Consider the following 72,089-nt stretch of genomic DNA (forward strand, 5'->3'; position numbering starts at 1 on the left):
CCTGGTGTAATTTCCTCCTGCGATCTTCCAGGGTACTGAACTTTGGCGATAGTTCGACTTCGGATAGCTCTTCAGTTAATTTCAGGGCGGCCAAGGCGCCGGGGGCAGGGGGCAAAGCAGCGGCATGGTGCACCCGAGCTTGCTTTCCTTCCTTCACGAATTGGTGAACTTGGGGGTCATCAAAATGCTGGGAGATGTTCATCATGTCCGCATCTGCCAGAAATTCCTCCGTCGAGCGGGGTGAGGCTTTGTTCTGGTTTTGTGAGGCAGGCGGAAGCACCAGAATTTGAACCTTGTTTTCCGCAGTCTTGGTTTGTATAGTTGGACCTGCGATCCCCGAGGGAACTTGTTTTTCTTTTTGGTTTTGTTTTTGGGCCACGCCACTTTGTGGATGAGGTACTGGTATTATTGGAGAGAATATCGAAAATGCACGTTCCTCTGCTCCCCTCACAGAAGTTTGAAGTGTGGGCAGTGACGGCGGTTCATCGGTGATGTCAATAACTTCCTGGGATGTTAGTCTATTTTCAGCCGCAGGGATGGACCTTTGGGTAGCAGCGGTGGTGGGTGTAGAGGGAGGGGGAGCCCACCTTTTTTGTACGCCCGCCCCGACTTCCATCTGGTTTTCTGTGGGGGCTTCCACAAAGATTTTAGTTCTTTTGGCTGCATCCAGTTGTAAGTTTGACAGTTTGCCATCGAGGGCGGTAATATAGCCTTCTAGGAAAGTCAGTTTTGTGAGCATCCTCGCTTGAATCGAGGTGTGATCTTTTAGTGACTCATTTATCCCCTCGTACAGTTTGGTGAACGGATTTAAAGCTATGGTGACCGCTGACATAATTGAAAGGAAATCCCTCTTGTTTTGCGAAGGAGAGTCAGTTTGATGCGCTACTTGCTGCATATGATTTTTCGGATTAGGGGTGGTTGTTTGACTCTCGTTTAATAGTCTTCTTACTACAGAAGAGGATGTTATCTCTAAGGATTCACGTCTGGTCCGATCCGGATGAGTCAGTTTGTTTTGAGGAACGGATGGTAGGCCGACCTGGGCCAGAGGGGATTGCTGCCTTATGTCTGCTGAGGCTTTGCATAGGGCTTGAGGTGTAGTTTCGAGCAACCGAGCCTTTGTTGGTGCCACCACCTTTTGGGCAGAGGAAGTGGTAAGATGTATAGGTTGTGGCAGAGCTGGGGTTGGGCAGCCCAGCAGATCCTTGATTGTCTGCTTTGTTGGATGAGAAGGACTGTGAATCTGGCCAAGTAAGTTTATTTGGTTGTCCTGGACTGGTCTCCCCATAGGAATCGAAGGAGACTTATTATTATGGTTAGTCAAAGAAGTTTGGGCGGCCAAGCCCTTTTCGCTTTGTTCTGGGGTTAAGGCTCGGCAGGGCAGGGCGGGAGAGGGGTCCTTCAGAAGTTGCGCCTGCGGCATCTGAATTGGAGAATTTAGTGCCATTTGTGGCTCAGAGGCCTCTTGCGCCTTTAGTTGTTGATCTACCGCCGGAGACCTTTTTCTAGTTTTTTCTGGAGGATGGCACAATTTGACTGCTTCTAGAATTTCCTCGTCGGTAAGGTCCTCTTGACTGTTCCGTGTGTCCGGGGCAAAAGCATGAAAAAAGTCTGTTACTAGACTTGCCACTGAGGGCTTTATAGACTCAGGATTCCATGGTTTTTTTGCGGGTTGGCCAGTTAGTTTAGTTTTACCCGACGCTATACTTGTGAAGATTTTTTTTTGCATTTTTTGCTTCTGTGGGCCTTTTCTTGTGAGAGTGCGAGGTTTTCTGGACTCAGATGCCTCCACCTCCTTCCAACGACGTTTTTTGGGATTTGAGGTTTCTACACATGAAGAGGGGTACGTCTCCGTGAGCAGACTAGGGTTCTCTTTAAGTGGTTTCTCAATTTGAGGGTCCGCGCCCCTCCGGTCCACCGGAGAGCGCAGACAAGATTCCTCCCGGAAGTCAGGGGCAGATGTATCAGAGCCCAAGTGAACTTGCGCCTCGATTTGTATCGGGGCGTTTGCGGTGAAGATGTGAGGACATGAGTCAGCTGTCAAGTCGTTGTTTTTCCGCTGCCCCGAAGGAGATGTTACCAAATGGGCGGGGAAGTGCACAGGCGGCGGTTGCTTTGCCGTGGGAGGGGGAGGGGAAACCCTCTCCCCACTGTTCTCACTGCTCGGAGCTTCTACAGAAGCCGCCTCCCTAGCGGCTTCAAGCTCCGCCCCCTGAGTGGGTCCCGATTTGCGGTCGAATTTGGGGCACTTTGCAGACTCCCCCCCCCGCTCACGGGCCTCGGTCCTCCCTCCGGAGGCGTCCCAGGCTCAGAGCTGTGAGGGGGAAACCGCGATTGCTGAAGTGACAACGGGAGTCGCTGAGCCACAGGGGTGAGTGAGTAACTTCGGCGCACTGTGAATCATCACGGTGGATTTCTAAGTCCGCCTGACTTCCTCGCACCGTTATGGCGGGGGTTTTTCTTGCGGCTGGGTCTTTGTTTTCTTTGTTCTCGGCCCGCCGCCGAAGGGCTTGAGGTTGTAATTGTGTTTGACAATAAGTTGCATCCGGGTTTGAAAGACTCGAAGCACCACGGGGAAGGAGGGGTTGTTTTTGTGCGAGTCGGGGACGTGCACTTCTAAGTAAGCGGCCCTCCTCAAAATCTGTAGAATCTGGCACGGGTACAGAGACAAGGTCCAAAAGAAGTGGAGTTTCGGAGGCGGTCGCCATGACAGCCATGCACAGACTGCCAGAGACTGCACACTCGCAGCCACACTCCGCGGTCCGCTCCGCGGAATGAAGGGATCTTGTAGGTGCAAGCAGGTAGTAGCACCTCCCACAGGATCAATGGAAACAGTAGAATGACTGCCAGAGACTGCACACTCGCAGCCACACTCCGTAGTCATTCATGAAGCATAAATGTGTGTGTTTTTTTGTGACACAGCATTGGTTGTCTTTCGGCAGGTAGGGATGCACACAATGTAACAAATCCAGGTGACCAATCTCAGGCTGGTATGGTTGTGACAGTTGACTGTCCCTTATGTCATCATCATTGATTGTCAGCTGGTTTGTGCCAGGGCTGTGTGCACTCCACAGGGGTAGGATTTTAGGTGAAGTAATTAGCCACCAGCTGCATACCGGCTGCCTCACCACGTGCCCTTTCCCCTCCCATGCGCAGCGGCCGTGCTTGTGGTTGGGGATGTGGGGGCACCACCATGTCCACGGGCAGGCCCCGGCATGTTGCAACATTGTGCAGGACACATACTGCCACTATGATCCTGCACACTACTGGGGGCGCGTATAGCAGCTGCCCACCAGAGCGGTCAAGGGAGGAAAAGCGTGACTTGAGCACTCTGAATGTGCGCTCCACTATGCCCCGGGTTGCAATATGGGCTGTGTTATATCTTACCTCAGGTGGTGTGGTGGGGTTCCGAATTGGCATCATCATGTGGGTGCTCAGTGGGTAGGCACTGTCCCCTGGGGAGGTGATGATGGGTATCATTAGGGGGGTTGTGACATTACTCAGTATCTGACATGCATGCATGTGCAGAGGCATTTATACTCACCAAGCAGCCATGTATCACCATGCCGCCCAGCTTCTAGGTCCCGGTTTAGGGTTGACATTCTGTAAATGAAACTATCATGGGTGGACCCTGGATAGTTGGCATTTACTGAGGTGATGATTCCCTTGGCATCACATACTACCTGCACGTTGATGGAATGCCAGTGCTTGTGGTTTCTGTAGATGTGCTCAGTTGCCCTGGGAGGACATAGAGCCACATGGGTGCAGTCAATGGCACCTAGCACTTTGGGGAAGTGTGCCACCCTGTAGAAATCCTGGAAGACAGCCTGCCTTTCTGCAGGTGTTCTGGGCAGGTATATGTGCCTGCGGACTGAAGAGTGTGCAGTCATGATGGCCAACACCTCGTGCAGGCAGCGTGACTGCGTGGCCTGTGAGACCCCCCCCCCACTATGGCAGTTGTCCGCTGGAATGAACCAGTGGCCAAGAAGTGCAGTACATTGAGCACCTTTTCCAAGGGGCTCAGTGCTTGGGAGCACAGGGTGAGTGATGTGAGGTCATCCTCCCACTCACTCACTCAACGGGTCGAGTATTATGTGAGGTGGAAACCTGTACCTCCCATACACCTGGTATCAGGCATCCCAAAAAGGCTGTTTCTGGGTGTAAAAATTCCGGGCCTGACTATCCTCCTCCTCCTGCGGTATCCCACGACCACTGCTGCAAGGAACGGTATATTCATCTTGGCATCTGAGCTTGTTTGTTGTTTGCGTGCACTTTTATGCTGCGCGGATCCATGTACGCCTGCTTCCTGCTGGCGTATGGGTTTCCGGATTAGCACGTCTTTTTTGGCGCACGCATTGGCCCCGTTCAATTCCATGAATACGTGTTGTAGACACGTTTGTGGGCGTTCCGCGCATTTGGCTCCTGTACTTCCCCCGTGATGCCCACATTTTCACACGTTGTTCCCCATTCCGCGTGTTACGCCCCCTGTTCCGCCTACTTTAGTTGTGTGCGCTGCACTATTTGCGCTTTCGCTGTGCGCGTAGCGCACGCTGTTTGGAGACCTGTGCGCCAGCGTGCACCACGCAGGATTTTCGTGCACATCCAGGGATTGACACGCGCACAGACTTCCATGAATCGCTGTGCGCGGGTTTCGCTGGGATTTTCGCACTTGGGCTGCGATTCGCATGCTTTTGCACGCTTGCGCTGGAATTTTCAGCGCACATTAATTCCATGAATCGGCCTGTATATCTCCTTGCTAGTACAATTCTTGTTGGCCAGAGATCAAAGCGTAGTCTCATTATTTGATTAGGATATATATTGTCTGGGAATCTTAATACTTAATAAGTATTTCCGAATTTGATTAAGCGTTTTGGGAATGAAAATACTATATTTGAATATTTTATATTTCCTACATTTTGTCTCCGTCAATAACCAGTTGTGGTACCAAAATTTACTTTTGGCACGTTCAGGGTTACCCATTAAGGTCTTTTCATCAATTATTGGGATTACAGTTTGTTTAAATGTATCTTGCATTAAGCATTTCCTATACAATGATATTGCTTTCCATGATACCACCGCGCTTCAAGATAGCAGACCTAATTCATGTTGCAGTACCGCAATCAGGAAGCTTTTAGGAACTGGCAGTAGACCTTTCCAGAATATACCTTCAAGATAATCCCAGTTTGAGTGAGACTCAGGGCTTTTAGTCTGTGCACCATAAATTAGAGCTGGTATAACATTTTGCTTATAATATATCAGCAAAGGAGTATAAGAGAATTTACCATATATATGGTGTATCACTTTGGCTTGAGAGCACAATGATTGCATTTATGCTTCGTTTCAAGATGTTTAACTTTTGTTATTATTAAAATTTAAACCCAGATATTTCGATTCATGTACGATGGATAGAATATTCGTGCCAATCGTCCACATAAATCCAGTGGTTTTATTTTTGACTTTATTATTCTGGATTATCAATATATTGGTTTTGCTTGCATTGATACTTAAACTGTTGTATGCAGCAAAGCTTTCAAGGGCAGCAAATTGTCTATGGAGGCCGATTGGTGTTTGGTCGATCAAGATAAGATCATCAGCATAGAGCAACCAATTTATCGGATGTTCACCTAATTTTGGGGGAAAGGCTCTAACTGAGGCTATGTACTCATAAATGGCTTTAATGTAAAAGTTAAAAAGGATGGCTGCAAGTATACATCCTTGTTTTAGTACACAGTATGTATTTATAGGGTTAGATAATAGGCCTTGTTGGTTTAGTTTGGTTTAGTTTCACGCGCACACTTGTGCCGGTATAGAACTGTTGGAGCAAATTTACAATGTATAGTGGGCAGGCCGCTACTTTTAGCTTTTGCCTTAAGAGTGATACAGAATCAAACACTTGTTTGAAATCTATGATAGCCATGTATATTGGCTGCTTAGATGTTATAGCTTTCTTTTTTCAAGGCAGCTACTATGAGTAGATTCGGTGCTGTACCCACCCCATTGATAAATCATGATTGAAATGTATCAAGCATATTTGATCTTTTCAGCCATTTGATCAGATCTCTCAAGACTAATCTTGCATACATTTTTCCTGAAGTATCCATGAGTGCAAGAGGTCTATAATTTGTTGGCATACTTCGATCACCGTTTTTATAGATAGGTATTAATATGGATTGTTTCCAAGAGAGGAGTATGCAACACGAATGAGAAACCATTTCGTGTATAGTCAGCAAGATTTGAGACCATTGATTAGGATGTTCTTTATTATTGCTATTTGATATTCTGTCAGGACCGGGGGCTCTTGTGGTGCTTCGTTTTTGAATTTGCAGAAGGATGTCATCTATATCGAATTTCAATTCTGCAGCATGGTTAATATGTGTTTCACTATTAGTCACAGAGTTAGTCAGGTCTGCAAAACGTTTTGAGAAGTGGTATATCCATTCCAGCTCACCTATTGCATTCAGTAATAGTGACGAAGTACCTGAATTTGCTCCTTCTTTAAGTAAATTCCAAATGTGTGCACTGGACTCAGTAGTGAGGGCAATAAGCATTTTTTCATTAGCTTGTTGTGTTTTCATTACTTTATGTTGTGTTAGAAAGTTCTTATAGGAGGTTCGAATTTTTTGATCTCATTTTATTTCTATGCTTTTTCAAAATGTTGATTAGTTACCATGCAGACTTTACTTTTTATTGATAGTAACCTTAACTTTTTTAATGTGCTATTATCACTGATATCTATTATTTTTTAGGCGAGAGGATAGTTGCATATTAGCTCATTTTTTGGGAGGGTATTATGTGACATACAAAATGACATACAAAGCTATGACCACAACTAGAAATGTTAAAACCATTGTCTTTGTCAATGCTTGTAATATTACCTATTTTATAGACTGAGAGGTCATAGAGTGTTGGGGTTGCCAATACTTGTTATTTCATAGATGTTTACAGAAGTAATTGGGTGTAGCAATTGAAGCTATAACCATATGTTTCTCAATGAATAACTGCAAATGTCAAAACCTTTGAATTTTCCAACACTTGTTTTTTCGTACATTTTAGCTTGGCTGATTGCTTGTAGTAATTGAAGATGTGACCATTTGTTGGTCAATAAACAAGTACAAATGCCCAAACTATTTGCTTTGAAAATGCTTTTTGTACATTATTACTGAGTGGGTATTTACAGTAATTGAAGGTACAACCAATTGTTTTCCAGTGAACAATTACAAATGTCAACTTTGCCATTGCTTATTTTGATTGCTGGTGGTAAATAAAGACACAATCATTTGCTTAGGAATGAGCAAATAGAAATGTCAAAGTATTGGCTTTGCCTATGCTTTTGATTTCATACATGTTTACACCATTGATTGCTCATAGTAATTCAATCTATGACCATTTATTTGTCAAGGAAAAACTACAAATGGTAAAAGATTTGACCATGCCAATGCTTTTTTGTGTACATTTTTTGACAAGTGATTTCTCGTAGGAGTTGGAGCTTTATTTGTCAATTACCATCTACAAACTGCAAAACTAATGGCTCTTCCCATACATTTCATTTGGTACATTTGTATACAGGTGAATGGTCATAGTAATTGAAGCTAGACACATTTGATTGTAAATGAAAAAGTACAGATATCAAAACTGTTAGCTTTGCCAGCGCTTCTTGCTATTTCATATACTTTTACATGTGCGATTGGTCAATGATTCAATCCATGGCCATTTGTCAAATAACAATTGCAAATGCCAAAAATATTGGTTTTGCCAATGCTTATATTTGTACAACTTTACACAGTGATAACTGAGGCTCCTACCTGCAATTGTTTGTCAAGGAACAAATACAATCGGCAACACTATTCTTATCTTATATTCTATATCTTTATTTCAAATAAAAGTGATATTCATAAAACATACAATAAAATTCCATCACAATACACAAATATCCAAAGGTCAAAATACAGTAAATTGTAATCTTTGTACGCACAAATCGGAGAGTTAAGATACAAATTCAATCATTGCATTCACAAAAAATGAGCAAAGCTTTAGCATACTCCTAGATGATTCCTCCTATACAGGGTATGAAGTAATAAAATCTCGGGCAAAAAAGTAATCTGTACAAAAACATTGTGGGAAAAATGCTCTTGGTTTGACCAAGTAAAGATGTACCCCACTATACCATTTAAGGGGGGTGAGGGTTGCAGAGGTATCCGCCGCTTCCCTTAAATGGTATAATGGGTCCGGGGGTTGCTGGGGTGTCCCCTGCATCCATCACATGGATTGCAGCGGCAAAACCACAGCCTTTTTGACGCAGTTTTTTGTGTAAACAGTAATTTTAACCTATGGAACCCTACGCAGTGCTTGTTTTAGGTAGGATAATATTCACCAACCAACTCTTGGAGAATTGGCCCCGAATAAGAACAATAATGCTGGGTGACACTATGCCTGTGTCAGTATAAAACGGACAAAAAATATGAAATGTAATAAGCCTTCTTCCTCAGCCAGACATAACGAGCAATGCTTTATAGAGACTTTGCATGGCCATACCGCTTTAGCCGCTCTCAGAGGAAGAACATTGAAGCTAAGCAATCTTGTTTAGGCCTGGAGAGATTATTACATGCTTCTGATTGCAAGGGTTCATTAATTCTCTTGTTTCTTGCAAACCGTGATTTTAAGATTGAAGACACACATTTAATATGATTGCCATTGTTCACATCCAACTTGGCAGGTGTAGTAGAAACCTGCAAAGCATTGATTTTTCTGAAATAAATTTGACATGCTGTAGCCAGGAAATTGAGTCAGCCTCTTTAGAAGCCAATATTGTGTATAAAATTGAGTGAGTTAGCGCTGCATTGGGGTTACACCATAGGCTGAGCCAGTGGAAAATTGGATGGAGAATCAAACCGTCCCTCAGAAAATCAAGTCCCAACTCCAAATGGGCACCATAATTTGTAGCCGACCATGGCTATCCAAGGACCTTTTTAATAAACACATTGTCTACTACTTGTAAATATGAAATATTTGAAAAGCACTATATGGAGGTGCCATATTTGGCAACTGAAGCTGCTTTACTTTTATAAACTTGCAAAATATAAAATCCAATGCTTGGGAATTAAACATTCTCCTAAATCGATCTATCCCTCCTAGTGCTTGGGTAAACTGAATTGATTGTTCATGAATATGACAATCCCCGTTAGTGACCTGAGCATGGACCAAAGCTTTTTCCAATTCACTTCATCAAAAGCTGTGCTCAGGTCAATAAATGACAAATATATAGGTTCCTGTTTTTAGATACAGACACTTGGTAATTTTCATATATACGTTTAATGCGTGTTTACTTGTCCCAAGACCCAGTTGAATTTTAGAAAGAATTTGGTTATCGGCTACCCAGTGCTCCAGTCTACCAAGAAGAGCTCATACAAACATTTTAAGAAAAGGGTCTAATAAGGAAAGAGGTTTTAGTTATACTGAGGAATCTCTAGCCCCTTCCTTTAAACATTTTTTTTGTAAAATCGCTGATTTCCATGATTGCAGTGTTGACATTGTCCTACTTACAGCATTAAAAAAACTGCCAGCACAGGTTCCCTGAGATCAATTTGTGCCCGAAAAGGGTCAGCAGGTATTCCACTTGGCCTATGCGCATGGTTGGACTTCTGTTTTAAAATCGCAGCTGCCACTTCCTCAATTGTGAATACAATGGGTAATGATTTATGATCGTTAAAGACAGTGGGATCTCCATAAATGGCTGAGATTACCTTTTCGGTCGTGCCAGTGACCTTACTGTGGAAGACTCTAAAATGTTTAATCCATGAATTATCAGAGACCGTCGTTTGGAGGTTATTTGCTTTACGACGTACTTATGACAGAAGAGACCAATTCTCAGATTTTCTTCATATTCTTGTATACTGCTGCTTGAACCAGCTCATCCCAGGCATTCTTATCCTATTCCCTTTTCCGGGCACTAATCGCATTTTTATAGCATGCATGTGCAGATGATATTTCTGCTGTAGACCGAGATTATATTTTAGTATCAGGAGTAGTCTGTGTTTAGCTATGCTACAGGACTTGTTAAACCAGCCTCGAGTGGTAAACTTCCCAGAGTTAGTACATGTAATGTGGAATGCATTTTATATGTTAGGCCATAAGTCTTTAAAATGAGAAAGTACCTGGGAATTGGTTGTCGCCTCTCTCAATGTCAAATTAATGAGACAAAGATTGTAGAGACTATATGTTCTGTACTATTAAATTACTGTCAGATTGTTCCCGTCTCAGTGTCCGTTTAGTGGTGTTGGGAGTTATCCTCTCCCCATACAAGTGTCTGTTATAGGAGGTAGAGTTACATTTCACAACTACTAGATGGGGGATCACTCATTCTATTCACTATCTCAAAGAAATCATTAATCGGAGACCAATGTTATACCGGAAAGCAAAAGTAATCAATTGAGGAGTTACCCTAATTCCCTCTAAAGGTTCATTCCCTGAGTTGGCACTACTCTTAGGGCCATTAACCATCCTAAATTTCATTTCGCATAACCAGGTATAAAGTTTCAGCCCATTAGCCCACATTTGTGGGTCAAACATACAGGGTGGAGGGATCTGTTGCAGGGCTTCTTTCATACCCGTCTATAAAGTCAGTGTGAGGGCCATCACCAATTTTTATATTAAAATCTCCTATAATCACAATGGGATTTTCAATTTGGAGTTGAAAGAGTTGATTATCCGAAAGAGATTTGAGATTCATTAAGCAGCTCAATACATTTGATTATTGAGGACTGTTATAAAAATGAATGATTACTAGTTTTGTCTGGTTATTTAACCCACTGTTCGCAACTTGCACACATTTCAGAGTTGGATCTCATATCACAATGTCGCATTCAAACACTTACTTGGTAAGTAAAGCCATGCCATCATAATGTCTGCCCCTCACAGGTTTTTGAGCTTTGATTAGATTGGTAACATAACCATCCAGAGTCAGGTTCTCTGTTGACCAGGTCTCCTGCAAAATAATTATCTCAAATTGGCTCATGAAAATGAAGGTATCACCATGATCCCATTTACTCTGGGCCTCAGATATATTCCAAGACAACACAGTTATTGCATTAGAAATATGAAGTGGGATGTCTAAATTCACTAGTGGGTCTCATGCGGGAACAGACATAGTATTATATAGAGCTGGTGTCCTAGCATTTGGAGCGACAATGTCCTACCCATCCAACCCCTGGGAGAGAACAACACACCTCCATCACACATCTCCACATACCACTAGAATTCTAAAGAGGAAAACTACCACTCTGCAACAGGCATGCCAACTAGACTTCCGAACAAGATCAAAAACGAGCATGGTCATAGATGTTGAGCGCAGAAACCCAAAGCAAAGAGGTAAGGAAAAACCTCTAACCGAATGCTAAAACCTCAATTTTCAACATACACTTTGCATACAGAAACTCACACAACCACCTCTCTGCACATGAAATCCACACATACTTCACCACACTGCAACAGCATACAAACAACACATAACCTGGCACAACAACACATGTGAATCGCACAGACAAGGAAATTGCACTTATGCTCAGCGAACTGTGAAAACCGAACTGAAGCTGCCAACAACACACCACAACTCTCACCTTTCTACCCTCCTTTCAGATCCTCCAAAGTGCCTGGGGACCACTCCGGTGGTGACAGTGTGTAGTACAAGTACCCTTTAACATTAACATATTAGTTGCTATAGGACGATTACTGAGTCATTCAATTTCTTCCACCAATGTATATAATGCATCAAAATGGTTCCTAGTTGATATGGTTCCTCTGTCCAAGAGAGACCTTTGGTCATTCTGAATTAGGATGTAGATTCCCATCAAATTCTGGTCAGCCACAGCCTGCATTGTATGCAAAGTGCCAGAATTAATATGTGCTCCCACAAACTACCGGCTGTTAGGTAATCGTCGGTGGGCATTAAATTGATAAATCAGGTGGGGAAAAGTACACTCGAATAGAAGAAAGATAATGGTACTATTCAAGGGCGCCCAGGCACTGTGCGACTACCCAAGTTTGACATAGTGATATAGTTGGATAATCGAGGGTTTGAGAAAGAGGCTACCAGGCAATCACCTTTTGGGGTTTTATTAGTACTCCCCACCCATCCAGCCCTTCTTGCCAGCAGAGGATTTGGGGGTTTAATTGGAGGACCAACTATGTGGTATACATCCAATGGCTAGCCATATTTATTAATGTGATAGCAGATTCTTTATAGTTTGCAGGTAGCGGGGCAGCATCCACAATCATGCCTATCAAGGGTAGTGCTGCGGGGGCTAAAGATAGGGTCAAGGGCAGCAACGAGGGTGAGTTTTGGGAGACATTAGGAGTAGTCAGTTGTGAAGCTAGGGTTTCCGAAGTTTCAGGAACATTGTGGACCTGTACTATGCCTTTAACTTGAGATTTGGGATACAGTTGGTTTATCAAACTAGAATCAGTTGAACTAGATTGTCAGGCCAAGGTGGGCGATGTAGCTATGGGTATAGGAATTGTAGTTTGTGCCAAGTGGCTGGAAGAATATTACAATTACCCATAATAGTGACTGATTGATTTTTAAAAGGATAATCCATAATAACAAGTGAGTTAAGAACAGTTTGTTTAAAATTGGTCAAATAATCCATTATTGAATGAAATTTTGCTGCAAGCTCTAATGTGGCAGTATTGGACTCAGGGTATTCTCGATATATTGACTGGGGATTCAAATACCTAGCCCCCAGTAATCCTCAGTGACACAGATACATAAATGGCTATGATGATCAATGTCTTTAGCTTAAACCATAGACAAAGTTACCTATGAGTCCTCCTATTAAGTACCAGCGTTGGATTTATTTATTTATTGTTCACTGGTTAAGCACTTATACAGGAAGCAAATACTGTTTCAAAGTGCCACCAGTGCAACAGGGAGGGGACAGGGGATGATAGACAAAGTAATTACAACAATGTTAAATAATGAAGTACAACAAAAAGAAGAGACAATGGGGAGGGGGAAGACGAACCTGCTATGCCCTGTGAGTGTTCAGAACGTTGTGCAGGAGGCGCACCACGCTGCAGGATGTGTGGTGGTCAGGCGTGCTTCTTCAGCAAACACAAGGCACCCTTTTTTTTGGCGAGAGATGCGAATACTCAGAGTGATATCCGGCTCTGACTTTCACCAAGAGGAAGGGACAGGCATATTAAGTCAGTTTGTCATGATTGTCACAGGAATTAAAAGTCAAAAAGTCACTTCGCTGTCCAGCCAGCATCCATGCGGTTCAGTCCGATTTAACTTTATTTTGGTCAAAGACCATAAAAGTATATCACATACAATTTCATAATCAGAACAGTCAATCAATAGCATGTTACATTATACACACTTATCAAAATATAGTACAGAAACAATGCAATTCATCATTCACTACGATTAAAAAAACACAGAAATCCATATAAATTACAGAAATGAATAAAGTAGGAAAGTGCATAGTGCAATTAGGCCTAGATATAACGTGATCTTTCCCTCCATGCTCTTGTCAAATAGTTTACAACCGAATGTAACGCCAGGCCATCATTCGAATATACACATAATGCCAAAGCTTGACCAATGCTCCTAACAGCTCCACCTCTAAATAAAGGCTTGAGGTATGATCTCCCCATTCCCCAATACAGGGGACACATCGACAGAGAATGCATTGTGTTTTCAATTTCATTCCCGCAGAAGGAACATTTACTGGAACCACTGCAATTCCACTTGCATAAAGCTTCAGCCAGAGGTAGAATACCCAGGCGCAGTTTGAGATACAATGCCCTTAAATCAGGAGTCAGGCAGTGTCCCGGTACTAATTGTGCAGAATACCGCCCAACACAATTAGCATTACTGCTACTCAGTCCGGCGCAATTTGCGCCGGATCATGAGTAGTGGTAAGGTGGTAAATCCCCAATGGATCCAATGGGGAAGGGTGGTGCAATTACCGCCAGCGCAAATACTGCCAGCGTAAAAGCTCTGAAAATGCTGATACCGCCGGCACATTCACCTCCAGCTCAGAGCTCGGAGGTGAATGCGTCCAGGTAGGGCCATACTCGGGTTTGGGCAGGCAGTAAATGCAGCAGTAATAGCGTTACTGCCATATTTTTCCACTCCGCCCAACTCCCGATGAGGCCATATATCTAAAAAAATGTCATAGTAAAAATTCTGCTTCAACTCCCAGTACCCCCTTCCATTCTCACTGCTTTCAAGTCCCATGATAAGACCAGATGCCTCGTCATACAAGACATCTTTTTTAATTGATTGCTTAGAACTGCTTTTTGTAAGATGTGGTTCCAACCAACACTCAAAATATCTTAATGCATAAAATGTCTTCTTTAAGTACTTCATCCAAAGCAGGAACAGACCACCCTCCTGCAACAACACGTCCTCCAAAGCCAGTCTATATTTTAGAAACTCAGGAGTAGACCAAACTCTAATCCAATACAATAATGGTTTGGACCTACAAATAGGCCCAATCCTGCTGAAATCAACCTCCATGAAAACTTGGATAGTAGGCGAGCTCATTGGCAACCCCAACACATTTTTCCCAAATGTGTTCTCACTAACCGTTAACTGGATGCAATTAGCTCCACCCCAGACTTCTGCCCCATAAAGTGTGGCCTGTCTGTCCTCTCCGGCAGCTTGACTCAGCTCAGCATCCATAGCAATAACAGCCGTAACAATCCACTGCCAGCCCCGCTCTGCTAGAGCGAGCTGGACCGGGTTATGAGGATTTCCTCTGGTAACACGCCCCTCCTCTTCAGCGTCTTTTGCATGCCACAGCATGGCAAACACATTGCAGTGGTAAGAGCCTGCTCCCAGCCCTGCAATGCTCCAAAACTATTGGCTTTGTCCAATGCTTGTCATTTCCTACATGTTTACTCAAGTAATTGGTCATAGCCACTGACACTATCACCATTTGTCAATAAACAACTACAAAAGGAAATAGCAAAACTGTTGGCTTTGACAATACTTGTTCCTTCCTAAATTTCTACATTTAAGTGGTCAAGTTAATTGAAGCTGTCACATTTCTCAAAAAGCAAAACTATCAGCTTTGCCATTATTTATGTTGTAATTATATAAATAGGTGATTTGATGTAGCAATTGGAGCTATCTCCATTTATGTATCGATTAACCTCTACAAATGGCAAAACAATTGGCTTCGCCAATGCGTGTTAAACTGCAATTGGCAAAACTACTGGCTTTGCCAGTATATGTTCATTCTTACATTTTACACCTGAGAGGTCATAGTAATTGAAGCTAAGACCATTTTTCATTGAACAACACTACAAACTGCAAAAACCATTGTCTTTTCCAATGCTTATGTGTAGTGCACATTTGGTTTATTGTAGTAATTGCATCTATGGCCATTTGTATGGCAGTGAACAATAGTAAACATTAAAACCATTGACTTTGCCAATGCTTGTTATTTAGTGCATATTTGCATGATCAATTTATTGTAGTAATTGAATCTATAGCCATTTGTATGGCAGTGAACAACTGTAAACATTAAAACCATTGTCTTTGCCAATGCGTGTTATTTCGTACATATTTACCCACGTGATCCATCGAAGCATTTGTATTTTGAATTGTACTTCTGAGTAAAAGGTACATTGGGAAGGTAACATTGTTGTCGTACATATTTGAAGGTGTCTCATGTATTTTATTTTGAATATTTGTACATTGTGGATGTCAAAAATGTAGATACATTTGTGTTTTCTGAAGTTCACACCTCCTGATTGGCTGGTGCTTTTCTCCAAAAATGTGCACTAAACTCAAGTGGATGGTAAGCCTCACTTTTGTGACAAAAAGAGAAAAATCAAAGCAGACAATTGTGAAAAATTATGTTCTGAAAATCCATTTTCCCCATAGAAAAAAATACCCTTCTCATTACCATTGAATCCTTGCATTCATTTTCAGCAGGTGTGGCGAGCTTCTTAGTATTGAACCCAATCAATTGCTCGTCAAATTTGGTAAACATTAACCCACAGGTTGGATGGGTGTAGAAGGGAATTTTATTTTCATTTTCCTATGTAACATGTACTCAGTTTAAATCTCCTGCACATCTTATGAAAACGGGCAAATATGAGTTTTCATACGTATGGTAGTGAACATGTATGAAATATACATCTAACACGTACCAGTACTGCCCATATATTCATTTTGCGTATGCGTCATAGATTAATCTGAAATTGGCCAGCTCGATTTTCATATTGTCTTTTCAGTCCACCAATTTATTATAATATGTAAGTGCATGGCAACAATCTTAAAAATCGAAGTAGCCAATTTTGAGATATATAGGCAACTTTTTTGGAGTGTTTAGTGGAAATGAAGTACACTTCTTGTCGCCTCATTTTTGTGATTGTTAGTGAATTTAAATGATTCGGAGGTCCGTCTGGGATCTCCTGCGTGGCCCTTTATTTTTTCCTTTGTCCCTTTTCCCTTTCTTGTTTCTCTCTTTCCCCTCCCTCCCTTGTGATGTATCTGATCAATTTCCCCAAATTGTGCTTTCCGCTTATAAATGGATGAGTTTAATTGTATGGAAAGATGTTTGCTAAAGGTTTCAAATAAACCAATAAAAAGTTATTAAGAAAAGTTATTTTCTGAAACACCATAAACAGTTTGTCTTAACTATACCATGAATTAGGGCGATGGCATTATATATACAAATGAGAGAGAACATTAACATAAACAGCGCTGATCCAAAAACAAAAACAAGTTGATATCTTAATTGGGCTAACAAAGTTATTTATTTGCAAGCTTTCATGATGAAGCTTTAGAAAAACAAGACAACTTGAAAAGTCACTTCTGGAATTCCTTATCTGTTCCCGTCAGTGGACTTGAGTTGCACTTTTTTCACATAGAGGCATGCAATTCTGAAGTTAACCCTGCACTGCACTGCTTGAATGGTGCACTGAGTTATGTTGGGGCAAGAGAAAGAAATAAACACGTTTAGGCTGCTCTAAGGACGGCCTGAAGGGATGGAGTAGTGTCAATCATTGTCCATGAAATCCTGTTGAAGGCCAGTCGGTCAGATGCCCAGCCAGTTGTATGTCCAGTCATTGCCTCTCAGAGGTTGAAGTGAGCGGGAGCTATCGGGAGCAGCATACCACTACTTTTCTTTTTTACTGTTAACATTAACACTTTCACTACTTTTTACAACCGTTTTTCCCCATTCCAAAACTGTTCTTTTAGAAGGTAATTCATACTTCTTCATTTTACCACCCTATAGCAGTTACAGCTGAGCTAAAATCTGTTTCACCCGAATCCTGAGTGACATCTCAGTCTGGATGAAGTCTATGTAGCTTCATCTTAACTATCAGAAGCTTGGAGAGGTTCTGCTAACACTAAGAAATCTCTTGCAACGACCCATGTGCCCCTGATGTTTGGAAACATTGTCCAGTTGTTATCTCAGGTTACATGATTAGATGTTACAGTTGATAAAAGGCCACGCCATTTCCACAGGGTTTTTTTATCATTAGGGGGCTGCATGGGATTTAATGCTTTATGCCACTTGGCAAGTGTGCAGTTACAGTGGCAAGTCAATTGGACGACCATAATGCACTCCTGTGGTTCACTTCAGGACCACAGACTATTCACCCCTCCAACTCTGTTAGGCAAGGGACATAAAAGATTTTCAGTCTTGGGATCTAGGCTTTGTAATACATGTGTATTTACAATGAGAGTGTGTATTTTTCTTGTGGATGTCCCCTGCTGAAGCAATTGCTGCTCAGGCAAGTTCCAAGTATGGGTTCTAGCGGGGTTAAGATCAGCGGGTAAGGCGATTGATTTCACAGAGGCCATATATAAATGTTCCTGAAATGCCAACTGAGAAACATTCATGAAAACCATACAGCAGACCTCATTCCATTCCCTGGTCTACCCACTTGGCTTTCAATGTGGCCCATCCACAGTGCCTTGAAACATGTGCTGCACCGTGCTCCCTCCCACCTACGCCATACCTCACTGGAGTCACAGTTCCACTATGTTTTTGAAGACTTCTGCCACTGTTCCATCTAAGAGACCGGTCAGGTTGAGACGTATGCCTGGCTGATCACTTTGCGAGATCTGTGCTGCCACAGTCATCTGCATGTCGGGCATGTGCCTCTAGAAAGCCAGTAGGGAGGGGGAACCATCAGCCATGTGTTATGCGTTTGACTCATGAACGCATTTATTTATTTATTTTACATTTGATGTTTTATAACGCACTAACATGGGAGGCTGCCATGTAGCTCAAGGGAGGAAACAAAGAAGTAGAAGAATACAAACCATTGCTTGAGTGGCAAGGCTGGTGATAAGATACCATAATGAGATTCTGTTTCACTACATCCAGTGAGGAAACAGCAGAGTCTGGCATGGGGCAGAGGTACCCACATGCCTCTGGAGAAGCTGGTGGGTTTTTTAAAGGTCTGACAGGGCTGGATTGGAGTCCCGCAATGAACCATTGTCTAAGGGAGAGTGGTGGGGCTGATGCTGTGTCAGTCAGATGCCAGTAAAGGCTCTTTGAGAAACTGATAGGAAGGGTCAGGTCTGGTGTTTGGGGGTCGAGCATTGTTATTGAGTTTACTAGCTTTGGACATTTATTTTATTGTCAAAACATTATAGGAGGACATAATGAATTTAGAAGCAAAGGATCTGCTTTTCCGTCCTGACTTATCTACATTGCAAAAACTGTGTGATCTTGGGCAGCTCACCTTGAGCAATATGCCGGGGTGCTTTGTGGGGTGGGCTTTGCACCATGGGCCACGAAGTTGTACTTGCCTCCCGGGGCAAATGTGGCAGTCCTCTGATGAAGATGTGGTATAAAGATGTTTATGGGTGTGTATGTACGTATTTAATAAATCATCAGTTCCACTAGTGAATACTCAAATCATGGATTTAAAACCCAGTCGCCCTGAAGAAGGCTCATAGGAACTTCACAGGTTTAATTTAACAAAACGTTTGAATTAAAGTGTTGGGGTGGTCGATAAGGGTCCCACTGAGAAAGAATGGTTCACGTTGCGTGTGCCATATTGGTGACTGGGGAAATTGCACGCGTGCAGCAAGATAAAAATCAAAACAGCATATGAAATATAAATGCAATATAGGTATGGTGTGCCACGTAGTGCCTCGGGACTAGGCAACGAGGAGCTTCATAATGTGCATGCGAGAAAGGAGATTTGCAATGAAGAAACTACCATAAACAGGACACTGTAGTTTTAAACATGCAGGCACCGAGACACGTACATGGGGGTTTTAAGGGAGATATGTTTGGAACAGTTGGGGGTACATGGGGAATGTAAAAATGTGTATGCCATGTGATTTTTTATAGTTTGCCCATGTTCTGCAGCCAGTGCTTGTGGGGTGCACTCTGTGGGACTGGGAAACCTGGTTTTGCAAGGTTAGAGGCCGAGGAAAGGCAATGAGCAGCTGCAATACTATCAGTTACGGGCAGGCCCAGTGTTTTTGTGCTATTGCGGAAAGGAGATGCAATCTTTTTAAGTATATGATGTTTGTTACTCATTGTTCAGGGTAGTCCGGCTATCTGCGTTTGACCAAAAAATAAACCTGTGGTGAAGGGACACCTAAGGTCAGAGTTGACTAATACTTTATGGGTTTCGATTATTTTCTCAGGTGGTGTCCGGAGCCCATGTATGTTGAATTGGTAGTCGTTTAGATTTGAGTGAAACAAGGTCACCAGCAAGTCTGGGCGGGTGAGATAGTTATTGTCAGTTCAAAGGGATCTTATTTATTCTCCCCCTCCTCATATTGGTTGAAGTGTTCTTGCAAACCATGTGCATCATGTCCGTGGTTATAAGGTCCCAGGCCAGCTGGAACTTTTAATTCATTATGTGGGTATGTGAATGTGTAACTATGTGATGATGTTAGGACCTACCACAGAAGATCCCAGGAAAGGGGTGTCTTACGAATATGAGCTGATGATGGTAGTTAAATAAATGTGTCCAATGAGAATGTGTAAATTGGAGAAGATTGGTTTCTTTTGTATAGGTTTGATCAATCATGTGTGGCGGGATGACTTGTAATAAAATAAGTGGGAGTGTTTTAACTGTTGCAAAAATGTATATAATGTTTCAACTTGCGTGGTTCCGGGAGACCCAACTTAGTTTGACTCTACAGCATCATCTGGCCCCTCCCGGCCCATTTCTACAAAAACTTGCTTTACGGACAAACACGCACTCTCTTCTTAAGTGGTGGGCCTACTTTGGGTTAAGGTGATTAGAGGTCCATCCCCACAATATGTAGTTGTGCTAGGATCTTACCCAACTAGTTTTTCGTCCATGGAACATAAAATGTCTTTCACAGAGAATGAATTAAGTTGTTTTTTAATCTTTCGTCTCAACCTTTGGCATGTTGATGTTTGGATTTGGAGGTTACTCTTGTTATTACCCCCGACCTAGGAAAGGAAGGTTGATGGGTGGTCTGAAGACCTGGGTGTCTGTTAGATTAAAGATTCTGCTGAGACCCCTTTCATTCACAGCACCCTACTTATGATAAAACTATTTGAGTGTATGCTCTCTATTGGATTGGTGCATTTTTACAATGCTAAATGGGGTCCCAAAGACGAGGCTACTTTTGCAAAACTAGAACCCTGCTTGCATATGTTATGGGAGAGTTTTCTTAATGGAAATCTTGTTTACTTGTCAGGGGTGATTTTAATCTTAAAATTGTTTCAAATAGGGCAATGAACCCTTGAATACGGGTGAGGATGCCTCCTTTGGTGTGCCACGCTGCTCCCTCATGGGCGATTGTAGGGATCTATGATGGCAGGAGGCCCTCACCGATTTGCACAAGGCTGGCATAAAACACCTAACTGGCAGAACACTGCCAGACTCCCCGGGGAGGCCTACTTTCATGGGCTCAACTAGAAGGAGACGTAAAATTGATTAATTCCTGGTCCCACTCCAGGATTGACATTTATGTCAAGGATAAGATGGTTATGGAGCATCCCGAGAGTGACCACGAACCTCTAAATGTTACTTACTGGCTAGGCTCACTTTATGATTTAAAGCCTTTTACCAACCGGTTAATGGTAGGGTCTATGACTATTAACCTTTGTGTCCTCAAGTTGGCAGAACCTTGATGTCATTGAATGTAGATGTCCTATAAGGGCAAGGTCACGGCTGATGCAGAATATATCATGAATTTAATCAATTTTCCCATCATACTCCTTTATGGTACCATTGAATATACAGCAACTGATGAACATATTTACAAGCATAGTTAACATCAAAATGTAATAAACATAACTCTATGCCCTAAAAACACTATCATTACTAATAATACTAACCCAACATAAGATCTTCAAAATACAAATGTAAAATCTCAAAATTAGTACATTTCATTCAATAAAAACATGGCCTAGGTATACAGTCATAAAATCCACTGATCGTCATATTATTATTAATCATGCTTATAAAAGCGCATTTACTCCAGGCTTTGCCTAAAAAATGTGCTACAGCATAAACATCATGCGTGTAGAGGGGGCGCTGTTGCGCAACAAGATGGCCGCTTAAGCGTGGCGCTCCTCTCAGGCTATAATCCTTATAAATTAATACTCTACTTCCAGACTCCTCTGTACTGCGAAACTAGCAGCGCTGTCCTCGGAGAACTCCCTGAAGCTTTGCGCAAAAGAACGGGTGAAAACGGTCACCCTACACCTGAATACTGGAAGGGGCCTGGAAGCAAAACCTCCGAGCCGCACCGCACTGCAGCTCCGTAGGAACCAACGTGTGCGCCGCGGCTCCAAAAACACACTCAGGCCCCCTCGTGGGCGGAGCCATCCTAACAGGCAACGAGCACCGAGGGGTACGGTGCCAATATCCCAGTCTGTCCCGAACACCGGCATACCTTGGCCGCTCACTGAAAGGCATATCCTCACATGGTGAAGACAGCGCCGGTTCCTCCTGCGCCCCCCCGCGGCCCCGGCCGATCCTCCTGCCCGCTCCTCCAGAGCATTTCCTCTGCGTGTTCTGAGCTGCCGGAGCCTAAAGACACATCACCATTCCACAACACGTGGAGGGGGACAACCATCGCGCCTGCACTAAGCAGGAGCGGCTGGGACACGGCAAGCTCTGTTCTGACCGGAAGCAGACTAAATAAATACAGCGGGACACCGGAGCGCAGCCCAGGACCCTGCCGCGCGCTGGAATCACTCTGCTAATGCCGCTCCTGTGATCCCTGCCGGGCGCAGCTGACGGCGCCTATGATCCGGTGAGTGTGGAGGTGCGGAGGAGGCAGAGGGGCCCATTCACGGCTGAGGGCAGTGGCGCTGACCCGGTACATGCCAATGGGCTGCGGTGCCGGGCCGGGGTAAGAGACTCTTGCGTACCACACACCAGACCCTGTGGAACAAACGACCCGTTCCTATTGCTGTGGGAGAGTCAAGAGGAGGCCTTCCGCCCCCCCCCCGGCTCTGATCCTGGCCATCTCCATTGGGCCTTTGCAAGATGAAAACGGACTGGAACTCGGTGGCCCAAATAAGGCCACAGCACATCCTTCGCCGCTATCCCCCGAGGGGACCCAGCCCACATAGCCCCGAACTATAACCCTGTCCCTTCGAACTCTGCAAGCAGGAGCTGGCACGCTCCCCAATTTCAGTAAAATTACCCATAGGGTTGCGCACGAGGGACCACTGCCCTTCCCAGGAATATCACAATCCGGGGGGAACGTTTGGAAACGTGGGAAGACACAGTCTACTCAGTACAGCACTGGTGGGACAAACCTGGCAATCTCCGACATAGACCAAAGTAAGCACTGTCGGTAGCCCCTGGAGCTCCCCATACCACAGCTCAGACCACTCTGAACTCGCTGTCGCTCCACCGGACCACGGAAGCCTAGAATGCCAAACACTGAAGGGTAAAGGAACGTGTAAGAGACTGAAAGCAATATTGCAAGTTAGTTAGCCTCGAGGTCACACCATTGACCATCTGGAATCCATTTGGATCTACACCTTGCTGCTGTCACATTTGATCTCACCTAGCCATTCATCCTTACCACGTCAACTGGTACAATCTGCACAAATACTCCAACAATGCCTGGGAAAAATGTGGTCAAGGGCAGAAAGACTGGACCGATGGACTCCTTCACGAATTCGCAATCTACCCCTGAAAGCCCGAACCCTCCGACAACGGCCTCATCCTCAGCAACAGAAGACACGAAATTCGACCATCTTTTAACTACGGTACAAAATGGGTTCCTGGCGATCAATGTCAAGCTGGATGACATTGTATCAACAATAGGCTCCCTCAAGGCCCCAGTGGACAAAGAAAGCGCCAGAATCACAGAGACCGAAAACAGAATTGGCGCGAACGAAGACTCAACTCGTCAAAATACCCATGATATAACATTCCTAAAAGGGGAAATGAATAAACTGCGGGACAAGTGTGACGACTTGGAGTCGAGATCGAGACGGAATAACATCCGCATAGTTGGCCTTTCGGAATCCCGAATCGAAACTCTTCTGAAATCCCATTGATGCGTTCTCACCACAATTTCTTGTTGAACGAGCATGTCACACTCTTGCTCCACCGCCCAAGCCAGGGCCCCCCCCGCACTATCATCGTCAAATTGCTAAATTATAGAGACAGAGACATCGTCCTGAAATTGGCTAGAGAAAAGGGGCCCCTGAAGTTCAGCAATTATAATATTCATATATACCCTGACTTCTCGGCGGGAGTCCAAACCCCAAGACGATCCTACGAATCCATTAAGCACCAACTGCGTCTGAGACAGGTTCCTTACGCTCTTCTGTTCCCAGCAAAGCTGCGCATACAACACGGCGGACAAGCGCACTTCTTGAAACTACAGCGGCACTGGCCTATTTGGAAGCCTCAATACCTCTCCCTCCTGGAAGACATGATTTAGATCAAAACGATCTGCAGCAACCTGTGTAATCCTCGAAAGGCCCACTAGCGGACTACAGCTCTACCTATTTCCTACCTCTTACCTAAATTGATGGAAGTAAAGTAGTAGAAGGGAGCACTATAGCTCCAAACCCTTGAACGCAGCCGGATGAGACGTGCTCGACAGCGAGGCGACATTGCGGCCCCCGGCCCCTTCTTGGGAGTAACCACAAGTTAGTAACAAGGGATCATCATCAAGTTGGGATCAATGGTGTGGGTGGGGGAGGGCACAGGTAACACGGGACTGTTCTGCTGTTCAAGAACACTGTTACTGCCTCAGAATGCCTCAGTTGGACACCGGGCGAAAAGGTTTATTGTTTTGTTTGTCGCTAAAAATGCATTCACTGTATCACGTGCTGCCCCCCTCCAAGAGAACACCCTTCCCTCCAAGTTCGACTGTAACTCACTGAAATGGCGCAGAAAACAAGGCCATCTGTGGGGGTAAAACTTAAAATGCTTACCAGGAACATCCGTGGGCTGAACAATAGGGCGAAAGCCAGTAAAGTCAGGGCATACATCAATAGACATCGCCCACACATCGCCATGCTTCATGCATTGAAGGGAATCAGCGAGAGTATTTTACGTCAGTGGGGTAACAATAGGCACTACACCGAATATTCTTCTCAAAACAGAGGTGTCATCACGTTAATGCACCCCTCACTTGGGTTTTCCACCGAAAAAAAGTAAAATTGACCAACAGGGTAGATATGTGGTGGTTTGGGGCACCGTAGCAGGCAAAAAGCTCATACTGATCATCACGTATGGGCCAAATTTGGAAGACCCCGAGTTTTACATCCGTGCTGACAGCGGACGCTTGGGTCTTTTGGGGTGGGGACCTCAACACTATTCTTGACACCACATTAGACAGGTCCTCGAGCAAACCAAGACACCTCACGAAAGCTGCTAACATTATACATCAAGCCCAAGAAGAACTGACCTTAACCGATGCCTGGAAAGGGACCCACCCAACAGATAGACAATACACGTTTTATTCCTCAGTCCACGACACAGAATCCAGAATAGACTATTGGCTCATCTCTACCCCTCTGATCAACTCAATCGAGCGTTGCGAAATCCTTCCTCGCACGCTCTCAGATCACAACCCGGTTACACTTGAAGTATCACTTCACAACATTATACGCCCAACTCAGCGGTGGAGAATGCTCCCCAACATTTTAAAAGACCCGAACGTGGTAGAAGCACTATATATCGAAATGGAGGAATTCTTTCAACTTAACAAAGGGTCAGTGGACAAATGGGCAACCATATGGGAAACATTCAAGGTATGGGTACGAGGCAGCATGATGTCTAAAACCACTGGTTTCTTAAATCCGTTAGAACCGAATTAGATTGGACCGAAACTCATTTGAAAACACTCGAAACTGATTACAGCATAACGCACAACATGTGCACGCTGGCCGATATCAACACACACCTCCAAACATTCCATGACCTAGCAGCCGAAGAACAACAGTATATGACCACTACAACCAGGGCACGCAAATACGGGGAGGGCAACAGAGCGGGACACCACCTGGCACGCTTACTACGAAATGAATATAATCATATCCCGATCGCAAGCATCCTGACATATGAGGGAATAGCCATACATGGGGAAGAAGAAATATATGCTGAATTTGCTGAATACTACAATAATCTATATGCCAACCATGATAGGTGTAAACAGGACGACATTAAGACATATTTGATTAAAATCGCTCTACCTAGGCTCTCTTTAGAAGACAAATGGGCCCTCGTTCAGCCAATAATGAGCAAGGAAATTGCAGAGGGGATTAAATCATTAACAGCGGGCAAAACCCTGGGCCCAGACGGACTAAATGCTGACCTTTATAAGACATACTCATCAATGTTTGCCCCGATACTAGCCCTCGTATGGGAAGAGGCCATGAATTCCGGCTCACTCCCGGACACAATGACAGATGCAGTTATAACGGTGTTGCTGAAGCCTAGACGCCCTGTCAATGAACGCTCCTCCTATCGTCCCCTCTCTTTGATTAATACAGACGTCAAGATCTACACAAAGGTGCTCGCCACTAGACTGTTGCCCAAAATGACTACCCTAATACACCCTGACCAGTGCGGCTTCATTCCAACGAGGTCCACGGCCCTAAACCTGCGCAGGTTGTTTAGCATCTTGGCACAGATTAAGCCGGAAGTACAAGTAGCAGCCATATCATTAGATGCTGAGAAAGCGTTTGATTCGGTTTCATGGCTATGCATGTTTGAAGTTCTTCACAAATTCGGATTTGCCCATACCTGATAGGGTGCGTCAAGCTGCTCTATTCTTCACCCAAAGCTAGGGTCTTAACCAATCGATCCTTATCCAGCCACTTCACTTTACACAGAGGCACCAGACAGGGATGTCCCTTCTCCCCCATCCTTTTTGCCCTTACGATAGAACTAGTGGCAGTGGCAATTAGATCCGAGCAAGAACTAAGGGGCATAAGAATGGCCGGCATCTACCAAGCCATCTCACTATACGCAGATGACGCACTGTTGTACATACGTGAACCAGATAAGAACCTATCCCCTTTATTAACCGTGATAAACGACTTCACCACACACTCAGGCTACAAGATTAACACTGCTAAGTCTGAAATGTTCCCGTTAACACGGGCTACCACCTGCCCCACACACACGCACGGCTTATCCTGGGCTCCCGATTACATTAGATACTTGGGCATCCTGGTCTCTCGAGACAAAACATCCCTATATACAGACAACTATGAATCCACACTGCAGACGATCTACTCCAAACTTCAAATCTGGGCTAGACTCCCCATATCCCTCACTGGCCGAATAGCGGTTCTCAAAATGACTGCACTCCCCAAGCTCCTCTATATCTTCTGCAATGTACCTATTTGGCCAGGTAGACCCTTCTTTGATAACCTGTGGTCCATGACGACCACTTTCATATTGAACGGAGGCGCCAATAGGTTAAAATGGGACTAATTAGTGGAACCCTATGAAATAGGTGGCTTTGCCGCCCCTGACTTCGAGTTGTACTATCGAGGCGCAGGCTCATTATGCTAAATACTGGCAAGATTCCACATACAGAACACCACACATTCCCATTGAGCGACACTCGGTCCGGCCAACTGACCTGAGATCCATAATATTTGCGAAATCCCACAAAGACGACTGTAAATTTGATCCAGCTTCCTGCACAATCGCAGCATGGGTTGCAATTGCCAAGTGGCTCCACATAGACACGCCCTATGATTCCCAGGCCCCGCTCTGGAACTTCCCAGGTATTAAACCCACATACGACATCAGCATACAGAGAGCCTGGATCCCGGAATATGAGCTCAAAATTAAAACTATGTTTCCAAATGGTAAATTCGCAACCCCAGAAGACTTTGCAGTCACTGTAGGGAGAAACCAACTGGTCACTCTACAATACCACCGTATGAAAGCAGCATTCAAGAAACGATGGCCAACATTCCCAGATGAACCTCTCGAACACGCATGCTACCAATCATTATACTCACAGGCGGGCACAGGGCTATCCAAACTATACAATATAGTCCCAAACACACACGAAAACATTGAACAACATCAAGACCTCGTGGGAAAAGGACATGGGCATAACAATTGAGTCAGGGAAATGGTCCAGATACTGCCTCCTTTCCAAGAAAGTCTACCTGAACGCAGGCCTAAGACTAATACAGTTCAAGATCCTGAACGAGCTACATTGTACTCCAGTAAAAATGGGGAAAGTTCCGTAATATCCTGTCCGATAGTTGTCCGAAATGTCACAACCCCCGTGCTCTTTCCATATGTATTGGGCCTGCCCCCTGATAGCCGGATTCTGGTGTGAAGTGGCGAGCATCCTGGAGGAGATGACACAAATCCCTGCGCAGCTCAACCCTCAAAAATACCTGTTTGGTGACATCGGAAAAACCACAGAAAAAACTAGGAGACTATTTAATGACGCCTGCGCAGTAGCGAAGAAATGCATTCTCCAGAAACGGAAGAGCAGTCTTGCCCCAATAACAGAACAATTCCTCACAACCTTGTCTTAGCTTAATGAATGCGAGGAAAACTATATAGGAATGGTGCCCACACCATATAAGCCAAACGATATTGGGACATTGTTCAGAGCATACCTGTGTGATACCCCACCAGATACTCATAATTTGGACACTGAGTGATCGCTCAAAACAATCTTTCAATTCGTTAACTATCGCATTTTAAACAATGTATTTTTGCAAACATATATGTTTAATGTATGAACTGATGGTGGGAAAAGGGGAATTATCAGGATAATATGTATACCTTTTATGTTGAAGGGAATTGCAGCGAGTGTGATGTGATATGCAAACCAAAAATAAAGTACTTTAAAAAAAAACATCATCATGCGCTGTGTTTTTACAGAGGACCACAGCAGCATCTCGCATATCCCTAATGGCACGATGAATCAAACAAGGGTTTAAATCAGTATGTCTTATGCTGGCATATAATGAGGCAATATAATCCGAGGGGATGGGCCGGCCCTGCCAGTAACAGCTCCCGCCCCATTCAACGACCCGGGCAAAGCAAGGGTCCCTTAACTCGCTGGAGGGCCGGTATCGGGAGGTCAGCCCACCCCGAGGGTTATATCGCCATTAGCACCCATGTAGTTTATACATGGGTGCTAAGGGTATTGAACTTTAAAAAAGAAAGCATACCTTGCGGTGCAGCACGTCCGTTTTCTATTTTGATGATCGTGATGTCGTCAATAAGGAAACAGACTTCAGAAACTAACGTGTGGCGCTGCAATGCAGAGTACTATTCCTTTTTTTTTATTAAATACATCCTTAGTGCCTCCATAGGAACTTTATTGGGGTTAAGCGGTGAGCAAGGAACGGGGAAGTAAAGGAGGAGTGGAGAAGGGAAGGGGGCACTGGCCAGCAGTACTCAGGCTGCTCATATTGTGGGCTTATAAAAGAGAATACAGCCCATGTCCCAAGCATCCTGATTGGCCAGCACCCCCATTAAAGGTGCTAATGGGCATAGAAACAAGACAGCAATAGTGACCATGCCCCTCTAATTGTTACTTAAAGGCTGGGATCACGTAATGACTTATGGCCTTTTACCAACAGGGTGATGGTAGGGTCTATGACTTACTAATCATTTTGTCTTGAATCGGGCAGAAACATGCACCTGTAAAATGTCGATATCCTGTAAGGGGCAAGGTCCCGGCTGATGCAGACCATATCATGAATTTAATAAATCCAAGTCCCATCAAACTCCTTTAGGGTGCTGCTGGGTAACCTGAGAGCTATGGGTTTTACAAACAACCGTCTATCTACTAAATAATCTTGAGATGAGTAGAAACCTCGAGTGGTTTGATACTAGCCAAACCAGAATCATTAAAATCAAGAAAACCAGCCAACAGGCAGCAGCAACATATTGCCCACAAGAAGAGGAACTAAAAGAAAGTGATTGCCGACGCAAAGGCTTGGTCGCAGAATTATATCTGAGGATCATTGTATGTTTCGTCTAATGACAAAGACTGCTCCAAATTTTCATAGTATCCACCCAACCCAGGATATTCCTATTTAGTCACCCGTGACCCAAGAGGATGGTCCACTCACCTCAATCTTTAGTGTGAACAACCTTATCGTGGCTCTCAATAAAGCCATTAATCATAAGAGCTCAGGCACAGAGTTGTGTGCAATGGATATCTAGAAATCGGGGCATGTGCCGAAGCCCATCAGCTTGCTTGGATTGGTGGCTGAATGTCACAATCCAAGACCTCGTTCCAAACTATCCCGGAACCTTTTTCCCGTGACATTCCCTTCCCTCCAGTCTCTGCTCTTTCCTTCCCCACTCCACTTACCTGATTCCTCTGGTGGCAGTGCCACCGCCACTCCCACATCCCGGCTCCATGGAAATAGAAGAGGGGCTCCGCAATTAACCTGTCTTCGATTTCCATCGTGGCCATCTTAGGTATTTGTTTAAATGGATGGGATGCTGTGAACGCGCGTCTCGTTCATTCAAACAAATAGATTGCTATCGACACCCTGGATTAAAAACCCAGGGTGATGATAGAAATAACACCCTTGCCGCAGGGTCGGATTTTGTGGTAACAGCACCAGGGCCCATTGCTAAAGCCCAGCAACCATTACCACCCAATCCAGCCTGTCAACTTGAATGTATTGCTTCATTTTTAGCTCAATACTGTTTTCTGGGCCTCCTTATTAGGAATTGATTTTAATGCTGTCCTTCCATGTTCTAAGTTCCCAAATAGCTGGAAACACTCTACAAATGCCTATAACAAAAAAGTAATCACTGTGCTCTTACTTTCTTTCATCCAATGTCTTTACTGGGCACGGTTTCCAAGCTTTTTGGGAGAATGTGCTTCATCAGACTGTCAAAGTGGGTCAAATTATGATATCCCATATGTATTGCGTAGTTTCTGCTTTGCAAAGAAATAGGTCCAACAGAGCAAGGGCTTAATTTGTCTCTTTTTCTGAGCAAATATTGTGCTGGGTTTAATTCCCTGTTTGACCTGGCTTTTATGGACTTGTCGCACACTTTTGATTGCGTCAACAGGAAATTGCTCTGGGCCCTTTTCTGTCTCAGTGGGGTGTACGGCAAGGCTGGTTATTGGCGCCCCTATTATTCCATTTGCACACCAATAAGTTGGGAGTATTCCTTTCTACTGTCAGTGATGCGCCAAACGCAGCTGGCCTTTCGCTCCCATTACTGCCTTATGCAGGCGATGCACTATTAATGGCTCAGAGACCGAAAGCGCTATAGGCAGTGATCATTAGATACACCATGTTTTTGGACAGCAAGTGTCTATCAATTAATACATCCACATCAGTGGTGGAAATGGAAAGAATTTAAAGGGGAATCCCACAAGGGCCGGGGTGGAGGCGTAGTTTGGAGGAGGGTTGGAGGTCCGAGTGGGCGGAGCTGACAGTTGAACTTCCACTCAAAGGAAATGTTAAAAATAATAGTATAACAATGGTGCAAGCAATTTCATGCTGCTTCTTTGCAAACTCCACACTATGCATCAATTCCAATTTAAATCACTTGCATGGCAGTGGTGCACCCAAAATACTGTTGGTAATGCAGCGATTTTTAGTACATTAAGGGATCCATAGGCACACTCCACAGTAGAAGGTTACCCGGGTAGCTCAGCATTTTGAGAGCTGTTGCTGAGATGTTACAGATTAAAAACTGGTTGTTAATTGTATAACTTTTTGTAATTCCTTATTAAAAACAAGTGCTATAAAATGTGTTTGGCCAGGGCATGGGTTGGGTTGGTTGCTTGCTTATATTCAGGGCGGCAGATAGGGGTATTGTCACGTCTCCTAGGTTTCCCATCCCAAAAGTCTCTCCCGCTCACTCACCTGCAGAGGCAACTAAGTCAGTGAAGCCGCGTCGGCGGATGAAAACGCTGCCTGGCAGTCCGGGTGTCTTTCGCCCCTCCGCTTTTTGGCAGTTACCATGGAGACTTTTTCGCGGCCGACATCGTCCGCGGCTTTCATCCTGGCACCGTACGGTGAGAGCCCCACAACAACCCTGATGAACTGCATCACGTGACTCAAATCACATGACATTCCTCACGCCGCACGTTCCAGTGTTTTTTCCTCACGTGACAGCCCTGAATGAGTCACAAGCACTCGAAAACACGGAAGCAGTGCCTTACAGCTGTTTTCACGTGAGGTTTTGGCGTTTCTTGTTGCTCCCGTTGACTTCATCCTTATTTCGACTTCGGACTGCTTCACGGACCTGCCTTTGCTCTCTCCTCGGATTCTGGTACAGCTCTTCAAGACCTCGGATAACTTGACCTCATTCTGCTCAACGGATTTGTTTTTTTTGGCTTTCTTGGAATTCTAAGTACTATTAGGCACGGCTTTGGACTGCTCTCTTGGACTCGTTTGGAACTTTCCCTTAACCTGGTATCCTTGGAACTTTGGACCTGTTGCTCCTGTATTTTGCACCTTGTACCTTTGGATCTTCACCATCCTGATCCCGGGTGTTGCCTGCAAGTCAGATTGAACCCTATTCCTGCCCCCCCCCCGATTCACTACTCCTTCATCATTCTGAGAGTTTTTCCTGTCACCTATTGGGGTAAGCCTTATTCCAACTGTATTTAGTTTACATTTCTACTGCCTTCTGTTTGCTTATACCTTGCTTTGCCTTACAGTGGTCTGGGGTTCTTCCGGTGTTCCCGGTTCCTGACTGACGGCTACAATACCTGTGGCCTCAAAGACTGCACAGGCAGTGGGTTGTTCTTGCCTGTGCGGTACTTGGGGACGGAGGTGCAATAAATCTGCACGACCATCAAGATCAGGACAGGTATTTCTGCACCTGTAGTGAAAATCAAAAGTTGGCACCCATGAACCCACCGTTTAATTTCCTACTAAGTGCTGTCAGCACAACAGAAGCATTAATTTGTGATTAAGCAGTTTGACAAGCATGTAACATCTTTATAAATATAACCTGTGATAAAACACCAAAGGAAGGGGCACATAAACTACAGGGTATTTGTGTGGTAGTCCCACAAAAAAAGAAACACATTTCAAAGGAAACTAGGGAATGCAAGTTTAAGCAGCCTTTTTGAGTTTGTAAAATACTTTCTTTTTTCTATGAAAGTGTAAGTTGAATATTTGGAAAACAACAGTGTGCCCTGCGTGTAGGTAGCCTGCTTTTAACAGTGATGGCCCCCATCCCAGTGGTAGTCATGGCCGATTTTATTCCCCTGCTGTCCCTTTTAGAAGAAAAAAATAAGCTAGGCAAATAGGTACTGCAAACGCGTGAACGACGGCTGAGGAAAGGAGCAGGGAGCAAATCCCCGAGCTTCCCTCAGCAAAGCTGGGCTCTCGGTAAAGCCTTGTCAGGGCTGAAGCAGGCCGGGTCTGAGATCCAGGGAGACATCTGATGCCAGATCTCGGACAAGGCAGGAGCTGCCCATTGTCCAGCGCTGATACAAATGTAAGATTGTTAGCAGGACAACATCCTATCATTAGAAATATTAACGTGCAAAGGAGTTAATATAGAGTTGGTCGACAGCTATTTAAGTGGCACTCTCTCTGATCGATTGAAGTGGACTAAGCATTCCAAAAAGAAGACTGCTAGGATGAAGCAAATCAACTCAGCCTTGTACCAATTGGCTAGATCAATGGGCTGTCCTCCTAAGGATGCAATGTTATTTGCATCCCGGGCAAAGCCGCAGGACAGTTGCAAATGGACTAGGAGTTTAGGGATATACTGACGTACATGCACTTCTTAGGGGAGAGGATGAATTTTTGAAGAAACGATTACTCCTCCCACAGGCCTCCCTCATTTGTACCCTTCTGTGCAGCACTGAAACGCTTACTTCTTTGGTGTTCCATCTTGACAAATCCTCAGCTTCACTATTTCTGCTGAGTATTCTTGAGGACCTGTGGAGCTGGCCTCCATGTTGGGAACCAAGGGGAGTGTCTAAGATACACTGAGCTCTTTCTGGGGCACTTGGGCCTGGGTTATTAGTATTCTAACCCGGAATCCCTTGACTGCAATTCTGAAGGTCTCCTTAAATCCCATTTGTATGCATTTTGTGAATTCATACGAGAGTCGAGACAACTCAGCTCTGATTTATCAATTCTAACCATTGCTGGTCCTAAACCTATTCATTGTGCGTAAATGCATGGACACAGTCTATGCCCTGATAATCGCCCACTTTGATGGGGGAAACATCCTTCTCACTGGTGCGGCAACAGAGCACGCGGCCCCACATAAGGCCACTCAACACTGTGGCACATCTCAAAACTGGAAACAAGACATTTAGCTCCATTCCTCCCATCCCAAGTGAGCTGCACTGGCTCCCATCCCAGCCAGAACATATCACACCCAAGTACGTACCAAATTCATATATTCACACTCAAATTCAGGACTTATGCTGTAGTGGCTATAGATGGAAAGAAAGACAATAAACTCAAGTTGCCACAGTGACACTGATACGACTGGCGATTTATTGTGATGATACAGCTGGGGATTTATTGTCACTGATACACCTCGGGATTTATTGCAATTTTCTTTTTTTTGCCCATTGTATTCTTCCTTGAGATAGAAATTGTCTGAACTTTTCGGTGCATCATTTGAGCCAATGCAGACTTGCATTCGGGTATCTGCAGAGGCTTAAAGATGAATTACTAAGTCACATTGGACAAAGGTAGCTGCTTGGTGTTTTTAAAATGAGAGGAGAATATGTATCGCTCAAGAAACCTCCTGGTGCAAATAGCTCTAATCCTCTATAGCTCTTTTCGGGCTATGTTTCAAATATTGATAACATCACTAAGGACCAATTCTGGGCTACCATTTATGGGGCTGAATCCATCATTAGAACATCTGCAGCATTTATGATATGCAAAGAGATAGTGGACGACATTGTACTTAATATGACTTGAAATGGTGTTCAGTATGTAGATTATGCAAATGTTTTGACTTGCAAATATTTTCGATCAGGTAGTAGACGTGTAGTTGCTTGGTTAACATTTAAAAGCAAAATAATGTTACTGGTAACTATGTTTTTACTAATTCTGTTGTTTGTATGAATATGTAATGCAAATATCTTATTTTTTTATATGGATTTTCTTATCATGTATTACAAATTCCACTGGCTTTGGTGCTAAAAGTTTACAATTAACTAATGCGCTTTAAATAAAAATAAATAAAAATACCTCTATGAAGTTATGTTACTTGGTGGAAGTTAAGAATATTGGTCTTATGTTCATTGAGCAATGCCATCAATTAAATGTGTAAAAGTTCTGCTTAAGAATTGCAAGCTTTCAATTAAAGGTGCAGCTAATTTTCCACCATTTGCACGGAAATGGGGAGAGACTGATCGTAAATCGCGATTCCGCCTCCCTCTTCCTCTCCGGGGATTCCGTTGGAATTGCCTGCTTTTCACACCAGCAAAAAGAAGGTGGATTCCATAGGAATCCATTGTAAATTCCTCCTGCCAATGCGTAAATGGGAGACATTGTTTACTCATTTTGCACAACAGAGTGCAAAAGGATAGCGTACAAACAATTACGCCACGTTTTTACACTCTAGTTTTGCACTCTGCCATGCAGAAGTGGACAATTATGCGGAGGGGACCTGCCTAAGCAAAAGTGTCAACGTAATAAGTCCCTTCCGCATAATATACGAGGAACTCCAATTTCATGCTGGTGCAAATGCTGGTAATCCCTATGCGGTCCACTGGCTTTTTGCAACAGCAAAAAGCAGGAGGACCCCACAGGGATCCATCATAAACACTGCCTGCCATGCGTACACGGCATGCAGCATTTACTCAATTTGTACGGCAGAGTGCCAAGGTTCCAGGGCAAAAGGCATTGTACACACCTGTACGCCACCTTTTGCCCTGCACTTTTGTACTCCACCATGCAAATTATCAACATTTGGCAGAGGGAACCCACCTACGTGTATGTCTACGCATAACAGCTCCCTGACGCCAAATCACAAGGCTCACTAAAAGGAGCCCCACTGTGCTTTCTGGCAGTTTACGCCACTTCTACGTGTTGCAATTATAACTGTTACTATTAACATGTGTCATAGTACTTAAAAGAGATCATTTTATAAAAAATGCAATTTGCATGAGGGAGAACATCAACATTATCACTTAGGAGTTCATGTTGTTATGTGGCATAATGTGAAGGAAAGGTGTAAAAGCCTTGGGCGATGCTTTAACGCCTTGCATCCAGGCTATGCTACATATTCAATAATTTTTATGGTGCAGAGATGGGCGGAACACAACTTACGTTTTCTCCACCTTCCTTCCTTTTCGTCATACAAATGCTCCAGCATTTGCGCCGGCATGCATTTTCATGCTGGTACAAATGCTGGATATACCTGTGGGGTCCGCCTGCATTATGCACCAGCATAAAGTAGGGAAGATCCTATAGGGATCAACTGTACACTCTCTACCATGATAGCAGGGCAGGGAGTGTGTTCAATTAAAATGAAACGCTACCCGACATGCAGTGTTTTATCACATTTTTCACGGTGGAGTGCAAAAATGAATTGCAAAAGGGCAGCGTCCACGTGTATATCCCTCCTTTTGCCACGTTGTTTTGCGCTCCGGCAAGCAAATTATGAAAATTTGTCAGCGGGCAGCTACGTATATGTATGTTAGCACGTAATGGTTCCCACCGCAAATTACTCCCTGAAGCAACATGAGCTCCTTACTGATGGGTCCCGGTGCATGCAATTTTCAGCTTTCGCAAGACGGAGTGAAATTGTGAAAAAGTTTAATATAGCCTTTACTCCTCAATTTCACCCTCCACTTTGTAAAAAGATAGATAACGCTTTGCAAGCAGTGTTAATGGATGCCTATGGAATATGCCTCCTCATTAGCAGGTACAAATACAAAGCAGATTCCAGGTTTCATGCCTGCAAGAAAATCTCATGCAGTCGCAAACCCTGGTGCTCTTCCAAGACGGAGGCGGAAAGCAAAGCGCAGATGCAAACTCCGCTCTGTGCCCCTCGTACACCTTGGAAATGCATGAAAATGAGCTGGACCACAAAATGAAAGCGTAAAGGCACTCTGCTCTTTCGAAAATAACCCCCAGAGGGATGCATCGTATACGTTGTGATAAAAAGGATTACGGGTAATGTGGAGTTTGTTTTATACCCATAAGTGGTATAAGGGGGTGCAAATGATGGCGCTCTGTTGCACCATGCTTTATCACAGGCAGTCAGGTACTGTTCGCCTTATCAATTCTTTTTCCAGCATACTTAGGTCTCATTCCCCGAATCTCCAAGAGCCTCCAGATTTGGGTGAAACACAATGGCAGCCGCCGCTGATGGGCTGCAGGGAGTGCCGTTATGCTTTCCTTTTTCCACCAGCCCATGCTGGAAGCTGATGACCTCGGGGGTGGGGTGCCCCTCCTTTTTTGACCTTGCTGCCCCCTGACGTGGCTAAGAGGGGGCTATTTACTCTTGGTCCTCTTTACCCTCCATCAGGATGTTAGTTTTGGCATTGCCCCATCACCTGAGTTACCGCCTGCGACAGTCAAAATAATCATTAGTAAACCTGCAAGTAAAACACATGTTAGAGTGGGTTGGGTGGGCAAAAGTTGATCCTGCTGCAGGGGAAGCGAGCGTGCAAAGAGACTGCTCCCCCTGTGCAGGTATTACATGTAGGAGCCATGCTTTATGGCCCCAGTTCCCCTTCCTGCGCCTTATCACTAAGGCAGCAGGCGGGGCTAGGGGACTCGGCCCCTGAGCCATGTTATGCCTTGGCACCTGCAGCCCCTTCGGTGCCAAACCATGTGCTAACATAGGCAATCGAGTACTGTTTGCACCCCACCTGGCAAGATACATACATTCTTTTAAAGCCCAACTTGGCTAAATAACTGGGGCCAGACCAGCTCTTCTTACTGTGGCACAACAAGGCCGCAGCTTTATTCATACACATTTCACACTATCTCTTCACACCAAACAATAACATATTTAAACGTTTTTACAACCCCAGATAACTGGCAGCACCTTTCTGTTTAATTTTCTTTTTCCTTGGCACCCCACTTTTCCTTTTCTCTCTTTCTTTACAGTCAGCACTTTTTTTTCCAGCATACTTAGGTCTCACTCCCCGAACCTCCAGAGCCTCCTGCTTCAAAAAAAAATGTTTTTATTTCATTTAGTTTATAACAAACTTTTAAAAAGTTAAATCAATGTACAGTCCAATTCCAATTCCAGCCAACCCAATATAAGGTCTTCACATGCGGCATCAAGTAGAAAGAAAGAGGAAGAAAACAAAAAAACAGAAAAGTGACAGCATCAGCTACATGAAACAGGAATAGAAAGTTACTGGTCTTCAGGATCGTCAATCGGCTCAAGCCTCTGTCAGACTTTGCGTCATTCACCCTGTTCCCACTGTATTTACTTATTTAGTTTTCACTCTCTAATTCATTTTGTTCTTTTAAACTTGAATTCAGTTTGCATAGAAAGTTTATCAGCCCATAAGTTTCTTTTTCACTTGAATTGGCAAATTTTATCCAAAGCTCTTCTCCAGATAGTGTTGAGTAGCGAGTTATCACTTGAGCCATGTGTACTGTTCTCAGAGATCTCAACCTTACACAGTATAGTGTGAGGTGCTTTAAAGTTTCAAGACAATTTCCACAGAATCGGCAGGACAGAATCGGCAATTTTTTTTTATGTCTTAGATTTAAGCTCACTCTTGTGTCAAATATGTTTAGCCAAAATTTCAGGAAGGTTTTTTGAAATGCTGCATTTGGAGATTTCGTCGCGTATTGTAGGAGCTTTTTCTGATTTTTCCCTTCTTTTGCTGCATCTTCCATTAGTTTATAACGGTTTCTTTCATCTACTGTTGCACAACAGTCTCGCTCCCACAGCTTCTTTTTCACCAAATTCGGGTTATTTTTCAGTGTCTTACAATATGTAGATAGTTCTTTCAGGTGGTTTTCACATTTATTCACCCATCTAACAGGTGCTGAAGTCGAGATTCTGTTTCCAAGGTCAGCCAGAATCTCAAACTGTGGTGATCGTTGGTCAATGATAATCTTACGGTGGACTGGCAGCATATTCCACAAAACCCTTGCGTTAATTGACACCAGATTCAGTTCATAGCGCAGGCAAGCAGATGGTATACCTCTTTGTAATTGTAGGACTCGTCTCCAATACTGATTCTCTAGTTGAGGCCAGAGATTGGCCGGTGCCCCTAAGGCACTCTCCGTCCCATATATTAGTGTCGGAACTGCTTTCTGGTTATAATGAGGTAATGCTGGTGACAGAGAAAATGTTCCATATTTTTTGGTTATAATAGTTCCTTGGCATGCAACTGTTTGCATTTGTTTTTTGCATTTTCTACCCAGGGTGCATCGTTTATGTTACTGTTAAGCCGCATAACAAGATACTTAACTTTGGTTACACAGTTAACAACTTCTTCATTCAGCTTCCATTTCAGGTTGTTGTTCTTATCAGCACTCTTGGTTCTTGTAAGGTCTTGTAAAATTAAGAATTTGGATTTTGCTGGATTGATTCTTAGTTTGTTTTCTATCACATAATTCTCCAAGGCTGCTAACTTTCATGACAGTCCAATTGGTGTTAAGTCTAGAACTGCAATATCATCTGCATAAAGCAGCCAATTGACTGCATTCCTGTTGATTTTGGGTGGGTATGAGTTAACAGCTCCAAGTGAATCTTCAATGTCCGATAAGAATAAACAAAACAGGGTTGCTGCTAGTTGGCCTCCCTGTTTTACACCATGACTCGTCGCTATTGCTTTGCTAAGGGTGCCAGCTTTATCTAATCTAACCTTAATTTCTGTTTCTGTCTGAAGGTCTTGGATTGGCTGTAGCAGTTGTTCTGAGAACTTCCATCTCTTCAGTTTTTCCCATAGCAGTTCACAATCTAGGTTGTCAAATGCATTGGAGAGGTCTACAAAAGCTATGTAGATACTTTTGTTCAGTCTAATGGCTCCCATTTTGAGGAGATTTATGATTATCAAGTTTAGACAGCATCCCACTCCTTTAACAAAGCCAGCCTGGCGAGGATCAAATCGACCAGACTCTCGAATCCAGTTTAGTAGATGTATATTTAACTGGGTGGCGAAAATGTTGCCAACCACGTCAAGGAGTGCAATCGGTCGGTAGTTCTTCGGTTCGGTTCTATTAACTTTTTTAAAAATTGGAACTACGATTGCATCCTTCCAAGACGTTGGAATCCTTCGATTTCTCAAGATGGACTGAAATAGGACATGGCAAAATTTCGCCCAGAGGTCTGGCTGTTGTTTCAGTTGGTGGTTGGTAAACCCATCTGGCCCAGGTGCTCTGGAGGAGCTAAGTCTCATGATGTTTCTTAGTATATAATCTTTTTCAATTTTAAGTACCCACTCGCTCTCCAACGTTAGTTGCTGGTCAGGTTTTGTGTTTGAAATGACGAACAATTTTGTGAAGTGTTCCACCCAAATTTTCTCAGGTACCATGTTGTTTATGAGGGCACCTTGCAGAGATATCATTTCACTCAAATATCTCCAAAGGTCACTTGTGTTTCTATTGATTAAGGTCTTCATCATCAATTCTGGATCTTGTTGCATCATTGTCGCTCTGTGACTTATTAAACGATTTCTGTAGCTTTGTTTGGCATGTTTTATGATTATTACACGATCTCCATAAGCAAGTTTTCTGGATTTTCTTATGACTTTATTTAATTCTTTTTTCTTTCCCGATAGCTTCTCCAAGCATGTAATTTTTTAAAGTCAGATTTGGACTTCTTTACATTAGATTCAAGGTAAGCTTCTAGCAAGATTGTGTATTCAATTCGGTCCTCTTCTTGCTTATTCGTAAGGGAGTTTAGTAGAGATCTTGTTTTAGGGGTATCTAGCCATAATCGATTGCGGCACGGTCCAACTACCAACTGTCTTTCATCCTTTGACCTTCGTTTGACTGCTAGTTGCATATCTAACTGTATTTTCAGCATATGATGGTCACTGTATCTCATCTCAGTTACCTGTAGCATATCAACCTGATGACTCATTTGTTCTGTAACAAACATGCAGTCAATTATTGACTTTTATTGGTTTCTTTGCCAGGTACAATGTGCAGGGATGTCTCCCACAGTATTTCCATTCGGCATATGTAAATTCCAGACTTTCATTTCATTGAGCCACATTTCGGCTGTTCTTGGTGCGTTGCTCATCCGATTTCTTTGATCTAAGATATTCTTTTTTGTCTGATGACAATTTATATTTAGGTCTCCGCAAATTAATATCTTTGCATCTTCTATATGGTTGTGAATATCCGTAATTATATGCGAGAGTAGCTCGATGAATTTTTTCCCTCCTGCCGCCTCATGTTGCCAATATATGTTTAACAGTACAAGAGTTGTGCCTATTCTGTTTAATCCGCTTGGGAGTAAGATCACAGCCATTTGTAAATATGGTGACACATTTGTTTTCTGGAGGATGCAAGCTCCAGTCTCTAGTTTTACAAGTATTAGAAGACCTGTCATTGGTCGTCCTTTAGTTCCCTTGATTGCGTGTTTAAAGGCGGTGTCAAATCCAATGGCAATTGGTTTTTTCATCAACCATGTTTCCTGAAGGCATGATATATCTATTCCTTCTAACTCAGTTGTTGAGTTACCAAATAAATGTTTATGCCTTCGTGTATTCCATGAGGCAATGTAAAATTGTTTGTCTTGTCCATTCCTTTTGGCATTAGCTTTCATTCGCACCATTCAGTGCTTTTGCTACCCAGGCCCAGTTCTGCTCCATACAGCTGATGTGCCTGGTTCATCTCAAGGACGTTTCCGTTCCGCTTTACCAACCGTACACACTAATATGTGGTATGGAGTGGCTAGCCCCACCTTTGTGAACTCATTCCCTCTTCTTCGTGCTTATCCACTAACCCTGAACTTTCAACGTAGGGCTCCACCCAGCAACTGGCTGTCCACCTAGCAAATTGTGACACCCATTCTTCCACTTATTTAAACCCTGTTGTACTCCAAAAAACCCTTGTTGCAAGGATGGCCGGACCATGTCATCCTCTCCTTCCATCCCTTGCTTCCAACTACTCCTCTAAACCTCCTTTCCATCCCTTGAGTCAGCTGGCCCAACAAGTAGTTGCTGCGTGTAATGAACACAATGATCACACTTTTAAAACCCCTTCACCATACAAAGTTTATTTGTAGAGGGCACGTTCCCAGAGGGGCATCTTGGCGCTATTGACAGATAAGAGATGTTTATTGTTGCCCAACTTAATGGTACTCATTTCTTCGACCTCAGCAGGACGAAGTGCCATGTGGACCAGCCGGGATCCGAATATGTGGCCACGAGGTCAAGCATGGGCCCCTATAAAGGCTGCATCAGTCACTGAGCCACAGACCTGGATAACTCCATGTACCGCTTCATGTAACAACCCTTCTGTATTCTGCCCAACCATCTTTTGTAACCATGAAAACATCCTAAACCTCCCAACCATGCTCTTCTAGGGCACCGGCAAAGGCTGCTTCTCTCCCAGCTTCCTCAATTTCAACACCAGGACACCATAAAGGCCTTGTTCTTCCTCACCTTGTTCGCCCCTTACCACTGCGGGTGTGTTAATGTTGCCACTCTGTTCCGAGTGCTCCAATTTATTTATATATGTCTCCTTATCATCCCTTTTTTTAATTATGTATTTACTTTTTATATTTTCTCCTTGGTCCCGTAACTCATTAAAGGACAGTATCATACCCATGCCCCAACCCTTCGCAAGGCTCCTTTGGCACCTACTCCAGGATCCCTAAAAACCTGGTTCGTCTTTCTCCCTGGCGCTTGAGTATCACAGTACCGTCCATCGCTATATATGATCAAGCATACCCATAGGTTCCCATCTTACACACAAGTCATCAGATGTTTTATCCTCCTTTATTTCTTGCTTCGAGAAATACCCTATCCTAATAAGGCGTAGCCGTAGGTTATCATCTTACAAACAAGCCACCAGATATCCTCTTTTCCTTTATTTCTTGCTTCATGAAATATACTATCCTATAACGTGCCTCCCATTCCCATTTAACAAAACAGCTGTCTTATTTAGCTAATCCATCAGCAGCGCCGGCTGAGTCATTTGACAATATGCCCCACCGAACAAAGCCGTGCATTGCCGTGGATAAATCCTTGGGATGCACAGTAAATGATAGGGCACACACTGGCCTCATGGGAAATGTTTAACTGTACTCTTCTGTGCCTAGCAGAGAATTTGTTTTGCTATGCATGAGCTCCTTTTGTCCCTAATAATGGAACGAACACAGCTTATTCCGAGACACTCACAGCAGGTCGCTGCGGCCCACAGAAATGGGGTAGCTTTTATACATTTGCTGCAAAAAAAGGTTTATTAACGGGTATCGATGTTGTAGCCCTATGCCATATTTTCCTCACAATTATTTGAACGAGAATTCTTCGTTAACCACAAAAGGAGGGGCATAGATTTGCTGTTCCTAATGCTGTGTGCGTTTTTTGTTGGCCATGCACATATTAAACTGGCTTCCTTTACGAAGGAATCCTTTCCTGCTTTTTAGCAGCCACCCTCTAATACGTCAGCATTTGCATCTTTGCTGCCCAGTTCTGTCCGATAAAGCAGATTTCCATTACCTCGCACTGGGATTAGTGCATGCTACTGCATGGGGCGCGTGTCCATTACTATTACACCTCACACTAACTGCGCTCTTGCAGGAAGGCACTACACACTTAATTCCCCATTCCGAAAGAACACTCCTATACCACAAAACCTCTTAGTGTGTCATTCTTTAACCATACTTTAGAGGAGCGGCAGGGGCTCTGTTACAGTCACCCCAGTTACCAGCAGAGAAGCACTCAGGCCCATCAAAAAATTCCCTGTTGCAAGAATGGAAGACTCAGCCATAGGGCACATTTCACTGTCTTTATTATCTAACAAAATGACACGGATCACACTAGAAAAACATACATTCTCCAGAGTTCTCATCTCCTGAACGTGTCTCACTCGGTTTTATCCAGGTATGACACCACAAAACCAAGTTCCGTGCCCAAAACCTATCGGGCGCTCACATTGGTCAGTTTAGGCAAACCACATATGTATCCTATAAGGGTTATTTCTACGATTGGGTAGCAATATATGGTGGCTCCTCCTGGGAGCACCTCTACATGTAAAGAATACACTGTTGCAGGGTTTTAGGGAGTGTTTTGGCTCCTGCAACATTTTATGTCCTCTCGTGAAAGGTGACTCTGGATTGGGTAGAATGTGTCCTCCCATCCCTGACACCCTGGACGGGTACCAGGCTGAGTGTACCTTTTCAAGGCAATGAGAATGAACATGGAGGTGCTGTGTGTTCCCTAATGTTGCCATATCTGATCACCCAAAACTGGGAGAGTGCAATCTGTTGGTAGTTCATGAGCAACACTTGTATCTTGCCACCTCTAGTTCAATGAAAACGGCTTATTTCCATCTACTGTGATTGAAAGGGCATTGTCTTGCTCTGCTAGATCACGTGTGCTGGGACCATGAAATGGAGTTCTCATGGCTGTAATTATGAGGATTTTAGCTTGCATTTCTTGCAGGTGGCTTATCGTCTTGGTAACTAGGAACTTTCCATCTCTACTCGTCCTTGGCTGGGGTGCATCGTTTCTGCTTGCCTCTGGCTGCAGCGATCGTGTCAGCCCCTCCGTACACTCGAAGTCTGTCTCCACTTCCTTATTCACTTCAGTGGACCTATAGCTTCCATATTTTTCCTTATGGCTTTTCCATGTCAGTAGCAATCAAGCATGTGTAAGCTAGGTATATTTATACTTTGGCATCTTGCGGTTCAGCTCTGGCGAAGGATATAGAAGTATATATATAAATATATATATATATATATATATATATATATATAGAGAGAGAGAGAGAGAGAGAGAGAGAGAGAGAGAGATGTGTGTCCATCATCTATCTGCGTGAGGCATAAGCATGCTTTTCGTGTCTATCTGCAACAAACTAATGCATGTCCCTGTAACTTCATGAATGGATGGTTATGTACTTCATGTCTAAGTGCTGCTATGTCGTGATGTCAGTGATTTCTCGATTTGCAGTCAGTCGACTTGTTTGATTGATGGCATCTCCATCTTCTCCAGATCATTGATTGGGTATGGCCTGAATGGCTGTCTGAGAGGGTAACGTTTCTCACATCTGTGATACATCAATGATGGCAGTGAAGGGCCTATGAGTGAGGTGCATTTGTTGTGTCTCTGTCTTCGGGCTGAGAATTGTGTGGGAGTTACGACGGCCATACTTGGACCTCCATCCTTAATCGCCCATCTGATGGATGAGTCAACCACATTACCTACACAACTCTCTCTGTTCGCATGTAACTTCGGGAGCCAGACCTTTGTTATCCCTCTGAGATGTCCATGGTACTTCACATAGTCGTCCAAACTCCATGTCGGGTATCTGCAGTCTCCACTAGGGTTACACCAGACCCATTTCCCCCAAATGTCATGGGTGTTGAACGGGAACTCGAACAACGTTCTTGCAGGGAACAGAGGACACTGTGTCAGTTGTGATTCAAGTCTATTCTGTATCCGTGTCTCATCTTTTTCAGTCTCTAAGTCTACCAGTACTTTCATCCCTGTGGTCTTTTCAGTGGTATTTTTGCATTGCGTGATGGCTATTCTGGTGACACAAAAAGCAAACAACACTAGTATCAATGCTCCTACCAATACTTTCAGTTTGTTGGCCACCCATGTTGGTGTCCAGGAAAAGATGTACAGCAGCCAGCCATTGTCCTGTCCTACAGCGTTAGTTTCTGCCTCCATTTTAGCATGCAGCTCCGATAGCCAGTTAATGGCCTCTGTGAGGGTCCCATTGTCTTCATCATGGGCAGAATTGAGCGTGCAGCAAGAAGACCCAATCTAGAACATATCTGTTCTGAAGAGCCATTAACTTCACTGCTTGCAGCTCTTGCTGGATGGCATTGAACCTTTTGACGGTTAAATGTGTTATCTGCATCAACTCCCAATGTGTTATTTGAAGCCATTTGGCGTTTGTGCTAGTTTGGAATGCTGTAACAAAGGACGCAAAAAACATCTCAGTTCTGCTGAACAGTCTGTGCTATGGTGGTATGGCGTCCAGGGACTGTTCCATTTTTGATGTTGCATGGATTCCTCTTTCCACTCTGGTCAACCCTACAGATCTCTTCTTTCTTTGATGAGTATCCATTTTGGGGAATCCATCTGCTTGTATGTCTTTCCGGGGCACTACCAATGCTGGGGTGTTTAGCTGTACGAGTGAGCTTATTCCTCCCCAGTTGGGTGGCAGCTGCAGGTATGTCTTCGAACCGCTGGCCCAGTAATGGTGCATAAGCACTTTGGTTTCCGACCTTCATGCCTGGCATCTCTGAGATCTGCGTACACTCTTCATTCTCTCCAACATTTACTGGACCATCATTCCAGAAACATGCGGAAGTGCCCTCAAGTGGTATAATGGGCATGAGCCCTGCGTTGTTTTCCAACCATGTGAGCATTTTCACACTTGCTTCCCATTCCTTGTGACAATTGTTGTTTTCCTTCTGCACCACTTCCACTGGAACTGTTAGGAGTGCATGTGCTTTGATCCCATCCACTCCTTCCTTCCACCCATCTGCTGTGTACACTTGTCCATACACTAGCATCTGTGATCTTTCCCAGCATCCTGGCATTCCTCCCATCTCCCTTGGGGCACTGTAACTCCTTTTGTGTCACTACCTTGAAATTGTCCTCTTGTGGTGCATAGTGATAAATGCATGAAGCATTGTGCTTTGGCCTTTGAAATTTTAGTTGCTGTGAATATCCTGGATGCACTCATGGTTTAGGGGGTGAGAGAACCTGCGTAACAGCTCTCTCCTGTGGTTTCGTTCCCTACCTTGACCATGTGTTTATACCACATGTTGTTTGAAATACAGGCCATCAGTTAGGAATTTACCTGGCTGAAGTCTATGTCAGCACTGTGTCTAAGTCTCTTTACTTCCTTAGCAGTGCTTATAACCTGCCCAGATATGGCTTCCGTAACAGCATGGATAGGGGTTATGTTAGCAAGGGTCAAAGCTTGTGCATGTGAAAATAAAATCCTTCGCAATAAAAAGAGGGTAAATAGGTAAAGACAGCAGAAGGCACAGAGCATTATCACAGCATTTCTAATTAGGTTTCCCATTTTGTGATTCCCAAATGTTCTCTTGCAGTGCTCCAAGGTTCTGTAAAACTCACCTGAAAAGGCTAGAAAATGTGTAATTATCAGATTAGCGTGTGTTAAGTTAAGCTCTGCATCTATATTATTGTGTCAAAGCTGCATAAAACAATAATTCCCATACTATGCAGATTCTCGAATCACTCAGTAAGTCAATGATGGATGCGTCAACTGTCGGTAGATCTGGGCTACATAAAGCCGAAAGGCATGGAACAAAACTCGAGGAGGGATCATCCACTCTGATTCTGATTGTATCACAAATCTAATAAAGTACTCTTGGCATATGCCGGTTGGGGACGATGTATCTAGGACAGTCTGTCATTTCTCAATGAATACCTAATGTAAAGAAAAGATAGTGTGGCTAATCTAGGTGTGCCTATTGTCCTTCCCTAACTCTTTGGTGCTGGACCGGGTTAGCCGCGGTTGTGGTGCTTCTTCTTTGTCTTGTTCTTGCATCAAATCGTCTTCGTTCTGGCGAGAGGAGGTCTCCCTCGGCAGGGCTTAACATTTCCAATGTAGTTTCAATCCTTCTTGCCACAATTTTACTGCACAGTCCATGGCCTGTTTGATGACGTACAGCCCCTCAAACCTGGGTTTATACCAGGGCCTTACAAAGCTCTGCAGCAGGACGGTGTCCCTAGGGTAGAATAGTGGTGGCTTTAAGAGTCTTTCGTATGTTTCTGGGGTGTTATCTTCTTCGCTGCTCTTCGACCTTTCCTGGTGTGCCTGCAGTTGGCGAGAAATAAAAGAGGCATTAGCCATTAAAGAAGCAATATATTCATGCATTTCATTTCCAAATACATTAGAGGTGGCATGGGCATCTGTCAATGGCCTAGTGAGAGGAGCCAGGGGGAGTTGCATGTGTCGCCCAGTACCACCTCATGGGTGTTAAATTGTGGTCGGATCCGGGCTGATTGCACAATTCGAACATGGCTAAGGGCTACAGTGGAGACATCCCTTGTTTAGGGGGGCTTTTATTTTTGCAATTTTCTGTTTGAGCAGGATGTTGAGATGCTCATAGACCCCATTCACTTGCAGGTGATAGGCACAGGAAAATGTGTGCTTTATCCCCAATAGAGTCATGATGTGCTCAAATGTTTCATTTACAAAATGAGGTCCATTGTCAGACCGCAGGACCTCACACACACCCCATCATGGGAACACCTCTTTAACAAGGAATTTTGCTGCTCTGAGAGCGTTGCGGTGTGAGCAGTTGCCAGCTTCGATCCATCAGGAAAATGGACATAAAACCACTACCATGTAGGGGTAGCCCTGGCACACCTGGTTCACGTTGACGTAGTTTATGTGGAGGTGTTGGAAGGCCCAATTGGGTGGGGCATGGCTACTCTCGCTACATGTAAAGTTTGACCAGATGTGAATTTCTTACAAGTGACACAAATTCCCATGAACGCGGCTATGTGCTCTGATATATTTTGACAGAACCACTCTTCCCCAATGTGTGCAGCAAGTAAGTCCTTACCCACATGAGTAGGGTAGTGCAATTGCGTGACTGTAGTCTTCAATAATGCTGTTGGGATTACTAGCTTGCCTGTGCTCTCATGTCACCACAAAGCATCAGTGTGGGATATTGCACATCCCCCTCTCACCCATAATTCTTTCTCCTCTAACAATCCCTTCCCTAGAATTGCATTACCTGCGTGGCTGGCAAGGTATTATAGCCTTCCTTTAGAATCATATTGCGCCCACGGATACGTGTGCTCGATGGGGTATCAAAGTCAGTTACTTCAGGGAGATTTGCTGCACACTTTGCTTCCGCGTCTGCGGCTTCATTGCCCCGGGATACTAGGTTCTCCCTCCTCGTGTGGGCCTGGCACTTCACGACCGCTATTTCTGCTCTGAGTTGGAGCATGTCTATGAACCTGCCCAATAGGGGCGCATGCTGCACCAGTGTTCCGTCAGAATCCCCTCCTCCGCCAGAGTGTACTGTAGATATAGAGTAGGCTGAATCGAAGTACACTGTCACTTCCTGGTCCCTGCGCGTTTCTAACACCAGAGCCACTGATTCTGCCGATTGTGCTGAAAAATGTGAAGGCAACCTCGCGCTTGCTTTTACTTCAGTTGTTCCGTCCATTTGTATTCTCACCACTGCCATACCCGTGTGTCTTTCCACCGTTGCCTGGTCTATCGTCGACGACATGTCAATATAAAGTACTTCTCCCCTCTCAAGTGGCTTCGCCCCCACTTTGTGAATGTCGTAATTCTGTTTGATGTACATAGTACAGTCATGCGCATAGTCTCCCTCCTCCACTGGTTCAGCTAGAAATGTTGCTGGGTTTACAATTCTGCACCTCACCACTTTTATTGCTGGATTCAAGATAATCACCTTTTATCCAGAAGCTCTCTGTGTGGTCAGCGTACTCTTGGCTCTTTTGAAGATTGCGACTAGGGCATGCTCCATGTAAAGTGTGGTGCTGCACTCCATTGTAATACTCGTTGACTTTTCTACTGCGAATGAGTCAGCAGCAGAGCTTGTTTGCATGGGTAATGTCCTCTCATCACTGGATCTAAACATCCAATATAATAGGCCAGTGGCTTGTGCCCTACGGTAGTTTTCTGTGCGAGTACTGATGTCATCATTACTCCATTGGAGTGTGGGAACAAATAGAATGTGTCATGGTAGTCTGGAATCCCTAACAGTGGAGCTGTGCATATTGCTTTCTTCAACTCCTCAAATGCTTCACTCATCTTGTGCGCCCATAGTAACTTGCGTCCCCGATCTGTGCCTCTCTGAGTCAGCTTAACAAGGGTCTTGTGTATGTGCTATAATCTAATACCCAGGCTCTGCAATAATTAAAGAGGCCCAAGAACTGCTGCATTTCTCTCACTGTCTTTGGCAGTGGCGTTGTGCAGATCACCTCTGCCCTTTCTGGAGTCACTTTTCGACCTTCCTGTGATGTTAACTTCCCAATATGTAGCACTTTCTTCTGGCAATATTGTAATTTTTCCTTGTCCACCTTGTAAGCCTTCTCTGCCAATACTGTCAACAAGTACACTGAGTGGTTTCGACACTGCTCCTCTGACTTGCTACAAATTAAAATGTTGTCTACATATTGTATGATGGTGCTCCCCATCGGTATGTTGCCAACATCCATCTGAGTACCCTATTAAAAATCGAAGCAGACTCACAGTACCCCTGTGGGAATCTCGTGTATTTCCGCTTACGGTTTCTATATAGAAACAAGGTTAAATCTTGTGACTCTTCATGGAGCGGTATAGAGAAGAAGGTGTTCTTCAAGTCTAATACCCTGAAGTGGGTAGCTTCCGTTGGGATGCTACACAGAATTGTCGCTGAATTCGGAACTAATGGAAATTCAGCTTCAACAATTTGGTTCAAGGGACGCAAATCCTGAATAAAATGCCACAACCCCCCGGGCGCCTTTTTTACTGGGTACACTGCAGTGTTACACTGCTATTCTGAGGGTACCTGAATGCCCTGAGTAACACGGGCGATCATCTCATAAATACCTTTGTCTGCTTCCTTCGATAGGGGATACTGTCTCACCCATGGTAAAATAGTCCATGGTTTGAGCTTTACCTTTACTGCCCCTATCCCTTTTAGCAAACCCACATGATAGGAACCATTGGTCCATAAGTCGCTGGGTACTCGCTCCAAGTCTTCTTCGAAAAATGGTGGTGGTGCTTTTTGCAACACAGCCATTCTCTGTGGCACCTCCATGTAATGTATTCTCACCCAGTGCGTAATGCTTATGTCAAACACCACCTTGTGATCTGATCGATCATCTTGAAATAGTTCCTCATCTGTCACGTCAGTAAACCTGTACCCTTCCCCAACTTCAATCACTGTTCTCCATGATCACCCTGTGTCATCAGTCCCATGCGACACTATTTTCTCATCCTTCACTATAACCGCCTTGAGTGCTATTGGGATCACCTTTCCTTACTTTTCATCTAAGGGAATTTCTGGTCTGAATAAGAACTTATTGGGTCTGGTTAACAGTCTGCTCTGTATCCCCGGAAACCATGATACCAACACATACACTCCATACTGAAACAACTCGAGGTCTGCTGGTTCCCCCCTCTGTACCGTCTGCCCGCAATATGCCTGAATGAGCTCCCTCACGCTCATGTAATTAATTGCTAATATCGAACATACTTTCCCTTGGCCTGGGAATTAAATAGCCACGTTAAGTCGGCTCATCATGTCTCTACCCATTATGTTCACTGGTGTCTGTCGGTAATATAACAGTGGCATGGTCAGGTTGTGTTCTCCTACAAAAAGTGGAAGTTTGTCAGTAAAGGGCACCAGGTTCCTAGCCCCAGAGAATCCCTGTGTGTTCATGGCGTTCATAATCCCCTGACATTGGGTATATTCCTTCCCTAATACAGGACCGAGTCGCCCCCGTATCCACAAGAAAAGAAAAAAGTCTTGTCACCAATTGTCACCCTATACATGGTTCCTCAGCCGCATTGCGTGTAACGGATAGGATTGAACACATCAGGTGTGGGCTATCCTACTGTGGGTATAATTATATTCTCATCCATGTGAATGGATTGCCCCCTACAACAGTCGCTCCCCCCAGTTTTCGCATTGGGAATCAGTCTGGATGTGTCCTGGTCATGATGTTCTGCTGTGCTGGTGCCTGCTGTGCTGGTTGTGATGGCTGCATGTGTCCCTGCACCTGCAATGCATGTGTTATGGACTGGTATGGCTGCATTTGCGTGTCCTGTTTGAGCGTCTGTTGCGGCATGTATGTCTCCGCTTGAATGTGATGCTGGGCATAATAGTCAGTCTGCTAGGTCTGATAAGTGGGTTGGTGCTGCATTCCCCATTCTGGTGCATCCCACCCCTGTCCCTACACACTCGAGATAGGTGACCCATTCTCCCACACACCCAACATTGCACGGGACCCCCCATTGGTCTGTGCTGTCCCCCATGAAAACCTCTGCATTCTGATACATTTGATACCCAAACCTCTTCCCAGAGGTGCCCCTGCTCAACCCCATGACCACTGATTCATATAATCTCACCCTGCAAAGCCTCCCTCTGCTATATGCGGTCTGTTCTGCGTATGTTGAACAACTACTCCCTCCCCGTTCGTTGGCATTGCCCCTTCAATTGTATACTTTGATAATTTCTTCTGCACTTACTTTGCTTCTACCTGTTTTCTCTACTCACGCGTCTTTCTTTCATTCTCCTGCATTAGCCTACAATAGTGCACTATGGTTAGCTGAATTTCTGACCATGACTTAGCCTCCATCCCCACTAGTTTCTTAAGATGCTTTTACACCTTCTCGGGCAACCCTTGACATAATATGTGGTAAAATAATCCCACTGCTTTGTCCGACAGCTCTCTCGTCTTGAGATGCCATCACTCTTGAATATATTGAAGTGGGTCTTCCTCGCACTTATATCTGAGGTATATGGGTATTGCACCCTTAGAGCTTCCCTTAAGCCCGCTTGGCAGTTATTCAACGGCGTGCCATTGTGTGCCATATTTTGTGCTGTCACTCTGAGATACCCTGCTCTTCTCCATACATCGTCTGCTACATCACCAAGAATGGCTAAAAGTATACTTTTCATTTCACCAACTGCTAATGTCATCACTGCTGTCAGTCTTTCAAGCTCATAAATCCATTTCCGTGCCACAGCAGTCACCGAAGGTAGCTTGCATCTTAAATTGTCCTTATCCATTTGTTGCCACGGAATATACTGAGGCCGCCCACCACCACTGACTGTGTCAGTCTTGTTCCTCCGTCCTGTCTACCCATGTCTTTAGTGGCGTTGAACACCCTTGCCATCTCTGTCTACTTCCGTTCTGGCAGGACCCTGAGCCTCAGCGCATATGGTGTAATATCGTCTGCACTGCACGATCCAATGATAGAATGGAAGACTCAGCCATAGGGCAAATTGTACTGTTTTCATTATCTAACAAAATTACAGGGATCACACTAGAAAAACATGAATTCTCGAGAGTTCTCGTCTCCTAAAAGTGTGCCACCTGGTTTTATCCAGGTGTGACGTCACAAAACCAAGTTCTGTCCCAGAAACCTATTGGGCCCTCACATTGTCACTTAAGGCGAACGACATATGTATCCTATAAGGGTTAATTCTACTTTTGGGAAGTCATATCTGGTGGCTCCTCCTGGGGTCACCTCTACATGTAACGGATAAACTGTTGCAGGGCCTTATGGAGTCTATCGGCTCATGCAACAGTTTATGTCCTCACGTGAAAGGTGACTCTGGAATGGGCAGAATGTGTCCTACCAGCCCTGGGATCCTGGACGGTTACCAGGCTGAGTGTACCTTTGCAAGGTAATAAGAATTAACATGGAGGTGCTGTGTGTTCCCTAGTGTTGCCATCTCTGATCACCTAAGCCTGGGAGAGTGCATTCAGTTGGTAGTTTGTGAGCAATACTTGTATCTTTCCACCTCCGATTCGATGGGAACAGCTTCTCGCCGTCTACCTTGCTTGAAAGGGCATTATCTTGCTCTGCTAGGTTACGTGTGCTGAGATCACAAAATTGAGCTCTACTGTCTGTAATTATGAGGATGTTAGCCTGAATTTCTTGCAGGTGGCTTATAGTCTTGGTAACCAGGAACTTTCCATCTCTACTCGTCCTTGGCTGGGGTGCATCGTTTCTGCTTGCCTCTGGCTGCAGCAATCAAGTCAGCCCCCCCATATACCCAAAGTCTGTCTCCCCTTCCTTATTATTTGTCCTTATGGCTTTTCCATTTTGGTGGCAATCAAGCATGTGCAAGCTAGGTATATATAAAATTTGGTGACTTGCAGTTCAGCTTTGGCAAAGGATATATAGGTATATATAGAGAGAAATGTATGTGTGTCCGTCATCTACCTGCGTGAGTCATAGGCATGCTTTTCGTGTCTATATGCAACAAACAAATGCATGTCCGTGTAACTTTGTGAATGGATGGTTATGTACTTCATGACTAAGTGCAGCTACGTCCTGATGTCAGTGATGACATCATTGATTTCCTGATTTGATTTCCTGATTTGCAGTCAGTCGACTTGTTCAATTGATGGCATCTCCATCTCCTCCAGACCATTGATTGGGTATGCCCTGAATGGCTATCTGAGAGAGTAATGTTTCTCACATCTGCAATACATTGATGATGGCGGTGAAGTGCCTAAGAGTGAGGTGCAACTGTTGTGTCTCTGTCTTTGGGCTGAAATTCATGTGGGAGTTATTAGGGCCATACTTGGACCTCTGTCTTTAATAGCAGGTGGCCTTTGTCTTTGGAAACACATACCCGCCAAGTATGTAAACCTAATTGTACTTCATTGACCGGCAAACCAACTGCAAAATATTAATGCAACGGTATTCTCAACCATTGTAACCGGTGCAATGATGTCCTCTATTGGTGATCTAACTGTGACATGTGCCCATTCAACTCAACAACTTTAGCGTGTGATTCATCTATAAACCCTGCACATACCCCCAGACAGTGTGGAGGGTAAGCGGATCTTTGACATGCCCAGCAGCTACTACAGGATTTATACCCCGAAGTTGAGGTAGATAAGATTGAAATACTACGAACAGGACATTTCAGTGCCTGAAACGTGGGACATGCACAAACGCAGCGACAGAGTCCCTCTAGCGAGTAACTACCCTAGAACAAATGTTATAGTGACCTCCATGCTTTTCCATGTGCCTTGTCCTCACCAGCTTCGCTTGTGGTATCGCCACATCCCAAGGCCCCACTCAAATGACCACACCAATTCATCACATGTGCACGTGCGGACTTAAAGGATAGTTCCGGGACTTTTTTTTTATTGTCCCTACGGGTCGGCCATGTGTTTGTAAGCATAAATCGGTAGATCGTAGGAAACTTTCCTATGGACCTTACCCGACTTTTCGCCCATTATCGCACTCGAAATCAGCCTCCATTTTGTGATAATCCTATCATTCCGCCGCATCGACCTGGCTCACCTGCCTTTGCGGCACTAAATCAAATCCCCCGCCCCTGAAACAGACTTTATCAAAACATTCATATTCCCCGCCTCTATCCGTGACGTGACTGAGCTGCGTAGGCAAACGCGCCCAGGCGTCTTCTACGCGACTCCACACAGACCCCGGAAATCAACACAGATCAGCTCACAATACAGCGCACCACAATTCGGAATATGAAACTGTACTTTGAAATCAAACCGCAAGATTGTAAATGTGGTAAAGTACATTTATTTGACATCAAATGTTTAGAGAATATTCAGCGATTTGCATTTTTATTTGCTCATGTTCCAAAAAGTTCGTATTGAGGAACGCGATGGTCCTTTGCTGTACACAGGGTCTTAGAGCATCTCACAATACAGCACCACAATTCGGAATGTGAAACCGTGGTTTAAAAGCAAACGGCAAGATTGTACATTTGGCAAAGTACGTTTATTGGACATCAAATGTTTAGAGAATATTCAGCGATTTGCATTTTTCTTTGCTCTCGATCCAAATTAGTTCGTCTTGAGGGAAGCGATGTTCGTGTGCAGTACACAGGGTGTTGGTTTACGATAAAAATAAGCTCTTCTGTCGCACTGATAATCGCATGGCTGTTCCAACAACGAGGCACTAGGCCACCACAACGGTAGGTATGTTGCATCTAACCGTTAGTACCGCGTAAGGGCATACTTGTACTTGGCGATCGTCCCATAAAATGGTCAGGGTGGTAACGTTGTTCACGCGGAGAAGCAACTGGCGGCTGTAGAAGCCGTCCGCCGGTGTCTGGTACTCGTGACACAGACAGTAGTGAATGATGTACCTAAAAACATAAAAAATGAAATTAGTCTCACCATCAGATCCTTATTAAAATTATTCATTTCATAGCGAGGACAGCGCTACTGGGTGTACACAAGTGTTTAAAGGCGTGGCGAGGCATGGAGGGGGGGGGGGAGTGGAGTACAAGGTAAGTAGCATAAAATAATAAATAAATAGGGCCAGCTGGTGGCAAGTGCAAGGTAAGTGCAGAACAAGTGCTGGGAAGGGGGGGCTGTAGGATACTGAGACAGTCCCCCAGTGCAGGGGTTGACAGGGAGGCAGTGCAGGTGGAGAGTGGAAGGGCCCAGGACCGAGGTCGCAGACAGTGGACCAGTTGTAGCAGGGGAGAGGGAGAGAGAAAGCAGAAGCAAAGAGGAAGGTTTTGAGGTGCTTCAGTAAAAGCAGATGTTTCTCCTCCAGATAGTGCGCAGTAGAAAACACTATGCCACATAGAACGAACAAGTACAACTGAACCCGTCTTTAAAGCCACTGTATAGTAATGAAATTGCGGTATAAACTCATCAAAAGTTACTTACATTATATTTGCATTTTCCATTGTGTCTCTGTGTAGGGCAGACCCGAAACACCACTCCTTCTTTGCCGACGTTACTTCTTCTAATGAACGTGGCTCATCGTTTCGTTTCTGAAATTTTATTCATTATCTTTTCTTAGTCTTTCAGGATGGTCCCGGCCTGTCAAGGTCAAATCACAATAGAACCTTATATTGGGTCGTGGGCCGTTCCGCCACCCGAGCAAAACATCAAAGCAGCTGACCTTCACTTTGAGCGAGCACACATTTCTAGTTAGCTCCAGTTAGTGTAAGGGCATCTTGTCTGCGTGCCTTTTTTTTTATTGTCCCTATGGGTCGGCCATGTGTTTGTAATACGGAAACATTCTATAATTTTTGTAAAAATGATTTATATTACTGTTTGGTTTAATTGCAATGGGCCTGCAACATGAGGAGACTCGAGAGAACAGACAATCGAATTACAATCATTTAAACCGTGATGTGTATTTCTCAATGAGCTCTGCTTTAGGTGGACATGGAACAGAGGCAATGTTGGGTGGCAATGCAGTTGTCCCCTGCATAGGTTCGTTCACCACTCCATGTATGTGCCTATCGAGGACATCTACGATAAGTCTCTCAATAAACTCATATTGCATATCCTCAAACACTGGTTTGATCACCCATTGTTTACTTCTTTTAGTGAAGGCCTTATTGTAGCGAAGCGTCCCTAAAGTTCCGGTCGTCCTACTTTGTTGACGGCCAACATTATGGTTATGTGCCAAGACCGCTAGAAGAGTCCGATTTATCATGCCTTCCATGCCAAAATGCAATCTTTTGGGCCTGTACTTTAGGCACATATTGTGGAACACCTCCAAATCTCCTGTGTGGCAGAATTCCGTGAGTCCCCTCAAATCTCTTGTTATAGTTTTATCAAATACAATCTTTTCAATGGCCTTGTGAGTGGGTGATGAAGGAATCAACCACTTCTTCTTCCGTGCCTCCTCTGTGGACAAATGGCCATGTTCACATTTGTGGAAATGCTCATTTGTCGACCATCGATGTACGTTGCTACAGTGCAACATTACTGACCGCCATTTTTCCAGTAGAATTTCCAACGACCCTTCACATGTTTTTGAGCTCCACCAAAGATGGTTGCTGATTGACTTGGACCACTGTGAAATACCTTGCATATCTTTTTTTTTTCCTGCAGCCGACAATTTTTTATTGATTGATTTTGCAAGATGCCAAACGTCAAATTGGTGATTTATATTTTTGTACTGTTCTCTCATTGTCTTGGCAATTGAAACGTGTCTGTCCGTGGCTATCAGGTCGATCACCATTCCCCGCGATTGTAGTTCTTGCAATGATGCTACAAAGCCAACTTTCTCCATGGCCACTGAGGATGTACTTTGTGACACCTGCACGACCACCGAACTCACAATTTTCTTACTTTCCATGTCCTGAAAGTGGTAGGTGCAGTACTTGGCTGAAAATCCTGGACTGTCGCATTGTCCATCACCGGCTAGCCTGAAGCGTTTGCCCGCGAATGTACTTTCCATTGACATTTTTTCCATTCTCCAAGCTTCGCTGATGGCTGGAAATAGATAATCGGTTTGGTATTTGTAGAACTGACTTTTCGCAATGAAATGGATTCCCACAAACTGAAAGAAATACTGTAACTTTTTAAAACTTGAACCACTAAAAAGTGCGGCCGCTGCACAAAGTAGATTGCCTGCTGGCAGTTGCCCCAGCATGGGTTGTGCAGACCATGCGAACGGATGATATTGTGTACAGGTGGCATGTATTTTAAGGTTAGTGCCTCGAATTGCACGAGTCACATTAATCAATGGCTCCCCACATACTTCCCCACCAACCCAATGCCCACATTTCATCATCATAATAATATCCATCAAACAGCTATCGAATACAATGAATTTGGCCTCTTTCCTTATACTGTCACTCTGCATCCCAGCTGGTTCGGCCTGTAACGTTGAGGACATGTCACTCGCATGAAAGGTACAATCTCTGATATCGTCTTCCGCTATGCTGAGTGATATTGATGGTGTTTCATTGTCGTCCACTTCATTCTCTTCCATTGCAACATCTGTTCCTTGTCCGGAGATGGGAGAAAAAAACAATGTCTTCAACTTTCGCGTGCTCTTATTTTTTGCGGGTGTGGATTCTGTGAATTGATCTACGACTGCATCCAAACTACCAGGAGGACATTCACTATCAATGGCTGGTGGTGGTATAGCTCCGTTGTCAATCACTTCATATTCTTCCCATTGGCACGATGCATCTCCAGTCTCAAGTCCCTGCCAAAAGGTTTGACAAGCAACATCTCTCGTTCGCTTCACTGTCTGTGTAGATCTAGTTCTTACACCCACTCGCAACTAGAGGACAGATTAGAAAAGGGATGTTCAGTTTAAACACAACTTACAGTATTGAACTATTGACAGTGAAAGACAACATAATATAGTGAACAGGACACTAACCTTCTTTTGCTTTCTTTTCTTTGAAACTTTCTTTCCTCGAACTTCAACATCTGGACGCTGTTGCTCCGACTCGTGTGTGCATGTCTCCACTTCCTCTCGCGCTGCAACGACTATACTTTCATGATAAGCACATCCATCACTCACTGAGGCTCCATCGACTCGCTGAAACATAGAACTTTCATTAGTATGTATAATAATATTGAAAACACAAAATGTACTTGGGGACCAATACCCATACGTACATCTCAATAGCAAAACACGAATGAACTCATTGTGTAGAACATTCAAACGACAATAGTTCACGCATTGTTGATCTAGTTAGATTGAACTGTCAAGATCCATACCTCGGGCTCCGCATAGACTTCCATTGATGATATTATTGAAGATGACGCTTCAGCAACTCCCTGAAACACAGTAATTGCATTAGTATGGTTTTCTATTTTGTTTAAAAGAACATAAACTTTCTGCAGGCGTCAACGGCTCATCTAAATAGACCTGCACAAATGATCAGTTGTCTAAAATAAATAATGGATATCCAAATATGATTCGATTTGCTCCATCGTTGGAAGTGTCACCACCCAGAGATCTGCATCAACTACTAGGGGTGATGTTCTTGTTGAAGAAGCTCCGTCAGCTCCCTGAAACATAGTACTTGCGTTAATAAAGAAGGAAGTATAGCGGATGTAATCACGTCATTTGATCTCGCATGATTGATCTGTCAGTATCCATACCTCGAAATGCATAAGAACATCAAGGGACGCTGTAACTGCGGTGCACACTTCTGCAAGCTGTTGCGCCGACCCGTAACTGCATGCTCCCCCTTCCTCTTGGACTAATGCTCCATCGACTCCCTGAAACATAGGACTTTCATTAGTAATGAACACAATATTGAAAAAAGAAGACACATAGGAGGGCGACGACAGAAGGACATACCAATGGCTAAAAACGAAAGAAACATTGTGTGTAACAATCACGCTACAAGAATGCAAGATCTGATGATCTCCATCGATGGAACTGTCCGGAAACGTACCTCGAGCATCTGAGTGACATCTACGGTTGTCGTCAATGCGTTGGACTCCTCAGCATCTCCCTGAAAGACAGTACTTGCATTATTTTGGATAACAATAATTATAACTGAAAACAAAGACTAGAGGACGAGTACTGTGGTGTACCATTAGGTAAAATAATTACACGATCAATTAAAACTATTGATTTACATGCCTAAAACAAGTCAGTGTCAGAATAGCTAAGTAAGATTACCCGATAGGCGCTTGAAGTGGCTGATGACTGCAATAACGACACGGATGGAGAATCTTCAGCCTTCATATTGAGTGGATACATAAATGGGGAAATTATTGTTAGCTAATGCTACACACTACCGCAATGCCGAGAGATAAATACGTAAACTTGACTCACCAGTGGAGGGATGTGGACGAATAGAGTGGGAATAGCGGTTGAGAGCAATTTTCGCCTCGCTCGCGGTGTTTTCGTCCTTATTAGCAATGATGTGGAGTACATGTCTGGGCTAAAGTGCCTGCTGCAGATGCGGTATCGATCACCCCTCTTGTCCGCAAAGACTTCTAGGACTCTACTTTCTATCTCAGAGGCTGGATATCCGCAATATCGGACCCATTCTCTTATCTGATCTATTGTCTTAGGGAAAACATGCATTATAGTACCTTCAGATTTGTTATGGGTCTTCGAAGGGCAACCGCCAATGGAACAGGCAGGCATTATGGAAAGTTCTGAAAAGTAAAGATCAACAATTCTCTATGAATACCAATGTGTTAAAACATTAAATGACACATAAAAGGTTCAATGCAAGGTCCGTTTTGGTTCTTGGAACTATACACGTTATTCACATGCGGATAAGTATTTCAATAACTTTCAAAAAATAGAAAAAGTAATTTGACTAAACTCAGAACATGTGACTAGTTCCTTGCATGTACTGTCGTGAACGAAAAGAAAACATGGATGCAATTTGATGACTACTAGCAAATAGATATAAATTAAAAAATTGGACGCAAAATGATTATGGTACATGGACTTACCTTGACGAACAAACAGTTAGATGCAGGGATCAGAGTAGTTTCTTGTCGTAGAACAGGGAGCAGTTCACAGGTTGCAAACTGACGAGTTTGCTCAAAGTGGTCACGGAAGTTCACAGAGACGAAGAGCAGATAACCAGCACCTTCACGGGTTGACTAGCAAAGCGCAAAGAAGTTCTCATTAGAAATATGAAGTGGGTTATAAAGAATTCGAAACAGGGGTGTGTTTGTGAATGAATGACGTGTATATGTCGTGGCATTATGCGGTCTGCAGGGGGCCGTCCAGCGTGAGGGGGGATGCTTGGCAGGAGACACGGGGTCTGTAGGTAGACATGGGAACAACAACCCATGCTCTATAGACCACTTTGAAGTGTACATGGTCTTTGGCACCTCTTGGCCTTTATCGCTCCCTGACAGCTCCACTTGCCAGCACAAGTACCCCGGTGCGAACTGCCTTTGATAGGGCGGGGGGTGGATCGGGGCGGTGGTCGTGCAGACAAGACACAGGAAGACTCGTGAATGGAGACACACTTATGTGGATTGCAGGGGGCCGTCCAGCGTGAGGGGGGATGCTTGGCAGGAGACACGGGGTCTGTAGGTAGACATGGGAACAACAACCCATGCTCTATAGACCACTTTGAAGTGTACATGGTCTTTGGCACCTCTTGGCCTTTATCGCTCCCTGACAGCTCCACTTGCCAGCACAAGTACCCCGGTGCGAACTGCCTTTGATAGGGCGGGGGGTGGATCGGGGCGGTGGTCGTGCAGACAAGACACAGGAAGACTCGTGAATGGAGACACACTTATGTGGATTGCAGGGGGCCGTCCAGCGTGAGGGGGGATGCTTGGCAGGAGACACGGGGTCTGTAGGTAGACATGGGAACAACAACCCATGCTCTATAGACCACTTTGAAGTGTACATGGTCTTTGGCACCTCTTGGCCTTTATCGCTCCCTGACAGCTCCACTTGCCAGCACAAGTACCCCGGTGCGAACTGCCTTTGATAGGGCGGGGGGTGGATCGGGGCGGTGGTCGTGCAGACAAGACCAGTTTGCCGCAGGGCCTCACCAAGGAGAGGCCATCTAACTGAATGTAAGAGGATGGCTGCAGGATCTACTACATGGAATGCAGGGGGGTGAGTTTATAAATACCTCACCCTCCCAGGAGAATATACACTAGATTCATTTAAAAAATCAAAACAACCATTGTTAAAATATATGTTGGGCTTTATTTTAGATTTTAATTAAACATAAATAATAAACATTACACATTGTAAAGTTGAGGTTGCAGCACATCGAGGGAAAATCCGCGGTATTGTCCACTGTCACTGGGGAAATGTTGTCTAATGGCAAGTACCGCACAGGCAGGTATTACTCTCCGAACGCGGTGTCCGAGCCTCCAGTGAAGCCACCAAGTGAAGCAACGATAGGCCACCAGCCTGTACCACCTGTGAAAAAAAAAGATGCAAACTGTATTAAACTGACCAAACTTTCTTATCAATGTCGATTCAGGTAACACATGTCATTTTTCTTAGAAAAAAATTATATCTAGAAAATGCACTATATGGAACAAATTTACATGCGTTCGAATGATATGTAAATGTAATTTTATATGTGGGAGACGACCATGAAATAGTGGTGGCATCACTGACATCACAAACAGAGTATACTTACTCGTTACTCGGATTACGCGGACGAACAGTGCCGCGAAGTTCGTGCATAAGCACCATCATCATCCTCAACATGGTCCGTGAGAGGCAGGCTTCCCTGAACTCTGGCAGCTCGGTGATGCATTGCGGACTTTGCTCGCCTTCCTGCAGACTTTGCTCGCTTTCCGAAATGTAGGCCAAGCACCCGGAATTTTCACGGCAGCAGCAGTTCTCCTCCTCAGTTGGCATTAGCTCGCACCGATTGCACGTGCACCAGGTGGAGACGCCGTCCATGCGACATGGTCCAGGCTCTTCATCCGTTGACTGGTCCTCCCAACTGCCGTCCGAATCCCCATCGTTTTCGCGTGCTTGACTTTCCAGTAGTTCTTCCTCGGTGTACTCGGGCTCGTACATATACGGCATTATTGTGGCCATTGTGCGGTAAAGATAGTAAAATAATTTACAGAGATGGTACAGGTGTTCACACGGGCTACAAGCGGCGAAGGTAGCTGACTAGAGCACTGAAACGAGTCACAGAATACTCAAAGTAACACAGAGAGAGGAATGGAATCGAAAATCTGCTGCTGTGTGTTGTGAAACGGTCTGTTTATACTTATTGGGGAAAGAGGCGTCCTGCCATTTCCATGGCAACACGTCAATAGCTGAGGCGCAGCGATTGTTGACACGAGACGTGCTTGAAATGGGCAGTACGCGTCTGCTGATGTCAGGCTCAGGGGCGGGGGATTTGATTTAGTGCCGCAAAGGCAGGTGAGCCAGGTCGATGCGGCGGAATGATAGGATTATCACAAAATGGAGGCTGATTTCGAGTGCGATAATGGGCGAAAAGTCGGGTAAGGTCCATAGGAAAGTTTCCTACGATCTACCGATTTATGCTTACAAACACATGGCCGACCCGTAGGGACAATAAAAAAAAAGTCCCGGAACTATCCTTTAAGTACTATGCATACCATTGAGGCTTACCATTTGTAGGCCACACTAAATCAATAAATAAATAAATAGTGGTTCGTGCCACCCTGGACGCTCGTCGACACCAAATTACTGCCCATTGTTCGAGGGGGCAATTGATGCCCTCTTCCCAACAATCAGCTGAAGGTATTAGCCGAGGCCATGCCATGTGCATGCACCATTGTACCAGAGGGAGGACGGCACCACGTACGCCTACCACCGAAAACAAATGGACCATCGAGCGTGCCTAAACCCGGCTGAAATGCACTTGTCCCACCCTCCCCGACATAGCCCAAACCCCACACGAAGCAGGGGAGGGTGGTCAGCACGAAGGGGCTCAGCAAGCCCCATTGATCTTCAACACTCAAGAACCACTTTGAAATTGAGAGTTATGCTCTCCAACCGCTGAGTCAAGCGTGGCCACCATCTAACCCAAGCATCGAGTGGCACATTAGCTTCTCCCACTGTGCCCCAATATCTCTGCTCACCAATTTCCGACCCCCTGTGACATGTTGACTGTGTCACCTCCATACAAGCAGACTAATGCATACCGTTGGCAATACAAATACCCATGATTCGGCATCCCGCAACAAAGACCCGATGGTTGGACCTTCTACGAACCCGCTTCACCCATACATGTATTCCTGAAACAATGCCCATAATATCTATGCTTGGACGTTTTGCAGACTTATTTCATGGGGGTCATTTATCGCAGAGCAACTAAAAAGATATGCGTGAGCCTCCCAGGTAGTATTCCAGCCTGAATCCAAGCGTGTACCAACACCAAATTCAAGCCTGCATTCGTTCTGCACACCATAGATCAAAAATGGTGTCCTTTCTGCTGCATAATCAAGTTCAGCGAGAAAGCCCTGTCACCCCGTGTCAATTACCTTTGTACCAGAAATATCTCACCCGCAGTGCAGTTAGTTTCCTGCAGGCAACAGCACAGCTTTCACTCCTGCCAAAGCTGCGGGTAAGTGGACCCCCTGGTGCATTTGCTCCTCGCACGATGCTCTCACTTGCTGGAGTCACCCACCTAGCATGCAAACTGTATTATGCTGGGCTGGGAAAATGGCAACATGGGGAGGGAGGTCGAGGCTGAGAAGGCCTGCCTGCCGAGGCAGTGTCTGTGCCCCTCTTACACAGGGTCCACAAAGGCAACCCGACCCTCAACCCCACTCACCGTAGGTTGATCCAACAAAGTTGACTTGCAACAGGGGTTCACAAGTTGAGCCTGCTACAGGGGGAGCGAGCGTACAAAGAGACCGCTCCCCCTGCGCAGGTACTACATATAGGGGCCATATTTTATGGCCCCACCTCCCCTTCCTGCACCTTCTCACTAAGGCAGCGGGGTGTGGGCTCAACCCTTCTGCCATGTTATGTCTTGGCATGCCATGTGCTTCTAAGGTGGGAGTGAGGGTGCCGTGTATAGATTAGTACATAAGACTGCAGCGAAGTTCTGCATACAGTTGCAATATGGGGAAGAATGCAGCGGGCAGGCTCGGCTGGTCTTTCTTCTTGCTGACAGATTTTCTCCATCACCTGTGATTTTTGGATACCGAGGCTTATACCGCATTACTCCATCTTCTCGGGTTGAGTGTGTAGTGGTGGGTTGGGATTCTTCATGGTCTGTGTGGACTTGTCACAGTAGGGCTGGTTTCAGAGGGTCTTCGTCATGATGGCAGCGGGCAGGCAACCTGTCACAGGTTTATATAAAAGGGGGCAAGTTAAGGGGTCAGGCGGTACCATCTATGCAGAGAGGTGGTGCGAAAGACACAGAAGGATGGGCCTCTGCTTACAAGGAACGCTGAGGGACGAAGTCAGGCCTTGTGCTGTTGCTACGCCCCCACGCCGCTGCTTTCCCTGGCTCTGGTGTAAAGCTCCTTGTACCTGGGCCCTGCTTTTGATGACGGCGGAAGCAGTGAGCAGGTTACACTGCGGCCAGCGGAGGGAACGGCCAGCCCTGGGTGTGCGCTGCTAACCGGCTCCTTGTGCAGGGGCGGGGGCGGGAGGGGGCGCTCTTCCTGCTTCACACGGCCCTCGCAGTTGGGGGTTTTTTGGGAGCGTAAATCAGTTCCTCCTGACAGGCCCGGCGGTCGGTGAGAAAGAATCGTTTGGCCGCAGCAAGCCGCAGCTGTTTGTAATTGAAAGCCAGGCCCGCGCCGGGACAGGAAAACCCTGACATCAGGGCTGGAGCCGCGCCAGGGCGACTCGCTTTCCTGGGAAGGGGGAGCCTGTCCCCTCCCTCCCCGACGCCGTGGGCGAAGGGCACGCTTTACGGCTCCCTGTCTTCCGTCCGAGCGCGTCTCTCTGCCACCAGGCCTCTGCCCTGGGAGGCTGTGCCGCACCCGCCACGCAGTGCCAGCCAACAGGCGCCATTGCGGGGTTCACCCCAGGCAGTCCCGTGCACGCGAATTACTTATTTTAACGCATCAAAAAAGCACAGTCGCACCCCCCCCCCCCCCCCCCGGGCTGGTACACGTGACATGCATGTTATAATAGGCAGCCACCTCAAGGTGGCTCCCGCGCCTATGTTAGGAAAAAATCCCAGAAAGCAGTGGATACACAGGTGTGGACGAACTGCTCACACCTTGGGCGGCCGGGAATCCCCGGTGCGTGCAAGGAATGTTACCACATCAACCTGTGCAGCCGGTCACACTTCACTCCCCACGATTGAGAGCTGGCGCAAGAAGTTGTGCCCCTGTTCTGCACTACCTGCACCCCTCTACAGACCGGCTAAGGAGCCGTGTCTGCCCTACACACACCTGGACTTTCAGACAGGAACTGGTGCATGCTGTCACACTCAGTGACCCACACTTATAACGCTGAAGCTGCAAGTCGCACAGCGCCCGAAATATCCCAAGGTGTTACACAATAAACGCCCCCCTTGACAGCTATGCCCTACCCCCACCCCGGGCTATGTGCTCTGTCACCTCGCCCGGTGAAGTGTGCTTACATTTTTCTGTGTGGCGGGGAGGTGTGTCCCTGCCTTCAGCCCGCTGTACCACACAGGAACGAGGTGTAGCCCTGTAGCAACACACACCCACTATGGGTGAGGTGCGTCCCTAGCGTACTCCCTGCCCGGGGCTGGCGGAGAGCAGAGCCAGGACTGGGAGGAAATGTCAGGCGGGGCCGCCGCTCCCAATAAGGCGCTTCCTGCGCCCCATATAAGGCGCTTCCTGCGCTCCATACAAGGGCTTTCCTCCCGCGGCTTTGGCTGGCAGCCCGCGCGCGGCTTGGCAGCGTCTACACACGGCAGCTGAGCTTCCACGGCGGGGCGGGCAAGGCTCGCACAGACAGGGTCACAGGGCTCTACCCCACCCCTGGGCGGGAAGGGCGCCGAGCCTACTGTAAACAGAGGAGCAGGGCGCGGGCTTGGCAGACAGCGCTCACTGCAGACACACACAGGCACACACGTCTCTCTGCATGGCTCGTGCACACCAGGCAGGCACACGGCTCGGTGCAGGCAATGCACTGCGCACACTACAGAGGCACAGGGCGGGATTGCGCAGACCGCGCTCACTGCATGCACAGGCACCCGTCCTCGCTGTGTGTAGCATGCATGCATGCAGAGCTCTGCTGGTTGCAGGCATTGCTTATACACATCAGAGCGCAGGCACACGGCTCAGTATAGGCAGTGCACTGCTCACAGTATATAGCGGGGCGATCCCATACAGCATAACAACAACATTATTTTATTTATAATACACCACAGAAACCATTGTAAAGTATTTGGAAACACAAGGTCACAGTTTATTTGGAGCAGCACAAAATGGGGTGGTCACAGCCACAAAAGAAAATAATGTACATTTCCAGGATGACCCGTGTCCTTCCCTGTTTGCACTTGGCCATAACATAAGCGGACATACGACACAGGCTTTCAGACTCAGTCCGGCCCAGGCACTGCAGACAGAACCCCAGAGATTGCTGCAGTCAGGGGTACAAAGCGCACAGAAAGTAGTGCTCACTGCCCGCAGGCCTCGCGGCTGGAGGCAGGACTTCGGCAGACAGGGCTACATGCCTCACTGCTGGTAGTGATCCATACAGAGGGCTCACTGCATACAGGTACATATCACTGCCCCTTTATCTGGGTGCCTGTTCCAAACAGTCAGTGGTGCTTTTGGATACAGAGGCCGAGACTCTTTACTGCAATGTCTCCAGGTGATTTGCTGCTTGATCTGTGTTGTCTTGCCACAGTAGAGTTGGTTGCACTGGGCTAGTGCTGTGATGGGCCGCGGGTAGTGGATTAGCTGCTTGATCTGTGTTGTCTTGCCACAGTACAGTTGGTTGCATTGGGCTAGTGCTGTGATGGGCCGCGGGTAGTGGATTAGCTGCTTGATCTGTGTTGTCTTGCCACAGTACATTTGGTTGCACTGGGCTAGTGCTGTGATGGGTAGTGGATTAGCTGCTTCATCTGTGTTGTCTTGCCACAGTAGAGTTGGTTGCACTGGACTAGGGCTGGGATGGGCCGCGGGTAGTGGATTTGCTGCTTGTTTGTTGTCTTGCCACAGTAGAGTTGGTTGCACTGGGCTAGTGCTGTGATGAGCCACGGGTAGTGGTCAAAAGGGTTTGCAGTGAGTATATTGATCCGTAGGTTTGCATTCCGATCCAATCCTTGGCAGAGCTTCCTGTGCAGCTTCGCTAAATGCTCAACACCTCAATGCCCTGCTCCCTGTGCAGGTCTGCTGTTCTTGTGAAGAGTGGAACTCCAGACACTATCCGTAGGGCATTTTGTAAAAACTCTTTGAGAGTCATCCTGTGCCCTTCCAACCAGGTGCTCCATGCCAGAAGGCATATGTCTGGGTGGGTCTGATGCAGTGATCACTGGGTTAGGAGGTCCCCCTTACACGTTGGGGACTACTAGTGGGAGGACTGTCAGCAAATGGCAGAATCAAACTTGGCGCCGGAATCAGACACACGCTAATGAACGTCCTTCAACCCATGGCAACTGTTATCACTTTTGCGCATGCCTGTAGACATTCCAATCCCTCTTCAACATAGCAAACTACACTTTCTCCAAGTATGTCAATGCTTACTTCTCGATGGCCTCTTACCGGAGGTCGAAGTGGCTGGGAACCAAAGGGTACTACATTCCCCCTACTTTTTTGGGAAATCCACCATCATTCCCTTAGCTTGTCACCAGGAGTGCAAGGAAGGGCACCTTTTTTTCTTTTCTTTTTGCTTCTCCCCTGATGGGGATTTGAATCTGGGCCCTGCTGGTAACACTCCAGTGTCACATCTTACTGAGCTATCGCACGCTCTGGATTGTGTTTGTTTCATTCAAATAGAATGCTAGGGACATAATGCTCATTCCCGAGCCGCAACCAAGTCCCGCTCAGCAGTGATCTGCGTTTCTCTTCTGCAATTAAGCATGAATTGATGCAGGCACAGCTGTCTGTACAGGTGGTGGGAGGGGTCGTGTGGGACTATAGTCTGTGCCTTCAGAGGTGCAACTGGCGGGTGATTTGAAAGGGGAGGGCGCATAAAGCTGCATGCTGTGGAGGACAATTACAAACTAATTGTGGTCATTTTAATGTAATGTTTGTCACTCTTTTCATCAGTCTTGACAGTACTGTTGTAATGTAGGGTGGCGTGGAGGGAAGGAGGACCCGGGTATAATTAGAATTGGTTTTTATAACGCGCTTAATACCAAAGAGGTTTCTAAGCGCGGACCTGGGATTCGAACCTGCATTGCTCTACATTGTCTTGCTTCCAAGATGAGTGTGTTTCCATTGAGCTATACTGCCCATATGCAGTTTGAATTGGGGGTGGGGGGGTGTCGATGAAGTTGTTGGTGGAGAGTGAAGCAGAGGTAAGGGATTGTGGCAGATACACATAGTTACATTTTTTTTTTTTTTTTACACACAACACCTGTTTCTTACTTAATTATAAAGTTCCTAAACTTCCCTGCAGTGGTAGCAGAGCAGGCTCAAAGGACACATGCATTCATGAAAGCTGCTGGAACACAAAGGTCCAACAGGCATAGGTGGATTTTTAATGATAATGATTTGTTATTCATATAACGCTTTCACCAAAGTGTAGTACATAGAACATGTTACATAGAATTAGCACCCAACTGAAGTTAGTATTCATTTATCGACCTCAGAAGGATGAAAAGCTGAGTTGCTCGTGCTGGGATTCAAACCTGGGACCTGCAGGTCACACACAGATCACACCAGTTAGTGCTCAATCTGCTGATCTATCTTACCAGCTGCATCTCGGATTGAAAACATAATAATTGCGCTCAGTATGGTGGCAGGGTAAACGGTACAAATAAGCCATGCCTGGTTATGGCATGGTGGCTACTAGGGCCACACACATATAAAGCCACAACAATTTGATATCATACTAGTGTCACCTTGGCGAAGCAGTGCAAAGATATAGCAGGGTTGGGTATTAGCTGTATGGCCTGGGTGTCTCCACAATAGCCATGTAGAAAAATAGCTAGGAAGCTGCCTGTTGATCCTCCTAAAGACCTTTTCTATAGAGAGGAAGACAGTAGGCATTCAAGGCATGGGGCAAGCTCTTCTCCCTAACCATCCATAATCATCTCCCAGGAACAGCGTGGATGACACTGCTGTGAATGAAGGCCTCTCTGCTACCTGTGCACTGGAGCCAGCCTCATGCTCACTATGAGGTGAAGGAACGGCAGGTGCCAGACACACATTTCTAACTGGAAGTGCAGAGCGTAGGATTCACCTTGTCACTGGAAACCCTGAATTGGGCCTACCAGCAACCCAGAAGTCTAAAAGCAGCCCGAACTCCGTTTCATTGACAAAGACACCTTAGAGTGGCTGACAAAGCTCAATGAGCTGCTACAGGACCCGTGACGCTGCTTTTGGCCCGCTACACACCTGCAAATGTCTTACCTGCTTTTCAAACCACACAGCTCAACCCAATTGTGGCAGACCGCATCAAAGCAATCAGATTGCTGGCTCCATTCCATTAAAGCAAATGACTCGAAGGCTGACTTAACCTACTGGAGACATCTGACTTGCCATCTCAAACTCGACTCAGAAGAAGCACAGTTTTTACACGACTTGACAGCCAAACCGAACTATTGGAAGCCATCGATTCAACCATCTTGAATGCCGACTTGACCCAACAGGTGCCTGCACATGTAGCCGACTCAATGCCGGCTCGCCAGCGGGACCACATGACTCAAACATCTCAACACAGGCTTGATAGCAATAAAAGCACCTAGAAGTCTGTTGCGATACTGTTGAACACTCGAGTCAAGAACTAAAGGTATTTTGAAGAGGCTTGATCCCTCTGGTCCACTTTGAGGGACCAGGGTAACTTTTACGCCTGTCGTCTTCACCTTTTAAAGGCATATTCTTACACTATGACATTGCTGTTAAACGTCATTTTGCCTGCACACCCCTGCTCATCAACCCAGAGTGCCCTTTCATCTCAAAAGTCTGCATTTGCTGTGCTTTTTTTTTACAGTGAACTTTAGTGTTTTTCATTAGTTGATTGCATTGTTTTATTAAAGTGCCCATATGTTTATAGAACCTTGATTATGCATTCTTTAATTTGGGTCCGTTGTACTTACACTGCTATGGTTCATAAAGTGATCTGCTCATGCCCCTCCTGACGAGTATAGCCTGCCTTTGGCCAACAATTCCAAAAAGATGTGAAGGACGTATATCTGTCAGGCTGTGCCTGTTTTAACTTTATGATTGGGATTGCTGTTGGTTTAGTAGTAGTGTGGGACTAAATAGGCAATTTAGCCACTTCTCATCCATGTCCTCCTGCAGACCAGTGGTCATTTCATCACAGTGACCATGATGGAGGAGTTGGAATAGTGATTTGAGGTGACTGACACATTGAGATAATCGCCGGGGTGACTGAAGGGATGCCATGTGGGATGGATCGGTATTCACGTAGGAACAATATATAGCCCTTTCCACTGCAATATTTTGCTGTTATGCATTCTTAATGTCTTTTTCACAGTTCTCAAGAAGAGTTCCGCATCTCTCTTTGCTTGCAGCCAACATGGAGTAATATGCCTGTGCTTCACCCCCAGTTATTCCAAGAATTGATGAACTTAATTCCTTTTAAAAGGCAGCCCATTGTGTTTCTAGAGTGTTGCAGGCGGTCCATGTGTTGCATTTATCTTCTCCGGTTAAGGTAGTACTGCCAAGGTGGAACGGGATGCCGTGAGTTGTACTTCTGGATAGCTTGAAAGTTGGTCGATCATGACACGTATGTAGTGACTGCATGGTAGAGAACCACCATCTGCATTCGGTCTTTGCCATGGTTCAGACCTGCGATCCATGGATCTTTGGGGGGCAGGTTTATGTGGGGACACATTGACCTGCATTGGAGGCAACTCTGTAGAACTTCTTCCACGTCTTGCTCTAGTCCTGGTAATCACAGTCTTGCCTGCTTGAGGCTTTTGTTTTGCTTATGCTCTGGTGTCCCATGTGGGCTACGTGAATCATTCTCTCAGACCACGTATGCAGGCCTACTTAAGCAATAAGCCCCTCGGTTGGGGGGCATTACTGCTTCAGGTAATGCCCCAGGGCCCGTAGTTACAGGCCCGAGCAAAGAAATAATGGGCTTATTGCTATTAGAACTCCGTCCTGTGGGCTCTGACGTTTAACAATTGAAAAAAGAAAAAAATGCTGCAATGGAACGGGATACAAAGTCCATTCTGCATTTCCATGACTGCCATTCAAAAGAGTAAATAAAATGTAAACAAAGAAGATGGCCGCCATGGAACGGGAGAAGGGACTACACATAGTCCCTTCTCCTGTTACATGGTGGGCATTAAAAAGCGGGGAAAAAATAAAGCAAAGAAGATGGCCGCCATGGAACAGGGAGAAGGGACTATAAATAGTCCCTTCTCCTTTTCCATGGAGGCCATTAAAAAGATAGTAAAAAATAAAAACAAAGAAAATTGCCAAAATGGGTCCGGGCAAATGGACTACACGCAGTCCCTTCACCCTTTCCATGGCAGCCCGAGGCAGAAAGAGATGGAACTCTGCGGGACGCAGGGATCCGACTTGTTGCTGGTGAGTCATTGTCAGGCTAGTAAGGACCCGGCGAGGGGCAATCAGATTGATTGGTACAATCTGATTT

The sequence above is a fragment of the Ambystoma mexicanum genome, chromosome 3p, assembly GCF_040938575.1.
Source record: "Ambystoma mexicanum isolate Mex_15411 chromosome 3p, UKY_AmexF1_1, whole genome shotgun sequence".
In the NCBI taxonomy this organism is placed as follows: Eukaryota; Metazoa; Chordata; class Amphibia; order Caudata; family Ambystomatidae; genus Ambystoma; species Ambystoma mexicanum.